The sequence below is a fragment of the Indicator indicator genome, chromosome 1, assembly GCF_027791375.1.
Source record: "Indicator indicator isolate 239-I01 chromosome 1, UM_Iind_1.1, whole genome shotgun sequence".
Classification (NCBI taxonomy): domain Eukaryota; kingdom Metazoa; phylum Chordata; class Aves; order Piciformes; family Indicatoridae; genus Indicator; species Indicator indicator.
The window spans coordinates 52,116,408-52,188,496 of NC_072010.1; positions in this window are offsets into that span (position 1 = coordinate 52,116,408).

Below are 72,089 nucleotides of genomic sequence, written 5' to 3' on the forward strand. Positions count from 1 at the left end.
ACGATCTTTTGAGGTCCCTTCCAGCCCCTAAGATTCTGTGTTATACAAATAAGTTATTCAGCAATTCGAAGAAGACCACACCAAAGATGGCTTCATTTTGGAGGGAATTTCAAAGAAAGACCTGATATTTGTTGCATAAATACAGAGGCGGTAGAACATCTGTTTTTAGGCAGGGCCATTATAGACAGATGAGAATGCTTCGACATTATGAAAATGTCTGTTAAATAATCCATTTACTACCTAACTACTTTAGCAGTTTTAGACTGCTCATTTCAGTTGGTAATAGCTGTTAGTGAAAAATAGCAGATTTAAGTGCACTGCTCATATAAACTAGAAGACTCAGGATATTTTCCTTTCCTGTTCTTTCTCTGTTCCTGTATCCTGCAATTACTTCACAACATAAGGTCTTGGTGTTATGAAGATCTGGGAGGTGCTTTTTAGTTTCTGGCTTCTCATGAAGATCTTATATTCATGGGACTCATATTTACGTGCTAAGTAGTACGTTATGTTTTCAGTGAGTACAAAAGTCCACTTGTGAGATGTCTGATTGTTGGAATCAAAGACTTGAGAAAAATTTTAGCAAAGTTTCTAAGAATTTCCATAACTGATCCGCAAGAGTAAATCATTAAGATCTCAAATTTGCTGAAAATCCTTTCCATTTTTGCTGTCATGTGTCTTCTTTCTACTTATGTTTAATCATATCATTGTCAGAAGGCCCAACCTCTGTTGTTGACCTCTCAGATTCATTCAAGTCCTAGTCAGATAACAAACTGGACTAGAGCATAGAATAAGCACTGTAGTTCAATGCACAGTAAGATTTTGGAAAATGTCTGCCCACTGCTTGCACTCCAGATCCCATCATTACTCCTTTAACTTCTACCATTTTTTACTAAGTACAGGATCAAACTCTCATAAAACAACTAAGACTTTTATGGAAGCATTATTTAACACCTTTTCCTTGACAACCATGGATAGATCGCCTAGAAAAATCAATTCTTTCCCTTTTTTACACAAATTATAGTCCTTTGGAGATGGAGGTGTGGACAAAAACCAAAACCCAAAACCAAACCAACAAACAAACAAAATAAACCTTCTCAAAACACAACTGAGACTTGAGTGAATAATTCGTAAGTAAAGATCCACTCAATAAGGACATACTGAGTTTCTTTGAGTTTATTTCATGTATTCTGTAGTTCACCATAGGGTTTTTGTTTGAAAAGCTTTCTCAAATCCCAGCTACAACAAGTCCTATTTTATAATTATTTGCAAGCAGCTTAATCAGAAGGTCTGAGATGAGTAGGAATTAGAGATGTACTGTTAGTTATACATTGATTTCATAATGCTGGCTTATTCCCTTCCTGTTACTTTCTCTCTCCCTTTAACTGGGACTATCTCCATTTCTTTGGTCATTTCTAAGATTATCATCTCCCTCTTATGAAATGTCTCAAAAAACATCGAAAAATCAATGTAGAGCTCTAAAGTGTGGCTTTTTTGAACTCTTTGACTACATCTGTATTGTGGGGGGTGGAATGGGGAGAACCAACAAGAGAACAAACCAAAACCCAACATTTTGGTGTCCTTCAAGCCCACAGTTCATATATACAGATCTAAACAGTCACATTCTCTTTTAAGTCTTTGTCCTGGTGTAATTGTATTCCCAAATCTTGTTTTATTTGGATGAAACTCACAGAGAAACACACACTGCCTAGTTTACCAATTGCTTGGGAAATTCAAGGCAAGTTAGAGACTCAGAGTAGTAGCTCACTGTGCTGTGTACAGTAACATATATTACCACATTCACTCCATTTTCAGTTCTGAACTGTTAAAATTAACATATCACAGTTAAAAATTCACCCATAATGGTAAATACAGTCTGAGGATGAAAGAACTGTCATTGTGATATATACAGGAAATATGTCTCATAAAAATTAAATTACTTCTTTAATAAGCCAAGAACTTTTCTTTTATCACAGTGCAAAATTTTACCTGATTTTTAACTCCTGTGACTTCCAGAATAATCTAAAACCTTTTACCTAAATCGGTTATTAGCACTGGCTACAATAACATGAGAAAACAGACCCTTTTTCTTTTCAACCTTTCACCCAAAATTCTGGTTTTTGGTACTTGCTCTGTTTGCAAATGCATTAACTCCATATTGACAAAAGTGCCATTCTTTTGTGAAAATGGATATCCAATAAACACTTACCTTTCATGTGGATTATTTTCTATGCATTTCTCATATTTTAGAAGACATGTCCACTATCATTTTTAAAACTCTGTGTGATTGGAATAATTAATTGCACATGTACAACCAAGATAAACCTTTTCATAAGGAGAAAAACAAAACCAAAAACATAAAATGAGCATTGGGGACCATTCTTGCAATTATACCTTGTATTTCTGCTTACATGAATATTAGAAAAGTAATCCCGGGGGGGGTTGGGGGGTGGGGGGGAGGGAAGTATCAGGTGTGTTCAAATGGGAAAGTTTGTAGGAGCAAGCATAGCAGCATCCTTCTGCATAATGCAAGACCAATATTGCAGAGCGAGTCAGCACTGACTGTCAATTTATCCTACAAATGTGTAATAAAATGTCTATTTTTATATATCTTATAATTTAATATCTTGGGCAGTGCTATCTTCAAACACAACTGTAACTTATTTACACAGTATGTTTACAGGTTCTATTTGGTTGTGAGCATTACATTCCATTCATAAAGACAGTTAAATGATTTATATATAGATCTAACATTTCCAATACAGCAATTCAAATTGGAAATAAAGGTGCTGCGATCTGTGGTTTTCCCACAAATGGGATTCCCTGGCAGATTAGCTGGAGACTCACGGCTTGATCATCTGTCTGGTATCTTCCTAGACACTGTGGCTATAATTCGAGTAGTCCTTGGCTCGGAGAGGGCTAGGGGCCTCTCTCTTGTGTGCTCTACTGCTAGTCTGTAGTCTCTTCTGGGATTCAGTTCTCTTGGAGCTTTTCCCCTTTCTGCCTTGGTCCAAGTGCAAGGCCTGGGTGTAGTTGTTGCCTGTTACTGCAGGCCCTTCAGCTGCTACTCAGGCAGCATTTGGCTCTTGTTGCTTTCTGGGTGAGAACAAGGCAAGTTGCCTGACTTCTTGGCTGATTTAAATAGTGTCCCAAGACAATTAATGGCCTTTAGTAACACAGAACCCTGATCACTGGACCTATAGCATGTGGCATATCCAAACATAGCCAAGGGCACACACAGTGGACATCTGTGTTACAAAGTTAATTACAAGTGGTACATGTTTATCTGGACTCCAGGAAGTGTCCAGGTTTGCACATTCACAGGTGCTTACAATGTTAATCACACGTGCTATATATTTGCCTTGACTATCTGGACCCCATTAACTGTCCAGGCTTGCACATTCTCATGTGCTTAATCCACTGTCTGGGCTAGGGCATGTTTTGGGGTTTGACCCTTCAGGACAAAATGGGAACTACACATTTAAACCTCTGTCATTGAGAAATCACAATCTTCCACTTAAACGAAAGCTGTTTATGTTTCTGTTAACGTAAATTAGCACCAGCTAAACTAGATTTTCCTTTTCACAAGTAAACCCAAAACTTATCAATAAAGGAAAGTGAATGAGTCAAGGATAATTATCTGCACAGGTTTTCAGAAACAAGGCTCAGTATGAAAACTCTTTCTGATGGGCATAATTTTTTGTATAATACACGGCTGCTGATAAACCACACAGTTTAATATTATATAGTTATATTGGATTTAATGATTTCAAGTATTACAATGATTTATTATTACTTAGAGTATCCAGAGTTTGCTAAGAAGATGGTATCACTAATATTATTGCAAAATTTACTTTCTTTTCTTGTGTGCAGGAAATTGTAAATACCTCAAAGAAATAGAGGTGTGTATTACATGACTTCTGTTTAAGACTGTTTCATAATCTTCAGGAATAGGTGGCAGACTTATTTATACATCTCCATTTCTCTGATAAGGAAATTGCTTGCCTCCAGCTAAAATCTTTGACTTAAATAGAAGTACACAATGTTCTCTCTGATTGGACAGTTGTTGAATATCCATAGGAGTTTCCATTATGCATAGACAGATCAGACCTATTGAACATTCTGTAGATATCCATAATGTCTGCCATGTTTACAATGTGGTGTAATTTGTTTATATTCCTTTACCATCTGTGTGGTTTGTGTACAGTCACTCCTTGTGCCCTACTGTGTGCCCTAATGTGTCTACATTAGCAAGTAATGTAGATAAATAGGAATGGGCTGGCATAGTGAAACAGCTGGTACTGGGGATGTGATGTCCACACCATAAGTATTTCAAAGCCACTTTACTTTGAAATGAACATTCTTTAGCTGTTCAGGCACTAGGAAAATACCTAGAATGTATCCTCTCTGTAAGTTTCATTTGAAGTGCATGCTAAGGACAGCACAGATATCTACCTCAAAACTCACTTCTAAACCAAACTGAATTTAGTGTGTAAATGCCTCTGCCTTCCTCTGAAAAAAACCCAACAACAACAAAAACAGAAAAGCAAACAAAAAACAAGACAAAACCAAAACCCAACAAACCTAAAAAACACAGTGAAGTGCAGAAAGCAAATCCTGAAGATTAAGGCAAAAATAATGTTTGTGGTTTCTTATTCTCATTTTTTGTTCTCATTTTTCCTTTTATGGAAATACATCCATTAACTAAATCTTCAACTGCCAGTAAACTTGGATTATTGATTAACTGTATTAGAGGCAAACACTGGAGCTGAGTTTCTATAGTAGCACTTTCTAAGTGGAAGGAAAATATGGATAAATGTAACACTACAGCTTCATGAACTAGATCAGGCATCAGCTTTTTAAACAGCTACTAAAGCTAAAATTATTTGAAACAACATATTTCACATCAAAATAATCAGGATGAATAGCAAATTCTATGAACAGCTTTTTCTGTAAGCAAACAGTATAGCAACAACCAAAATTTTCTTTCATTACAAACACAAGCTTGCAGAAAAACATATTTTAGTGGTCTATTCTAGCCTCTATACAGACAGAATAAAGAACTTAATTATAGAAATTATGCTGAATATGAAGCATACTATAAACATTTTCAAGAGAAAATCCCACTTTTAGCACCTATGAAGGGTAGGATAACATTTTGAATTTATTTTTCACAGCTTAAAAACCCTATTTATTTCTCAAAAACTGGAAAACTTTGATGAATGACAGATGAATGAAAGCTATTTTTAATATTACCTCAAAATAAGGAGGAAAATTATAAATTAATAGAATCATAGAACCCTCCAGGCCAGAAAGGAAATCTGAGATCATCAAATCCAACCATTGCGCCCATTCCAACAAGTCTGTTGCTACACCAGATCTATGTAGCTTTTAAACACGTCCAAGGGTGGCAATTCAATCACCTCCCTGGGCAGCCCGTTCCAGTGTCTCACAACCCTTTCCATGATTTTTTTTTCCTAATGTCCATTCTAAACCTCCCCTGGTGCAGCTTGAGGCCATTCCCTCTCATTCTACCATTAGTTACTTGTGATAAGAGACCAGTGTCTACCTCCCTACAAACTCCTTTCAGGTCGTTGTAGATAAGGTCTCCCCTCAGCCTTTTTTATAGACTAAACAGCCCCAGATCCCTCAGCTGCTCCTTACAGGTTTTATTCTCCAGACTCTTCACCAGCTTAGTAGCCCTTCTCTGTACCCACTCCAGTGCCTCAATGTCCTTCCTGTACTGCAATGCCCAAAACTGAACACAGTACTCAAGGTGCGGCCTCACCAACACTGAGTAGAGGATACTCCTGCTGCATTATTAGAAGTCCTCTGCTCAGCTACAGATTCTTAATTCATCAAATCATAGAATGCTTGAGGTTGGAAGGGACCTCTGGAGGTCGTCTGGTCTGAGCATGTCCAGATGGCTTTGAATATCTCCAAGAAACTCTGAGCCTCCCATGCCATTGCTCAGTCACCCTTGCAGTAAAAATATTTCCAGATTTATATAATTTTTCTGATTTTATTATCAGAATAAAATAATAATCTTGAACTGTATTCCAAGTTTGCAATTCCAATTCCAAGTTTCCTCTATGTTCTACTAACATAGCCACTGAGGTATCTCAAGAAAAAACACGACACGTAGAATAAAACTTTAACATGGTTAAGACATCTCATGTTTCTTTATTGATCTCAACTGAAGTGATGAATTTTATTGATAGTCTCTGATTTCTCAGAGAAAATGTCAGAAAAAATCTACTTCCTAATGTTCACATGGCATCTCCCGTGCTTTGATTTGTACTCATTGATTCTGGTCCTGTTACTTGGCACCACTGAAGAGTCTGTGTTTGTCACCTTTCCACCCACTGTTCAGATGTTTATACACATTGATATAATCCCCTTCAGTCTTCTGTTCTCTAGGCATTTTAATGGCCTTCTCTTTTTTTTTTTTTTCGATTGTCTCTACTATGTCTACATCTCCCCCTGTCCTGGTTTTGCCCTGAGAAGAACAAAAGAATGACACATCTGTGTCAAACAGATTGAAGAGTGATGGAAAGTTTAAATGGAAAAACAATTGGTGAAACTACAGAAACTACAAGCATAGTGACAAAGATATCCCAAAGCATACAGAGTCCCTTCTACAACACCCAAAGGCCTCTCAACTCTTTCCTTCTCCCACCTGAGGGTTTACCCAAAACCCCCATGGCTCTTTCTTCCCCCTCCCCACTGCTAGGCTAGTCTCAGGCTGGCCAGGTCTGAGACTGCCCCCGGCTTCTCCTCCCGTCATTAGGCGTAGACAGGCCTAAGAGGCTTTGAGATACTCCCCCAGCATTACCTGATAGAGAGCTTCTCCTATGGGAGCAGAGAGGGAAGAAAGAGGAAAAGAATGACTTTGCTGATGGATCTATAGGGCACAGGATTTATGGGTAGAAATACACCGTTTCCTGTGTCCACCTTATTGGGACACTGGAGGTGTAACTTATGTAGCGCTACCAGGAGGCACCCAGCCTGAACTGCCACACCCCTATATTGGAGAGTTCAGGATTTGACACAGTACTCCATGTGTGGCCTCACAGGTGCTGAATGGAGCACTCCTTACACAGCTCCAGATACCGTTAGCCTTCTTTGCTTCAACGGCATGTTATTGGCTAGTTCATCATGACTGCATCCAGTTTTGGGCTCCCAGTTCATACTGTGTCCAGTTTTGGGCTCTCCAGTTCAAGAAATATAGAGAGAGAATCCAGCAAAGAGTAACAAGGATAATTAGGGGACTTGAGCATCTCCCCTGCAAAGAGAGACTGAGATCCCTGGGGCTGTTTAGTCTTGAGAAGAGATTACTGAGAGGGGATCTCATCTGTCAAGTGGAGGGGGCCAATCTCTTTTCAGTGGTACACAGTGTGGTGGGTTGAAATTCCCCCTCCCACATTAACTTGACAGACTAGGTCATTTTGGAAGCAAATGAGGTTGTATTTACAAGCAAAAACTAGAGTCTACAATTGAATGCAATGAATATATGCAAAATATACAGTATTTACAATATTTACAGATATGTACAATTAACAAAAACAGCACAAAACCCTGCTGGACAAAGCCAGGAGAGCTGTCTCTCTGCCTTCCCCTTCCCTGCCTTCTCCAGATCCCCCTGGCCAAAAGGAGAGAGAGAAAAGAAGCAGAGATTTATGTTAGACTTAGTGTTCAGGGTCAGTATGCAGCTTCTTCAACAAAGAAAGCAAGAAGAGAAATGCAGAAAACACCCTGCTAGACTGCCCAGCAGAAACACACTGAACTTTGTTTTGAGAACAAAATCTTAAGGGATCTTTCCTTCCAATGGAATTGTTTAGAATAATTGTTATTTTTTCTTTTTACACCCAATAGTGATTTATTCTTACTACTTTCTGCTCAAGATCTGTGAAAAAATGTTAAAGGCATAGCCTTAAAACCATCATACAGTAATAAGACAAGAAACAGCGGGTTCAAACTTGAACATAGAAGATTTCACCTCAACATGAGGAGAAACTTCTTTACAGTGAGGGTGATGGAGCACTGGAACAGGCTGCCCAGAGAGCTTGTGGAGGCTCCTTCTCTGGAGACTTTCAAAACCCACTTGGATGCATTCCTGTGCAGACTACCCTAAGTGTTCTTGCTTTGGCAGGGAAGTGGGACCCAATGATCTCTTGAGATCTCTTCCAACCTCTAATATTCTGTGATACTGTGATGACATCCACCAGGATCCCCAGGTCCTTTGTTGTGAAGCTGTTTTCCAGACAGTAGACCTTCAACATATGCTGGCATATGGGGTTTCTCCCTCAGTGCAACACTGCAACTCCTCTGATTGGACTTCCTAAGACTCCTCATAAGCTCATTTCTCCAGCCTGTTGAAGTACATCTTGAAGGCAACAATACCCTCTGGCATATCAGCCACTTCTCTCAGTTTTGTGTAATCAACATACTGGGCATGAGGCTGACAAAAGTGAAAAGAAAGGTGAAAGGAACTGATAAGAAGAAAACAAGGAGTGTTTTACCAAAACTGATCATGATGGAGAGAGTGAGGGAGAGTTGTCATACTTAATATGTTTCATGTCTCTGAAATCACAAAAAAAATGTAGCAGTTTCTTACTCTCAGAAATATCACATCTGGTACTCCCAATTCACTGACAAGAGGTGATGGTATGTAGGTATAATGGTTTAGCACAAGGGCTAACCTGCCTACTCCCCCAACGCAAAAGTGAGGGGAAAAGCAACACACAAACCTCAGATATTATAATCACAATGCAGAATTACCTTAGCTAATCTAATTACCTTAGCTAATCTAATTAATCTAATAATACAATACATGATTACCTTAGTTTAGCCTATTTTCAGAAGCACAGTAAAATACAAGGGAAATAAAAAAAAAGACACAAAACAGAAAACCAAAACCAGTGAACTACCCGAGTCCCACTCATCTCACCACCATGCCTGTGGAGAGGAGCCAACACCCAAGACCCAGAACCTAAAAGCAGCAACTGGAACAGGATGCCTCTTGTATTGCAATCTGAACTTCAAGCCCCACAATACTTTGCTCCAGACAGCACTTTAATTTTTGAAGCTGGTATGACTGCAACATGGTATGAATAACAGCAGCAGATTCCACTCAACCCATGACAGTAGGGTGATAATCTTTCTTCCACCAACACCTTTTATATCTGCATGAGACAAAGGCTACCACAAAATTTATGTAAGTTATAGCTCACCACAGATCAAACCTTCCCACTCTCAAAGCGCTTGCAGAGATGCAGTAGGTTTTAACAGATCCAAAGTCTAGTATAAGTGCAAAATACTGCTCTAAGTGAAAGAAGACATATGCAAGTAAGGAGTACAGGTTTTGTTTTATTTTGTTTTTTACCCTAGGATAAGAGGACAGCTTTCATTTGGCTAATTAGGGTGAAATCTGGACATGAAAAGCAAATCTTCATCATAATTTTGCTGCTATTGATGATGATCCCTTGCATTGTTTATCTTAATTGCTCTTATTTGCTAGAATCTATGCCTCGAGTAGGGGTGCAGCATCTTCTGGGCACAAAGATTCAAATTAAAGAATATTTGTGCAAATATGCTGAATTGCAGGTTTACTTAAGGTATCTTTGCAAAACTGTCATCCTCACTCCTGGGCTGACACAATTCACTTTGTGTCAGCAAGTAGCTTACACAGGCACCATCCTAATCCAACAACCCAAGATTATCCTGGGAATTACAGGCCAATTGCTCTCACCTCATCACCCATCAAGATAGTGGAGTAGATCCTCCTAAGGACTCTGATAGGGCACAAGGGGAAAATGGAAGTGTTTGGTGGCAACCATCATGGCTTCACCAAGGGCAAATCCTGCCTGACAGGTTTGGTGGCTTTTTATGATAGGCTCACAGCATTGGTGGATAAGGGGAAAGCAACTGACATCGTCTTCCTGGACTTTGAAGCGATTTGACATGACATCTTAGCAGACACATACCCTTATCTCATCCACTTTGTGATAATTTTGGATATTCCTCAGTAAATTTTTCCACACCAACCCCTAAAAGAAAAAGGCCTGGCAAAACATGGCTTTTATGAGTTTTCATAAAACTGTAGCTCTTAGAATTAATACCATGTCCTACTAATTTTAAGTATTTCTCAGTAATTTTTTCCACCCTATCCTTCCATTAAAAAAAGCCTAGCAAAACATGACTTTCATGAGTTTTGCCAGTAGCAAGATTATTTTCCCACAACTCTTATGTTAAATTAGAAATGGGTAAACCTTTAAAGGCTTGTAAGTATAGCTGAGACAAGCAATTTATCTGTAATATTTATTAGTGGCCCAGGGCCCTCAGTGGGAGCTTAGCATTCAATATTCTACCATGCGTTTGAAGACTTAATACTAGGAAGTATGCCACTTAGGAAGAATCAAAGGAAAACTAGTTCCTGAAGTCTTACTGTCTTGGGTAAGACTGGAATCATTAACAGTTTGAACTGTGTCAGCACAGGAAAAAAAAAAAAAATTTTGTCCACCTTTTCATTTAAATAAATTTGCTCCCCACTTGGGAATCATCCAGCTTTATTACCTACCAAATGGAGGGGCTATGTCTATCCATGTATGTCTTTATTTCAAATGCTTTAGCAAAGCACAAGAAGACACAGGGAGCAGGTTCTATTCCACATTACATTGACTGCATGCAGCTTTACTCTTCTCATTATTTGCTTCGGAATCTGTTTAGGATAAAGCCTCATTACTACCTTAGTTTTATTTCAGTTTTGCAACATTTTAGAAAACAGAAATTTGTCTGTCTGGTGTTCTAGCTTAGACCATTGGTGACTAATCTCAGCTCTAACACTCCTTGATTCTAATTCTTACATCTTATATTTCTTCTCCTTCCATTCTGTGTCTTTCTCTGCTGACTACAGACACTCATTCAATTATTATGTGGCCATGGTTCAGTACAAGACAAATTGTAGTAAAACTTACTATGTTTACTACAGTCCTTGTCCCAGTTAGCTTTTTTTATAGCACCATGGCCACTGAAAAATATCACTTATTCCATATCTAACATTCTTAATCCTAGATATTAGAAGACTTTTATTTTGTTTTATTTTATTTTTTCTTTTTATTTATTTTCCCTCAATCTTCTAACAGTGTTCCCTGAAATTATATTGTATTTTATTTTGGATGTCAGATATGGTTATTATTTGCTGATGCATTTCAGAATCTCTTTTTTCATTTTAATCAGAAACGAGGTTGACTCAAGAAGAAAATATGTTTTGTGGTAATTGGGGCAATGGAAACAGCCTTCAGGTAGCACTTTAATGACAACAGAACAACTGATTGCAAAGAGTACTCCAAGACGAGGGTAGATTCTTATTGGTAGATTTGTTGAAAATAAACACATTTCTAGTATCTTCATTAGTAGTTGTCCCATTTTAGATACTAGCTTAGTAAGGCCAACATAGATACTGACTAACAAGCAAAACTATCTATTCTAGAAACAGATTTAAAGACTATAGATTTATTAATTTCCATTATTTCCTCAGTGTCACTTTGCAATGACAGAATGTGTCAGGCTGTGATTTCTTTTTCTTTCTACCTATATGGACAATTCATCACATTACAGTAGGGTCCTGCCAAATTGCCAGAGTCCATGTAAATTTCCAGGGCTTTCACAGTCCAGAAAGCAAAATGAGATCTTTCATTTTAACTGATTAAAACGTACTCCATATTCCAACAAGTGAATATAGTGGAATTTGTATTTCTATCATTCTGTCTGCTGAGGCAGCCCCACAAAAGCTATCAATTACTAGCAGCTGAATCAGACTAATGATTCTGAGAAGTATGGATTCATCACTGGTTCTTGGAATCCACTTTAATCTTTTATATGGATTCACTTTGCAAGTAACAGCAATTGTGACTGTTGAAAGAAGTTCTGCTTTCCTGAAAGTGAGCTTGCAAGTACTAGAGGTCAAGGGGACATATAACACAATTAGTAACTACTGTTTAAGAAAAAGGAAAAAAAAAAAGGGCAAGCATATTCATACATGTATTCACTGATTAAAATAATAGTCAATAGATAAAAGTAAAAAGAAAAAATAGACTAGAAAGGGTAATCATTACTGAATATTCAGTTCCACACTGAAAAGACCCAAGCCTGCAAATCATGTAAATTCAGTTATATTATTTTCTCCTTTCCTCCTGATGCATGAAAACTATTCAAGGCAGAGACTGTGGGTTCTTAGTTGGACAATCCTGGGCACAAGATGTCCTAATAAAGGCACTGCTAGAATAATAGAATCTTCCAGTAGTAGCTTTTAAAATTAATAGTTAAGATTAGTTTGAAAAGAAGAAACAGTTACATAAACTACATGAAAAGTTTTTCTGTATAATTTAGATAAATGTTTTCCTGGCAATGAAGCTGAATATAAACATATTAATTAGTCACAATGTAATCATTAAAAAATTTGTTATATGTAATCACATTGAACAGCCAAATTAAATTAACAGATGTCACCAAGAGGAACAGGATGATAATAATATATTATTAAACACAGGAGAAAAAAATCATAAAGATCTAGTAATACCACTATATTTTAAGACTACTGCAATAATAAAGGGGATATAGGGAATAGAACATTATTATATGTGCCTGTGTGTGTGTTTACATTACATTTTCTGAAAATCAGGTAAATGAGATTCTAACAGCATGTCTGGTTTCTGTACCAGAGGAGGATGTGTGCAAATAAAATGATCTGATTAATTAGACTTCACAAAAGAGATCTACCAATAAACACCCTAAAAGTTCTTTGAAAAACAATATTGCAAGCAAGGCTTTCTGACATAGAACTTGGCCTCCTTGAAAGACACAGATTTGGGTTGTTTCCCTTGAGCTGGTGCAAGACCCACACCAAAAACACGCAGTGCTAAAGCTGCTTATCAACAGGTATGGACTGTGGATTATTAGAGAAGTATGACTAGTTCAACAGTGCAGACTGAATAATTTAATTATGCTTTTATTATGAACCAGCCTTTGGACAAGTCCACATCTCTTCTTTGCTGATTACAGAGGAAAACTAGGATCCTACTCCAGGCAATTAACTTAGTTGCCTAAAGTAATCATGGCAAACATTCATCCAGATTAAAACAGCTGCTTAGAATCTGAGATATATGGAGTACAATTACAATTTTTTACTTAGCTGAATTATAACTTCTCCCTATTGATTACACATTTCAGCAAGGTAGTTTCAGGAAATCAAGAACTTCCATGTAGAGAAACCAGAATTTATCTTGAAATGCAGCTAACTTCAACTCTGAGCGTTTTGTATTAAAAATCTATCTTGAAAATTCTGTTTCTGCTTACTGTTCAGATAGATGCTTAAATGAGACCTGGAAAAATAAATTAGAAATTCTGGGCTCAGATGAGGCTTTTAAACTTGTGCTTTGCCTTTAGCCTTAAGTAAATATTTAATGTATGTCAACATAATGATTTAATATCTTGACCTGTATATTGTTATCATTTTTGTTATAATCCTTACATTTTCTTCAACACAATCAATGTTGGTTTTAATAAAATGATTACTTTTAAAATGTGGTAATTTCATAATACTAGATATATTTCACAAATTTAAATTACTTACTATGTGCCTGAGTCCAGTACTCTCAGATTCTTTTAGATTTTCCATGTGGGGAAGATTAAATGTTTTAACACTAAATTTATTTATCTGAGGAGAATTGACATTACATAGGATTTTGATACAGAAAAGTGATACAGCAGTATACTGAATCTGCAACACAATATAGCAATTGTGATATAGGGTTGGATCATAATATGAACACGATTCTCATTACACGATTACTATCACAACACTGGGCATCCACATTAATTGGGAAGGAATGAAGAGGATGAAACCTGCTCAAGCCTTTTGCTTTCTTCAAAGTTCAGTTTGTTGGTTGCTTAGGTTTTATATTCTACACTGGACTGCTGTAGATCTGTATGTTGATCTGGCTGGCTCAGGAAGATAGTGTATCTTAGCAGCATCATTTGCATAACCAGTTGATTCATTCTACTGATGCATTTCCTTGTTTACCACAAAATTCACCTCTGGTCCCTTTGGTACTGAAAGAATTTCAGCCTCCTTTATTACTGTGGTCATTTAGTACATTGTTTCTGAGCTTCACACATCATATTTCTTCCATTGTTGAGGTTTGTTGTCCTCAAAAAAGATAGCTATTGCATCTCTTGGCACCTGTGTTAGCATTTTTCTACTTAATTGTGGCAATATCTGGAAATCCACAACTTGAAATTTCAAATAAAATACACCATAATGGTCTTTCTCCTGGATCAAATAGTTGCTTTTTTAGTTGGCTGTCTGTGGATTTTGTTTGTTTTCTTAAGAAAAAGGAAATAATCCTAAATTAAGCATGTTGATTGTCAGACATAAATAAATGAGCAGCATTATATCAGTCTTATAAAAAAGCAAATTATAATCAATACCCTCATTTATGTCACAATGTTTACAAACATGAGACATTCCTGTTGAACTGATCCATATGATCTTCTTTCAAGTCCAGTCAGAACACTCTCCTTCCATAACATTGCAAACAAGATTAGATTGAGACAGCATGAGTATATTTTCTGTGTACAAGTTAGATCTTATTTCATTGGAACCCCACTCTATGTATGTTGACTGTTCCTGGAACAGAGAAAAGAAAGATTAATTAATACATGTTCCTACTGCTATTGCAATTAATTTGGAGCACTGGTTGCCTGCCACATACCTTTCTTGTTAGCTTTTGATAGATGAGTTACTAATCCAAACGAAACAGAGGATCAACTTTTCAAAAGCATTCTGAGCACAAAACCATAGAAACATACTATAGAAGTCTGTATGCCTGCTTAGTAGGATGATTACTAGTTTTAACAGTCCACTCTTGTGCAGCTGGCATGAATATAGGCAGCTATTTAATTTCACCAGTTACTTAAATACTTTCCAATGATATATATATTCAGTGTATGTCTCGATTCACTTAACTAGGTTGATTCCAAAGCCATTACTATCAATCAAAGACATTATATACATGAAAAAAAATTACATTTAGCCAACTACATAGCTAATGGGGAAAATAAAAAGCATATTTGAAATTGCATACCTTTTTGAAAGACTATTACTTCCTTACTATGCATGACCACACAGATACATCTTGTCATTATTGGTATTTGTTTGTCAACATTAAATCCAGCATTATATTATATCTAGAATAATTTAGAAAATTTGGAGGATTTATACAGCAATTGTGCTGTTGCATCTGAAGACAAAAAATTTACAATATGACTTGCTAGATAAAGTTTTAAGGAATATACAACATATAAGCTGCAAGGAGCCTTCAAATTGAATTTGCCTGGACATGGCATTACTGGCCATGTAAGAGGAACTACATAATATTTGTAAGGTCCAGGAGATACACTACTGCACAGAAAGGAAGCTTATTTATCACCTTCAGCTGGAGGGCACTCAAATACTTGAACTGCTAAGAAACAATCATGAACCACTCTGGACCAGTAAGTCCGTGCTCCTTGGAGAAGATTTATTACAAGGGGCGGAGAAAGCTGCCTGATAAACAAGACAACTTTAAGGATCTCTTACTTCAGATCCTAACTGAAGAAAGTTTATCTGGTACACCTCAGCAAGCCCAGGTATCTGGATCCCTTCCACTATCTGGTGGAAGTTGACAGTGGCATGTTTATACATCATCAGCTACTTTAGCCAAATAAATTTTACTGGAAATACATTATCCAACAAGGCAGTAAACTCTCATTTTTTCTGGGTTTGTATTTATAGTAAAGAGAATTTCAAAATATTTTTCAACAATTTCACTATTTTTCTAAAGTATTTTGAGGCAAACCAATCACTAGATTTTTACTGAGTGATATCTCAATGTGAATATATTTTTTTATTGTTTAAAAATCAATTGAATTAAACTTGCCTGCTTTAAAAGATAAATTAAACAATGTAGTTTTCCAGTCAGAGTTTTGAATGTATGCATATACATGTAAACAGTAAATATTTTTTATTTTGTCCTTTCTAAATTAAATGTTTGGATGATGGTTTCATTTTTCTTGATTAAATTTCTCATCATTCTCAATTAAAAAAAAAGTTATTGAAAAGAACGCTAGACTAACCATGAGTTTACAGATTGTAACACCTTATGCAGTGATTGTGATTTAGAGTGATATGTTGTCACTTCAAATTACTCTTCATTGGTAGCTGTGCTTTTTCTTAGAATTACAAGTTAATTTGACCAACATCCAGAATAAAATAAAATGATGCAAAAATGTCTCACATTAATTGTGCTTGAATGATTGGAAATTTCTTTAGCTTTAATGCTCTGGAATAATTTTATATAACAGCAGGAGGTATGTAGACTTCAAACTAAACAGTTCCACTGATGTAACTTTTAAGAAATCTACATAAAAGAGAGGGTTTTTTTAATTAATGAGGAAAATTAATGTGTTCATGGATTCAGTGAAACCCCTATAAACAGACTTACTTAAAGCTAGAGGCCAGGCAGTTATTAATAGATAAGTGCTTAAGATTTTAAGTTGGTATTGTTGTTCTATTTTTCAAGAAATGGAAGATTGAAATCACATCTAGAGCCAAATATTGTTTCAATATCAGCCTGATGTGAATGATTTTGCCTGAGATAGCAACTACAATTACTTTAGCAACTATCAGTGAAGAATTTGTATATGAAATGATAATATTTTCATGATCTGATATCTATTACTTTCACTGCACATAAAAAGCTGTTGAAAATATTACATTACCAGTATGGGTAAATTTTAATTTAAAAGACTAAAATCTAAATTGATGAGTTTTGGGCTGCTATTCCTGCCATTTCATCATTCTATTAGTTCTGAGTTTTAGTGTGTGTGTGTGTGTGTATTCATGTAAAATATATATATATAGAAATATTTTCTTTTTGTTGTTTGACTTCTATGTCTTTAGAAAATAATGAAGCTGGAGATGGTATCCAGATTTTTTTCTAAATGCTGACATTTCTGTCATATATTTTCTGCAGTGTTGGAACAAATTGCCCAGAGATATGGTAGAGAGATATTCACAATCAGACTTGATGTGGCCTTCGGCAGCCTGATCCTGTTAGAGACGTCTCTGTTCACTACAGGGCATTTGGACAATTGGTTCCTTCCAACCCAGCACAATCTATGAATCTGTAATTTAGTAGAGAAACAAATACCAAAAGATACAACACACCCCTTCCCCTAGATGTTAATTTTGTATTTTTTTTTAGTTTTTCAGCTGCCGTGGCATCTTGCCACTTAGCCAGATTTAGAGTCTTTCTCCAATTAGCTGGAGGAAGCCCAGTTCATCTCAATCCTTCCTAATTTAGATTTTGTCACCTAGAACCCTCTTATGTCCAAGTAATTTCTGTCCTGTCTAGTTCTCTGGGAACTCAACTTCCATATACACCTTCACATATGTGGCCTGCACAGGCCACCAATTCTACTTCGAGTGAGCAATCCTCTTTGAGAAAATTACTTCCCATTTAGGCTGAATCTTTAAAGCTAATTTGGCAACCAAAATAATGTTTGACAACCAAAAGAGTCTTTAAATAGCTTGTGTGTTTTAATTAGAAAGTTCTTCAGTAGCACAGTATCACTCAAGATGTGTTTTCTGAGGTTCAAATAAAATAATCAAATGAGAAAGATGAGTTCTAAACATATAAGATTCCCTGTTTACTTAAGTGAACTCTGCTTGCATCTCCATCCTCATCAAGGTTGATTGAAATGCTTGTGACTTCATTTGGATGTTTTATAGTCTGAAAAATTATGATCTCTTACCAATTTCTCATATACAAGATTTCTCTCATAATTTAGGTATGAAGAGATTAGTTCTGCTACTGCTTCATGGTTGATGCCAGGTGAATACTGGAATCAGTGCTTTGTACTAGTATCAATGACTTCCACTCTACAGTAAAAGTGTTTCTTCAGGTAACTATGAAAGTGTTACTTGAAACACATTTGCTTGCATCATTGTCTTCTGCAACATATTGAAATAGATTTAATCTGCACTTTTACTTATGTTTCATTCTTTTGCAACAATGTTTATTGCTAACATGAAATACTGCATTTTCCAACTAATCAGTGCTTTTCTAAGAAATGCAGTACTGTAGAAAAGAAAGTAGGTAAGGAACTGAAGTCTCTTATTATTGGTGATCCGTACTTTGCGCATGTCCACTATTTTAGATAAGAATATAAGTATGCATGTATATGTGTATAAGCAGATTATTTATGGTAGAAAATGTTTATATATTTTAAATTTCTGTGTCATTATCAAATACTTGCTCATCTTCATAGAATCATTTCAGTTGGAAAAAAACTTATAAAACAATCCAGCTTTCAACCCAACACCCCCATGCCCATTGTAACTTATCCCAAAGTACCAGCTCTATATGTTTTTTGAACATGTCCAAGAATAATGACTCTACCACCTCCCTGGGCAGCCTATGCCAATGCCTGAGCAGTCTTTCATTAAAGATTGTTTTTCCTAATAGCTAACCTAAACCTCCCCTGGCACAACTTGGGGCAATTTCCTTTTGTCCTATCATTCATTACTTGAAAAAAAAGGCAAATGGCCACCTTACAGCAACCTCCTTTCAGGTAGTTGTAGTGAGCAATAAGGTCTCCCCTCCACCTTCTTTTCTCCAGACTAAATGCCCCCAGTTCCCTTCAGCTTCTTCTCAGTAGACTTGCTCTCAAGACACTTCAGCAGCTTCATTGCCCATCTCTGGACACACTCCAGCAACTCAATGTCCTTCTTGTAGTGAGGGGCCCAAATCACAGTACTTGAGGTGCAGCCTCACCAAGGCTGAGTGCAGGGGCACAATCACTTCCCTAGTCCTGCTGGCCACACTATTCCTGATCAAGGCCAGGATGCTGTCTCATGTTCAGCCAGCTGTCAACCAGCACAACAGGTCCTTTTCTGCTGGGTAGTTTTATGGTCACTCTGCCCCAAGTCTGTAGCAGTGCATGGGGTTTTTGTGACCCAGGTGCAGGGCCTGGCCCTTGACTTGTAATCCTAAATTTCAGCCTAACTGGTTCTATGATTCTATTTAGTAGACATATTCTGTATGTGGGTGGTAGTTTTGAGGCTCAGGTACCTTTAAGATGACCACAAAGAAAAATGTCCTCCAAAAGGATAGAAAGTCAAAGGGGGGTGGACAGGTCATCCCAGGACATTGTAACATGTTACTCTATTCTGTTTCCTCATGTTTCCTCTATTTAAGGCAGCACACAACTGATATCTCCTCTCTTCTCTCTACTCCTCAAGAAGAGCATGAGCCTCTTTATCACATGGTTTGTGTGGGGGGAGACACTCTGACTGCCAGGAGAATTTCAAGCCATGTCATAAGGCCTGTGGAAGTAGAATCTCTATATATGCCTTCATTTCCAAGCTCTCTACCACAAATGTTGCTAATTTTCTTCAGTAAGCTCAAACATTGCACTTAAAACTACACATATTGAGTTGTTATGTCTTTATATAAGTATGGATAGAGGTATGGAGATCAGATTTGTTATTGTGTTTTTCTTTAATCTGGAAAATATTACCTGTGTAGAAAATAATATCTTGTTTGTTTGTTTCATGCCAAATTCAGGTTTTCTGAATGGTATTTGTTCTGCATAGAAGGCTGTACCTTTTATCTTAATACATGTAAATGATTAGGACTCAACATATTCAGGGTGCTGCAACTCATTTATTACATAGACTCACATGCAAAGAACTCCATCTCACAGGTTTTCTGGGTTTTGGGTTTCTTGTGTGTGTGTGTGTTTGTTTATTCATTTGTTAGGTGTGTTATTCCCAAGATCATAATATTGAAGTTCATCAGGATAATTCCACTGCCATTAAAAGGTTTCTAAAAAAAAAAAATGGTGCTTGTCTCGAGCCTCTTTAATAAATACATCTCGCATGCCTATTTTTGGTAAATATTATTCTTTGACTTGTGATTCAGTATAAACTAGAATAATACATAATGGTTTTGTTTATGAAATACAGAATAATTCTATTTACTGCTTAATTGGATCATATCTGAAAAAACACAAATTTGAATACTAAAAAATTGCTTATTTTAATTCATATCAAGATGTAGAAGAACTAAAAAGTATTATGGTATGAAAAACGTCAAACAATTTTTATGTCAAATTTTGAACAAAGAAACAGACTCATCAAAGAACAAATTGGAAGAGTCATAGCGGTAGTCCCACAGCTAGAAATCAGCTAATTACTGAAATTACATCGTTTAGAAGCCAACTTGAGAAGTTGAGAAACCCACTTTTGATTTGTTTTCTTAGTTCTGGAGTAGCATATAAGGAAATAGGTAATCCCCGATTCTGTGAATTTTACAAAATAAAACTCTTATTTTGTATAAATTACTTATTGTATCAGCTATAAGGAGTAATAAAGTATGAATCTATCAGAGCTGCTACTACGATCACACTGTGGGAACTTTTGGTACAAAGAAAACTCCTGCAACAGCAGGACAGCTGAAGAATCACAGAAACCAGAAATAAGGTTTTTTTAACTGGTTTTGGTGCTGTTGCACTAACAAAAGGACCCATTTAGCCTTAGGAATGTGGCTACTTAACAAGAGTTTAATTTCTGTTTAAATTTATGTAATAGCTGTACCAAACACTTCCATTAGTAGCCACACACTGTGGTTAATTTTCTGGTTTATGCAATCATGGAGAACGCATACAAACAACTCCTCATATGAGAACTACAATTCTGTTTTGCTACAGTGAGAAAGGACAGTTGCTTCAGGAGCCAAATGTAGACCCTGCATTCCCACAGCTGAACGGTGAAGATATTAACTCTGCTTTAGCTAAACCTTATTTTCTATTTGCATCTGTCTGTCTAGGCTCTTGCTATGCTTTTTTTTTTCTTTTAATATTTCTCCTCCATCTCTGTCCTTTCAGAATGAGCTCACAAGGTCTCTAGAACATTTCAGTGTCACACACAGAACTAAAATTACCTTCATCATCCTGCTTCCTTGAACTCCAAGCTTTTGTATTTGGCTTGGCTGATCTGGAGTTAATTCCCTTTGGAACATCTTTCTAATGCTGTGTTTTGCAATGCTGTAGCTGAGTGTTGGTAACACACCAGTGTTTTGGCTACTGCTGAAAAGAGCACCCAATCTGTGCTTTTCCAGCATTTCCCTGCCTGAACAGTATGCTGAACGGTGGGCAAGATCTTGGGAGGGGACGCAGCTGACCCAAACTGGCCAAAGGGGTGTTCCATGCCATATGACATCAGCTCAGATATAAGTGAAAGAAGGAAGTGTGGAGATATTTGATGATGGCATCTGTCCTTCAGAGCAACTGTTAGATGTAGAGCCCTGCTTCCTGAGACAGACCACCATCTGCTCATGGGAAGTAGGGAATAAGATCTCTCTTTGCTTTTGCTTCTGTGCACAGCCTTTTGCTTGTGCTTGTTATTATTATTAAATTGATTCTATCTTATTACCAGCCTGTTGTTATATTTTCCCCTCTGCCCTGTCCATCTAAGAAGATGAGTGTTAAAGTGACTTTGGTGGGGATTTGACCCCCCAGTCAGGGCCAAACCACCACAACTTTTCAATTTGTCTCATCTAAAATGTCAACATTCTTTTTAATGTCACCATTTGGCCAAAGGGAATAAAAAAGGAGCATGTGACGAGACACACTATGAAAATCACAGACACTGGAAGTAAAAGCTTTCCCACAGTTTTAAAACCTTCTTTCTTGTTTAAATCAGGCCTTACATTGGTGAAATACATCACTCAGAACAGCCAAGAAACCACTACTGCAGCCTTGTCTCAGTGGCAGACTGACAGATCATCAGGGGTGTGCATGTAAACTTTCCATAGCTGGGAAACTCAGGGAAGTGTGAAACCAGACTGTTCAAGTTTCTCTTGTGAAGGAGGTGGGTACAGGCATGGGCTGAGCTGCAACCACCCCAGGCTATTTGTACACCCTGGGAGTGCAGGGATCCCTGAGCACTGAGCAAGGTCAACCAAGAGTAAGGTGAGTCATCTGGGCGTGTCCTGGCAGCCAGTTATGTCCTGGCTTGTAGAGACCCAGACATGATTACAACTCAGTTGAAGGCTATGAGAAAAACTGTGGGTACCCAGACAGAGGCTGCATGCAAACATGTAGGCATCCTGGCCCCTAGCTGCAGAATGCTGGAGCCTGGCACTTGCAGTGGAAGGTAGTGGAGACAACACATGTATTAGATGTTAACAAGGGAATGATCTGCTCATTCTGGTGGCTGAGCTGAATGAAGAAGTGGCAAGACTAAGGAGGCAACCCAGGAGGCTCCTAGAGTGCCTAGATGACAAATTCTTAAGACAAGATATTAACAGCCCTACCCAAGGGAAAGCATTATTGAACCTGTTGGTCACAAATGCAAGTGAAGTCATCAGGGTTGTCAAAGTCAAAGACAGCCTGGGCTGCAGCGATCATGCATTAGTGCAGTTCACTGTCCTAAGGAGTATGAAGTCCACGAGAAGCACAGTTAGGACCCTAAAATTTAGGAAAGCAAAATTCCAGCTCTTCAAGGACTTGGTAAATAGGACTTCATGGGAAATGGCCCTCAGGGACAAGGGAGTGGAACAGAGCTGGTAGATCTTTAAGGATATTTTCTATAGACCACAAGAGATTTCAATCTTCCCATGTAAAAAATTGGGAAAGGAAGGCAAGAGACCACCATGGCTGGTCAAATTAAAGGGCAAGATGGGGCTACACAGGAAATGGAAGAAGGGACAGAAATCCTGGGAAGAGGGACGTTGCCTGGTTGTGTTGGGATGAGGTCAGGAAGGTCAAGGTGAAGCTGAACTGAACTTGGCAAAGAAAAACAAGAAGGGCTTCTACAGGTGCATTAACCAGAAAAGGAAGGTTAAAGAAAGCATACCCCTCCCCTGCCCCCGATAAGCAGCAGTGGGGGACTTGTATCAATGAATGAGGAGAAGGCAGAGATTCTCAACCACTTTTTTACCTCAGTCTTCACTGACAACCCCTTTCCTCATGGCTCTTATGTTGATGGGCCTAAGAGATGGAGACTAGAGAGACAAAGTCCCTCCCACTGTAAGCAAAAACAAGGTGTGTGACCATCTGAGGAACCTGGAGATATACAAGTCCATGGGATTTGATCCCATGGATCCTAGAGTCCTGAGGGAATTAGCTGATGTAATTGCCAAGCCACTCTCCACGTTATTTGAAAATTTATAAGTCAGGTGGAATTCCTGGTCTCTGGAAGAAAGGAAACATTACTCCTATTTTTAAAAAGGGTAGAAAAGAAGACTCTGGGAACTACCGACCTATCAGCCTCACCTTTATGCTGGGAAGATCATGAGACAGATCCTCTTAGATACAATGCTAAGGCACAGGGAGGACAAGGAGGTGATTCAAGACAGCCAGCATGGCTTTACTAGGGGCAAATTCTTCCTGACCAAACTAGTGGCTTTCTATGATGAAGTGACTATGTCAGTGGACAAGGGATGGCCTATGGATGTGATCTATCTGGAAGGCCTTTGACATGGTCCCCCCACAACATCTTACTTACCAATTTGGTCAGATATGGATGGATAAGGACTGGTGGGTGGATAAGGAATTGGCTGGATGGTCGCATCAAGAGGGTAGTGCTCAATGGCTTGAAATCCAGATGGAGATCAGTGACAAGTGGTGTCCCTCAGGGGTCTGCACTCAGACCTGTACTGTTTAATATTTTTATCAAGGATACAGGCAGTTGGATGAAGTGCACCATCGAAAGTTTGCAGATGACACCAAGCTGAGTGGTGTTGTAGATACGCCAGAGGGATGAGATGTCATCCAGAGAGACCTGGAGAAGCTGGAGAGGTGGGCCGAGGTGAACCTCATGAGATTCAAGAAGAGCAAGTGCAGGGTTCTGCACCTGAGCTGGAACAACCCTCACTATCAATAGAGACAATGGGATGAGGTGATAGAAAGCAGCCCTGCAGCAAAGTTCTTGGTGGTGCTGATGCGCGAAAAGCTAGACCGGAGTAGACAATCATAGAATCATAGAATCAGTCAGGAAGGGACGACAAGGATCATCTAGTTCCAACCCCCCTGCTATGGGCAGGGACACCTAACACTAGATCAGGCTGGCCACAGCCTCATCCAGCATGGCCTTAAACACCTCCAGGGATGGGATCTCAACCACCTCCCTGGGCAACCCATTCCAGGCTCTCACCACTCTCATGATGAAGAACTTCTTCCTCATGTCCAGTCTAAATCTCCCCACTTCCAGCTTTATTCCATTCCCCCTAGTCTGATCACTACCTGATATCCTAAAAAGTCCCTCCCTAGCTTTCTTGTAGTCCCCCTTCAGATATTGGAAGGCTGCAATAAGGTCACCTCGGAGGCTTCTTTTCTCCAGACTGAACAGCCCCAACTCTTTCAGTCTCTCCTCATAGGAGAGGTGCTCCAGCCCTCTGATCATCCTCGTGGCCCTTCTCTGGACACATTCTAGCATGTCCATATCCCTCTTGTAATAGGGGCTCCAGAACTGGATGCAGTACTCCAGGTGGGGTCTCACCAGAGCTGAGTAGAGGGGGAGAATCACCTCCCTTGACCTGCTGGCCACACTTCTCTTGATGCAGCCCAGGATCTGGTTGGCTTTCTGGGCTGCAAGTGCTCATTGACAGCTCATGTTGAGCTTCTTGTCCACCAGGACCCCCAAGTCCCTCTCCTCAGGGCTGCTGTCTAGCCAGTCACTGCCCAGCCTCTATTTGTGCTTGGGATTACCTCGACCCACATGTAGGACCTTGTAATTGGTCTTGTTGAACCTCATGAGGTTGGCTTGTGCCCACCTCTCCAGCCTGTCCAGGTCCCTCTGGATGGCATCCCTTCCCTCCAGCATGTCTGCTGCACCACACAGCTTGGTGTCATCAGCAAACTTGCTGAGGGTACACTCAATGCCACTGTCCATGTCACCGACAAAGATGTTGAACAAGACTGGTCCCAGGACTGATCCCTGAGGGACTCCGCTTGTCCCTGGCCTCCACTGGGACATGGAGCCAGTGACAGCCACTTTTTGGGTGCGGCCATCAAGCCAGTTCTTTATCCATCTCGTGGTCCACGCATCAAACCCATGTGTCACCAGTTTGGAGACCAGGATGTGGTGTGGGAGAGTGTCGAAGGCTTTGCTCAGGTCCAGGTAAATGACATCAGTTGCTCTCCTCTCATCGATTACTGTTGTGACCTGTTCAAGAAGACCACCAGGTTTGTGAGGCAGGATTTGCCCTTGGTGAACCCATGCGACTGTACCCAATCACCTCTTCACTATTCTTCTGTCTCAGTAGTGCCTCCAGGAGAATCTGCTCCATGATCTCACCAGGCACAGAGGTGAGACTGACTGGTCTGTAGTTCCCTGGTTCTTCCTTCTTACCCTTTTTGAAAATGGGAGTAATGTTTCCCCTTTTCCAGTCCATGGGGACTTCGCCAGACTGCCAAGACTTTTGGAATATTATAGAGAGGGGTTTAGCAACCTCATCTGCCAGTTCTCTTAGTACCCGTGCGTGTATCCTGTCGGGTCCCATGGACTTGAACACTTTCAGGTTCTTCAGGTGATCACGAACCTGATCTTCACCTATGATGGGCAGTTCTTCCTTCCGGTCCCTGCCATTATCTTCCATGACTATTCCAGGAGTGTGGCTGGAGGCCTTTGCAGTGAAGACTGAGGTAAAGAAGTCATTGAGAACCTCAGCTTTTTCCAGGTCACTTGTGACCATTTCACCTGTTTCCTTTCTGAGGGGGCCCACACCTTCCCTAGTCTTCTTTTTACCATTAATATACCTGTAGAAATTCTGAGTGTTCCCTTTGACCTCCCTGGCTAGATTCAATTCAAAAATGCTTTGGCTTTCCTAACCAGGTCTCTTGCTGCTTGAGCAACTTCCTTATATACCTCCCATTCCAGCTGTCCTTTCACCCACTCCTTGTAGAGTTTCCTTTTAAGTGATAGCATGTCCAGCAGCTCCTTGCCCATCCAGGCAGGCCTGGATAATGTGCGCTTGCAGCCCAGAAGGCAAATCACATCCTGGGGTGCAGCAAAAGAAGCGTGGCCAGCATATCAAGTGGAGTGATTCTGCCACTTTACTCTGCTCTGGTGAGACCTCACCTGAAGTACTGCATCCAGATCTGGAGCCCTCAGTACAGGAAGGTGTGGTAGTTTTAGGCTGATGCCCAGGAACCCACCTGTGCTAGGTTACACCCGTCCTTTATGGGGACTAAAATAAGCCAGCCCCCAGGTAGACAAAAGAAACCTGATCCAGGTGGGCAGAGAGATACTTGGTTTTCCCCCTTCCAGGAGGAGGGGTCCCCTGGGTCAAAAGTTTCCACTCCCCCTTCCTTTCCAGCAAGCCTATAAAAAGGGCAGACATCTTTTACTGCTCTGTCTTTCCTTGCTTGCCCTGCTCACGAGAGATCATCTGCTGCTGTTTCTTCCTGCACTGACCACGTGGTTGGGGCCTATTTTCCAAGCTCATTTACACTTTCTAAAGAACTTAATTCACTTACATCCAGTGAATACAAGGCCATCCAGGCTTGGTTTTGTGTATTTTCCTATTTATCCTTATCCCCTACCTTTGTGGACCCTACCTGTTATTGATATAGATATACAGATAGATATAGATAGATAGATATATGTATGTATACAGTTAAACATTTACCTTTTCTACTTCCAAACTGATTTCAGTCTATTTCTTTTGTGAATTTACCTCTCCCTCCCCCTACCTCTTTTTTGTTTGTTTGTTTTACCTTACCAGGAAAGAAAAAGGAAGGGGAATGGGAAGGAATCTCAATCTGTTACCATTTGAGCTTCATAACTCCAGTTAAAGCTCAAACCAACACACCACCACAGAAGGACATGGACATGGTGGAGCGGGTCCAGAGGAGGACCATGAAAATCATCAGTGGGTTGGAGCACCTGTGTTATGAAGACAGGCTGAGGGAGCTGAGTTTGTTCAGCCTGGAGAAGAGGAGGCTCCCAGGGGACCAAATAGCTACCTTCCAGTACCTCAAAGGGGGCTACAAGAAGGATGGAGAGAGACTGTTTACAAAGGTCTGCAGTGATAAAACAAGGGGCAACGACTTCAAACTAGAGGAGTAGATTTAGATTGGATATTGGGAACAAGTTCTTTACCGTGAGTATAGTGGAATACTAGAACAGGCTGCCCAGGGAGGTGGCTGGGGCCCCATCTCTGGAGATATTCAAGGTGAGACTCGACATGGCTCTGGGCAACCTTATCTGGTTTAGGATGCCCCTCTTTGCTGCAGGGGGCGTTGGACTAGATGACCTGTGGAGGTCCCTTCCAACTGAGACCATTCTGTGATTCTGTGAATAAAATGGATATTCTATTCTCAGTTCTGTCACTAACTATTGAATATATTGATTTTAGAAGTCATTCCAAGCTAACTGAGAGGCTGATAAGGGCTTAGTCTCTCCTCACCCAGCATTTTATGCACTGTCCTGGCATTGGTATCAGAATGTCAGTGTTCAATATTCTCTGGTCAAGTTCCTTCAGGTATGCCACACAGGAAAGGTTTAATGTTTTAATATCAAATCTACTTATTTGAAGGTATATGATATTACAGAGAATTTGGGTTTAGCAGAATGCAGTGTGCTGATACCACAATAGAACAATTGTAATATACATCTGAATAACAATATAAACGTGATTCCCTGTACTGGTCTCTGTATGCTTACTGTTGTGATTCTGGGAGGGATTCCATGGGTTGAAGTCAGCTCAGGCCCACTGCTCTCTTCACAATTAATTTTGCTGGTTACTCAGTTTCAATGAGTCATATATATACTTCTCCCACGCCAGTCTGAACACATTCACACTTTTTTATTAACTCATCGAAGGCCATTTACACAACCAGCCGATTCACTCAACAGCCTTGTATTTAGCACAAAGGCCACTCTCTACTCCTTGTGTTCAGGTAAAAGCTCAGTTTTCTTTTCAAAACCTGTGGTCGGCTTTTGTGTCACTTCCCTGAGCTTCATGGGCACATCGCCTTTGTCTGTCTTGTCTGTACCTTCTCCCACCGTGTGAGTTTATTGATCAGTCACACAGATGCATCCTATTTTCAACAACAAAGAACTTCTTCTTGTCCATAGAGAAACTGCACTGTCACTGTGAGAGTGCTATGCCAAAGGAGTTAGGAACCAAGGATAAACCAGAGATGGAAACTTGCTGACTGAGCTATTCACATTTAGTTCACCTTTGTTGTATGACTTGACACAGACAGATTACTTGGCCCACACATTCACCTCGAATGATTGATATATATGATTCAGGAACCATAGTATAGCAAACCTACACTTTGGGATTGTAAAAGGGCTTTAAAACATATGTCATGTTTTTATACTTCTTTCAATCTAATGTGACCTTCTGCATAAATTTCTGCTGTCTGTGGAGCTGCTATAGCTTGTCTGTTTAACACAATTGCCTCGGAAGGTCTTTGAGACTTAGAGTCAAAGATTTTATTAGTTTTCCAACTCTCAGCCACACATACAAGAGCTATGGTGTAATGAAGCACACCACTGTATGCATGCTATATGCTGCTTTGCTTTTACTGCAACCCAAACAGAAGTATCACTAGCTTGTACTGAGAGGGTATTTTATGCTTGTTTACTAGCTTATGCAGGTCAAATCACAGTCTTGTCCTGTACCATTTATTGGGGATTTTGGTTCCTTTGTTGTTTTGTTTGGTTGTTTGTAATAATTACAGTCAAAACAGTACTGTTCAAAATAGTTAAACCTGAGTCTGAAAACAGAGTTGTTCACTGCAACAGTGAGAGTCAGCAATTTTTGTAAAGAAATTTAATATGACCTTGAAATATATAATACCCTGGATACAAGATCTGGAATATTTTGGGAAAACTTGTTCCTTTCCAAAACAGTGTCTCAAAAGACTAACGAGAACCACTGGGAAAAGCTTAAAAGTATTGTCATCAACTCTTTCAGCAAAAGAACGTTTACATTGCATAAGACTGTCCAAACTTTTGCCTGTCTGTGAGGAGGAAGTCATGGTACACTTTAACTTACCTTGACATGTTTATATCCAGAAACCATGTAGAACAAGCATTACCTAAGAGAATGTGCCTGAGATCATTAACAGTTATAGATATTTCTAAACAAAGAAAAGAACATATTGTACTAATTTCTTAAACCTTCATCTCTAATAAAACTTAATGGAATCAAAAGATGAAATGCAGTAAACCCAGCAAGAAAAGAAGCATACTCAGAACAGAAGCAGCATCCTTCTTTACTTGATTCCAATAATTTAAATTTTCCATCTATATTTTCAGAAAGAGCATGATTTTTTTCACATCCGTATAAAGAAAGCTGGTACTATTTTTCTTCAGATTTGGAAATAACTTCTTATTCTGCTACAGAAATGCCAGTAGCAAAAAGGAAAGAAAAAAAAAACACTCCTTACAAATGACATTCTGATACATCTTTGGGCAGGGGTTGGAGATACTAATCTTCACAGAGGGTTCAGCTTTTTTAAAAGTACTTTATTATTGATGCTTCTTTAAAGTGCCTAAAATCTCCAATTCATGTAAGAAATAGGATTCTTAGGAAACTGTCCTAACCAGCATGCTGTGATATCAGATAGAGTTTACCACTTCAATCATATTCTAAAAGTGAGACTGAGTTGAGGGGTTTTGACTGATTTTTTTCTTATTTTTACCACAACAGCTATACTCAGGAGATACCTTTTTAATGTGGCTGACCTTTAAAAGACTGTTGGAGAAATGCATAGTCAAAGGATGCCTACCAGATTAAGATATTCAGATAAATGATCATTTAAAAGTTAGAAGACACTTAGAAGAAATCTTTCGATGTGAAACTTTAAGGGCAAAAATATTGTTATCTCTCTGTTTGACAGGATTATGTAAGGGTTCTGAGTGGACACACATTTGGTTGTGTTCTAATTCCACCTGCCTTTGCGTCCTACTTTTACATATCTATGATTATGAAATTTCAAAGACTAAATCCACTTCAGAAAAGCATGTGAGTACTTCAGAGGTCTATGAGGACTATCCGGGGGAAGTCTAAGACTAAAATTTTCCCTAAATTGCTATCATACAACAAAGATGACAGAGTTAATCAAAGTGATAAAAAGAACTTCCACGGAGTCTGTCTGAGAATCTTTGACAAAACAGATGTATGAGATTTTGGAAAACTATGGCTACTGTGACAATACAATTGACATTTCATGATATAAATGTTACCTACAGCTAGTAGGAAAGAATATAACAGAATAACAATATAGAATAACACCATACTAGTATTTAGTCTCTGAATATCCAGAGAGGATTGAAGTGCATATCACAGTTGCCAAGTTAAGATTCTAAGTTACAGAATCATGCTGAAGTTATTACGACCTAGATGCCAAAATAGGGGGTTTAATTCTCTTCAAAGGTAACTCAATGTTAACTCTGAGATAAAGCATCAAACAGAGGTGAAAAGAAGAATTCTGCATATTCCCATGCCTTCATTATTTTGTTTTGCATATAAGCTTTAATATGTTAGAATTTAGCAGTTTCTACAAATCAAGAAAACAAACAGCAGTGGAAACAAACAAAACCTCCACAAAACCCAAACAAAACCAAAGCAAACCCAAACAAAGCAACAGAAAAACCCCATAATCAATCAAAACCCAAGAAACAAGTGCATGATAGATTAAATGAGAGGGGAAAAAAAATCTAAGTTACTACATAGAAATACTTTGGAAAGGCTGAAGCATGAGGAAACCATCACCCTAATTTTTAGTGTGCTTGGGATTTTATTTAGAATTCCCATCCAGAAGCTTTGGTCTGCTGTTTGTATGTGTAAATCAATTCTGTAAAAAGAAAACAACAGGTAAGTGTCATCTTTTACTCAGTATGCTCCTAGGAGAATGCCACATGCTGAATTTGCAAGACCATGCCAGAACAGACTTCAACAATTTGTCTGCTTCTTGAGGTATGAAGATGCTTCACTAGTCAAGTAAATACTTATACTGACATGAAAGGTTGGAGAAAGTCTTCTTCCTTTTAAATTTTTTTTTTAAAGCTCTTCATCTTTGCTTTAATTAAACCTTAACTGGTTGAGGTTGGCAGCGCTTACCCAGCAAGACACTCATCTTCCACTTCTTATTCTGTTGAATATTTAACAGCTTGAAACACAACAGAAGAGCTGCAGTGATTCTGAACAGGATGGGGCCTTCAAACCTAGCCTCACTTCCTTTTAAATTATTTAATATTTATGATGGGGGGGAATATTCTGGGAATGTCTGAAGAATGATTTTACTAGAGTTGTAAATGCTTTGAGAAGGTTTTATTTTAAGAATAACATTGCATATTGTTCCAGTTATTAAAGTGCAGTCTTCAGGTTGCCTGTGGGCTTCAAAGCTCTTTTATTTATCCAGAAAGGAGGGATTTGAATTGTAGCAAATTACTAGCAGAACTATAACAATTTCTTTAAAGATTGTCAAAAGTGCATGCCTCTACATCAAATTCTTTGCTGTCATGAGCATCAATAAATCTGATCTAAAACCGTACATTGAAATTAACAGTTTTAAATTCTGGTTACTTCAAGTAATTAACAAATTTTAAAACAAAAATTAAAAGAAAAAAAAGGCTGAATAAAACTTTCCCTACAATTATTAAATAATAGTGATACTGAATCCCTATTTTTTATAATTTTGTCATTATAAAATGTGTCACTTCTCTTGAATATAACAGCTCAGTATTTAGTTGAACACTTTCTGGATCCCTTTATTTGATATCCCTTCAGTATCTGCCAGGAGCAAAACTCAACATAGGCCATATCAATTATATTGAGAAAGCTTAAAGAAGACAGATACTGTTAAAATTCTGAAGCTCCTTTGAGTTAGGAAATAATTTTCTTTTAGAAGAAGTACTTTTTACATAAAAAAGCACAACTTGAAGCAAAAGTTGTACAAAGATACAGGTACAACTTCCTGTGACAGAGATTAAAAAGAGTTTAATTTTTTTCAGGGAACTGATCAGAAAGAAGGCATTCTAACTGATCCCTGTTATCTAAGCATGACTTTTATTCTGTTTCACAGATTCTAGTCTAGCATAAGACTGGGGAAGACTTTTGCTTTATTATTGTGTCAGAGGGTTTCTTGGGAAGTACTTTGGAGGCAGTCAGATTCTTCAGAAGTAGATTAAAAGGATATAGGGATTTTGTTCCATTCTGTAAATTTCAAAGAAAAAATATGAAAGAAAGAAAAGAAAAAAGGATGAGTTTCAGTTCACTACAGTGGTGAGACTGAACTAAAGTAAATGGTAAAGAAGGGTAAAATACAAATACATTTAGTACTGGGTCTATGCAACAAGATTTTTTTCAAATAATCATAGAAACACAGAATTATATAGGTGTGGTGAAAGCACCATATGTCCAGAATTATGCCCCAGATACTGCAAAACTTGTCCAAACATGTTTGGCCACATTCCCCCTTCCACCCTCCTTTCCGGAGTGGGTACTCAGCCCAGAGGTGGGTGGAATGAAGACCAGGTGCCATTCAGACAGCGCAAAGAACCCAACCTGCCTTCTGAGGGGTAAACAACAACATGCACCCACCACATGGGAAGCGCATGCTAGGCCCATGTCACTTCCAAGTAAGGGCATAATTCTAGCCTCACGCTTTCTGTAGGCTAAAACTGTCTGTCTGCAAGATTGCCCATTAGCCAAACTCAGCCTCGAGAAACTTACAAGTATTACCCCAAGTTGTAGACAAGTCACTCTTTGCCTGAGCTTTGTAAGCTCTTTGCTCTTTGTGTTTAAGCCTTTGCAATATATTAAGCTTCTTGCTATTGATTCTATCAAGCCCTGCTCGCAAGCATACTACTGGCCTCTGCAGTCCAGAGAGAAGTCAGTAACCCAGGAAGAGATGCCAAGCCTCAGTTTATGTGGAAATCTGCAAAGAGTCCTTCACTGAAGCTCCAGACAGCTAGCATCATATCTGCCAGTCCCACTGCGTCTTGAAAGGGACTGACCCCCAAGGGTAAGCTTTAGCCCAGTCAAGGAGGAGAATTCCCGGAATCTCAGCAGTCCAAATGTCTGCTACAGCTATGAGCAGCAGACTGACGAGCACAAACCTGTGTGTGCCAGCTCATGAAAGCAGGAACAGCGTCCAGCTGCATCCTGTGTGACCCCACTCCACTGCAATAGGTTGGAAGGGAACTCTACATGTTATCTAGTACAACCTTCAATTTAAAGAACATCCAGTTGAGTATTGCCTTGTCCAGTTAAGTTCTGAATGCCTCCAAGGGTGGAGATTCTACTGACTCTCTCAGAAACCTTCGTGTTTGATCTGCCTCATAATGAAAAAAGTGTTATATTGAGATATTGCTACTCATGTGTGTTTCCTTTTATTCCTCATAGTGCAACCCGCAGAAAAGTATGGCTCCATCTTCTTTATACTCATCCATTAGGTATTTTCAGACAGCAAGTCCATTTTCTTTGGGAACTTCTGACCAAACCAACTTTCTTGGCTTTTTCATACTTGTCATGTGCTCTGGCTGCCTAGTCATATCACTGACTTTCTGCTGGATTCAGTCTAACTGTATTCATTTCACTCTTGTCTGGAATTTAACACAGAGCTCCAACTTCAGTCTCACCAGTGTTGAATACTGGAGGAAGACAACCCTCCTTTGACCTGCTGGAACAATCTTCCTATTGCAGCCCAGCATGTTATGTCCTTGACGTTTGCCACAAGGGCACATAAGTGGCTGGTGTTCAGTTTGTTTAGCAGTACTCTCAGATACTTTTATCCGAAGCTACTTTCTAGACATTTGGCCCTCTGACTGCACTGTTGCAGGATTGTTCTGTTTCTGGTGCTGGACTTCATGTTTGTAATTGATAAATTACTTGAAGTTCCTTCTGGTCAGTTTCTCATGGTTGTTCAGGTTTCTCTGAACCACAACTCTGCAGTATATAGACTGCTCCGCCCAATTAATACTTCATGCATACTGTGATACCGTGATACTGTGACTTACTCTGTGTGCAGTGTATTGCATTATCCAGCTAGGTAATTAAGACTTTAAACGATACTGAGCCCAGAACTGATCCCTGAAGGATACAATTTGTAACTGGTGATCAGGTGGACTCAGTACTGCTTACCATCACTTTTTCGGTCTGTGTCTGTTCAATATTCTATCCATGTTATAGTGAGAAGACACCTGTATCATTGTTTGCATCCAAGCCTTATTTCCCCACTGGTAGATCTGGAAGTGGGGAGTTGCATCAAGAGAATTAGGGTCTTTGATTTTAAGGTTTCTTTCAGTTGTCTAAAGAAGAATTTATGTACTGGCTGGCTGTAGCAATTGCATACTTCAACATTGCCCATGCTGAGTTCTCTTATCCTTACCAAGAAACTCTCAAGCATCTCATTCCCAATTCCCAGGCAAAGCTGCACGCATTCCAGTAACTCTTTTGTGGCAAATGCAACCTGACCTTCTCACATTTTTAATTTGTCTGTTCACAAAATGTGTGCCAAGCCACTCAGACTCCAGCCACGCATCCATTCCACCATCTGTCTGTGAAGGCATAGCTGTGCAGCTGTGAACAGACTTTTAGATTCTCTTGTTGGTTTCCCATGCTGCATTTGTTTGTATGCAGGCATTCAAAATGGACTGTCCTGGGCTAACGCAACCCACTCTCACAAGCTCCCTTCTCTACACACAGATGTCAAGGAAAGTAACACAAAAATCCTCTTGGTTGAGAGAGAGATTAAGGAGATGATAGGATGCATGATAGCCTATTTTCAGAAAAGTGCAGTAAAATGCAAAAGCAGCAGAAGCCAGTGACCTCCCCCACTAACCGACCTGCAGAAAACGAGCAAGGGCAAAAAGACAAACATGCCCCAAAAATGGAAAGCGAAAGTAACATCCAGAACAGAAAGCCTCTCATGCTAGAATCTGAACTTCCAGCTCCAGCCAAAACATTAATTTTGAAGCTGACATGACAGTCAGTACCAGAGGTAACTATGTGGCAAGTATCAAAGTGGGTGCTTTCTCCCTCCATTTAAGGGTGTTTCCATCAACTGTCACCCTCCTTTTCTTTGTTGTTTCTTAAGAATCTATATAAATCTTCTCCAATATAATAATTTTGTCTATGTCTCTACTTACTTCATTATGTATTACAGTTTCTACAAATTCACAAAATCCAAACTTCAGGCTTATTGGTCTGTAATGCCCCAGGTGATGTTCATAATCCTTTAAAAATGCTGTCACTTCACCATCTCTTTTCCCTCAGATATTCATAGAATCATAGAATCAGTCAGGGTTGGAAGGGACCACAAAGATCATCTAATTCCAACCCCCCTGCCATGGGCAGGGACACCTAACACTAGATCAGGCTGGCCAGAGCCTCATCCAGCCTGGCCTTAAACACCTCCAGGGATGGGGCCTCAACCACCTCCCTGGACAACCCATTCCAGGCTCTCACCACTCTCATGGGGAAGAACCTCTTCGTCATGTCCAGTCTGAATCTCCCCACTTCCAGCTTTATTCCATTCCCCCTGGTCCTATCACTACCTGATATCCTAAAACCTCCCTCCCCAGCTTTCTTGTAGGCCCCCTGCAAGTATTGGAAGGCCACGATAAGGTCACCTCGGAGCCTTCTCTTTTCCACACTGAACAGCCCCAACTCTTTCAGTCTCTCCTCATAGGAGAGGTGCTCCAGCCCTCTGATCACCCTGGTGGCCCTCCTCTGGACACGTTCCAGCATGTCCATATCCCTCTTGTAATAGGGCTTCCAGAACTGGATGCAGTACTCCAGGTGGGGTCTCACCAGAGCTGAGTAGAGGGGGAGAATCACCTCCCTTGACCTGCTGGCCACACTTCTCCTGATGCAGCCCAGGATCTGGTTGGCTTTCTGGGCTGCAAGTGCTCATTGACAGCTCATGTTGAGCTTCTCGTCCACCAGGACCCCCAAGTCCCTCTCCTCAGGGCTGCTTTCCAGCCAGTCACTGCCCAGCCTGGATTTGTGCTTGGGATTGCCTCGACCCAGATGTAGGACCTTGCACTTGGTCTTGTTGAACCTCATGTGGTTGGCTTGTGCCCACCTCTCCAGCCTGTCCAGGTCCCTCTGGATGGCATCCCTTCCCTCCAGCATGTCTGCTGCACCACACAGCTTGGAGTCATCAGCAAACTTGCTGAGGGTGCGCTCAATGCCACTGTCCATGTCACCAACAAAGATGTTGGACAAGACTGGTCCCAGAACTGATCCCTGAGGGACTCTGCTTGTCCCTGGCCTCCACTGGGACATGGAGCCAGTGACAGCCACTCTTTGGGTGTGGCCATCAAGCCAGTTCTTTATCCATCTCGTGGTCCACGCATCAAACCCGTGTGTCACCAGTTTGGAGACCAGGATGTGGTGTGGGACAGTGTCAAAGGCTTTGCTCAAGTCCTGGTAAATGACATCAGTTGCTCTCCTCTCATCTACTAATGTTGTGACCTTGTCATAGAAGACCACTAGGCTTGTGAGGCAGGATTTGCCCTTGGTGAAGCCATGCTGACTGTACCAAATCACCTCTTCACTATTCTTCTATCTCAGTAGTGCCTCCAGGAGAATGTGCTCCATGATCTTACCAGGCACAGAGGTTAGACTGACTGGTCTGTAGTTCCCTGGTTCTTCCTTCTTCCCCTTTCTGAAAATGGGAGTAATAATATTGAAGTTGTTTTAGCGTATACATTGTTCCCTTCATAATAACTCTGACATATTCTCACACAAAATGTTTTTGAAATTAATTTTATCTGTTCAGTCAATCCTGTTTTAGTATCTTTCTAATTCTTTTCCCTTTTAAAGCCTAAGAAAATTTAGCTTAGATATTTTTTATTTTCAGCTTTTCACAAACATTTTTGATGTAGCAACACGATGGCAGTACGCAAAGAATAATATATCATTTACATCCTGAACATTGTTTTATAAATTCAAGAGCTGCTTCTGACTCTGTTCCAGAATCAATTATTCTGCAGAGAATAAATGTGAAGAGACTTTGTGTATTATCCCTTCTAGCATTTACTCAGGCTGGTGGATGGTATTGGAAAAATTCCATTATTATGAAGGCTGTCTCCTAAGTGCAGACTGAAGGGGAGGTGTGTTTGGTCTTTTTTTCAGTCACCAAGAGTAGAAATCTGGCTCATAAAGATCACAGTCCCTTACAATGTGTGCATGTCATCTTGTCCTATGGGAATTAAAGCATTAACAGAAAATGCTTTTAGAATAAGTCTTGTACTGAAACGGATCTGGATCTCACCCTAAAATAAAGTCAGGACATAAATGAAACATGCATGCAAACCCAAAGGATATATGGAAGGAAAGTGTTTGTTTCCTTAATCTGGAGAAGGGTATTTCCCATGCAGAAAGAATTAGGAAGAAAAGGAGAATACCATAACCTAGTACATGCAAGAATATATATCTCATCTACAAACAATAAGGGAGGCAGTAACAGCAGACTGGTCAAGCACACCATCTGATAAGGTCAGGTGGAATGTTTACTTCAGTAAGACTACTGGATGGAGGACCTTGTCAAGTGATATACTAAGTGGTACACTCCTCATACCTCCCAAGCTGAAGGACCACAAGATGGGGACCAGGGGGACAAAGTCCCTTTTCTTAACTGTAAGTTAAGAAAAGTTTGGATGGGTGGATGCTTCACTGAGTTAAAAAATGTCTGGATAGCTGACACCAAAGAGTGGTGGTAAATGGAGTTAAAACCAGATGGTGGCCCATCACAAATAGTGTTCCCCAGGGTTCATTACTGGGGCCAGTATCTTTATCACTGATCTGGACAAGAGTATTGAGTGAACTCTCATTAAGTTTACAGAGGACACTAAGTTGGGAGTAAGTGTTGACTTTTGAAGGTAGGAAGGCTCTACAGAGGGACCTGGACAGTCCAGATTGATGGTCTGAGGCTGTTTATATGAGATTCAATGAGGCCAAGCGCTTGGTCCTGCACTTGGGTCACAACACCACACAATGTTACAGGCTTGGGTAAGAGTGGCTGGAAAGTTGACCAGTGGAGAAAGACCTGGGGGCATTGATCAACAGCCAACCGAACATGAGGCAGCAGTATGCTCAGGTGGCCAAGAAGGCCAACAGCATCCTTAGCTGTATCAGGTATAGTGTGGCCAGCAGGAGTACACAAGTGATTGTCTGCATATACTCAGCCACACCTTGAGTCCTGAGTTCAATTTTGGGCATGTACTACAAGAAAGAAATTGGGTTACTGGAACATGTCCAGTGAAGAGCAACAAAGCTGGTGGCGGGTCTAGTGGACCAATCTTATCAAGTGTGGCTGAGGGAACTGGGGGTTGTTTAGTCTGGAGAAAAGAAGGCTGAGAGGAGACCATATTGCTCTCTACAACTATCCGAAAGGACATTGTCACCAGGTCAATGTGGGTCTCTTCTTCATAGCAACAAGTGATAGGATGAGTGGAAAAGGTTTCAAGTTGCACTATAGGAGGTTTAGATCAGATATTAGAAAAAAACTTCTTCACTGAAAGGGTTATCAAACAGTGCAACAATCTGCCTAGGAAAGTGGTTGAGTCACTATTCCTGGAGGCGTTTAAAAGACATGTAGATGTGGTACTAAGGGACACAGTTTAGCAACAGACTTGGTAGAGTTAGAAAACTTGTCTTTCATGGGTCTGGAAATAATTTCCGAGGCTATCAACTCCATTATTTTTCCAAGAATCAAAGTAAGGCTGACTTTCATTTTCTGGATCTCCCTTCTTGTTTATCTTCCTTTCTTGACAAAAGGAGTGATATTTGCTTTCCTCCATCCTTTAAGAACCTTCCCCAGTTGCCAGGACCTTTCAAACACCATCAAGAGTGTTCTCACAATGACATCAAGCAGCTCAACTCAACACTTGTGGGTACATTCCATTAAGTCCCATGGGCTTGTTTGTGTCCAGTTTGTTTAAATGTTTCCTAACCTGATCATTCTCTACTGAGTTTCTCCCTTGGCTTCAGATTTTCCCTCAGATCTCAGGGGCCTGAGAGTCCTGAAGGCCAGCCTTAGAAGTAAAATTCAAAATGAAGAACGTGTTGTATAATTTAATCTTTTCTGTGTTCTTTCTCACTAGATGTCCTTCTACATTCAGCAGAAGGATCACATTCTGGGCTGTATTTTGCTTATGTGTACAACTTGATATGCTGACTTTTTCAGCAGAATTGATGAAAACTATTCCCTGTTACAGTACGAAGAAACGTTTTCAGAACTGCTAGGTAGATGAAACACTATTGTTCCTTTTTCTGCTTCATTAGATTTCATTCAGAGTCTTAACACCACATAAAATATGTTTGTTTTTATGAAATTTGGTTTTGCTAACAAATATTTGATGTACATTTAAAATGATAAAAGCATACATAGACGGTGATAAAAATGATTTCTTTAAATACAGAAAAGATATTGACAGGATATGCTCAGGGCATTTGTATTTACATTCAGATCATCAAGAGACATTTTAATATCATGTAGGCAGTTGCAGAATGTGTCAATGTAATACACTTCTTAGTAGGAAATAAAATAAATTGAATAGAAAAAAAAAGACAGAATATAGGGTAAATTTTCATTTATTTATTTATTTAGCCTATTTCTAGCTTACTCTATTCTTAGATAATTTCCTGAAAACCTTTATGAAATTCATTGTACTACTTACAGTCTGAATTTAGAATATTTTCTTTATTTCAATTATCATAGCTATAAGTGTTTGCTTTGTTTTCATGTAAACAATTATACCTTAGGAAGGAATGTTCTAACATAACTTTCAAGTGCAATGAATGAATGGTTAAGTTTCCTTTTTATAAGAAATAAAAATGTGGTAGCATAGATTAATTCAGACCTTGTTCCCAAAAGAAAACTACAAAGTCCTTCGTTAATAAAAGAGATTAGTACTCCAGTTGTATTGCCTTTCTTTATTTTGTTTTCCTTTTCAAAGATTTTTTAACAATGCTGAAGGACTAAGGTGGCTAAGGATACAGTTCAACCGACATAACTTCAGATACCTCTAAGAGAGCTGTCTGGAATTCTAAAGCGCTATCATAGTAAATGGGAAGGTAAAGGCCATTTTGCAGAACAATTTGGATGACTATACATAAAAATCTAATTTAGAATGAGATGAGTCATTTCCTAGAAGAGCTCATCTCCTTTTATTCTCTCTAAAAGTATTTTGAGATACTTTATTTAGAATCAGGCAATCATAGAATATCCTCGTTGGAAGGCACACACAAAGATCAGTGAGTTGAACTCCTGACTCCACACAGGGTAAAATAAAAGATAAATCATATAGATAAGAACATTACCCAAAAGCTTTGTGAGCAGTGACAGACTTGGAGGCACGATCACTTTCCCAGGGAGCTTGTTCCAGTGCTTGAAAACCCTCCCAATGAAGGGAGGATTTATATCCTAATATCTAATATGAGTTTCCAGCGATGCAGCTGTAAGTCATTCACATGTGTCCTATCATCAGACACCAGAGGGACAAGATCAGCACCTCCTTCTCTGCTGCCTCTCATGAGGAAGTTGTAGATAGCAATGAGGTCTCCTCAAAGCTGAACAAAACTAGTATCCTCAGCCACTCTCTATATGTCATACCCTATCATTCCTTCACTATCTTTTTTGCCCTTCTCTGGGCATTTTCTAATATTTTTATATCATTCTTACATTCAGGAATCTAAAACTGCACACAGTACTCAAGATGAGGCTGCATCAATACTGAGTACAGTTGGATAATCTTTTTGACCAGTTAGCTATACCATGCCTAATAGTCTCCAAGATACTAATGGCCCTTTTGGCCTCCAGGATATATTATTGACTCTTACTGAGTTTACCATCAGCCAAACTCCCTACATCCCTTTCTCCAGATCTACACTCCAGCCTCTTATCTCTTTATCTATACATTCATCTAGGACTATGCAATTAGGTGCAGAATTCAGCAATTGTTCTTATATTTCATATGATTGGTGATTACCCAGAAATCTGACCAAGATCTCTCTGTAAGTCCTCTCTACCCTTAAGGGAATCAATAGCTCCTTCTGGCTTAGTATTATCAAAAACTTACTTTATATGCACTCAACTTCTATGTCCAGGTCATTGATAGGAATACTGAAGGGAACTGACTCTAAAGTTGAGCTCTGGGGAACAGGTGTCACTCCTTTCCTTTTTGGCTTTCTCAGTCCCTGTGTCAAAAAGGCCCTAAGCCTTTTTGAAATCAAATGAGATTTACCTGCCCTTTCTATCATTATAAGGAAAGAAATGACTTACAACAGATCAGTAACACATTAAATCAAACATTTAGTATAATTCAGGCGTGCATAAGCATAATATATAAAACACATACATATTTACAGATTATATGATCCATCATCATCACACACATACGGATCTCGAAGGTACTTTCAGAAAAAATCCATTCCATTGTTGAGAAGGATAAGTATATTTGGCTTTTATTTATTTATTCTACTCATTAAAATCTCCAGGAAGGGAGAGCTCAAAAGCTTACAGTACTTTGTGATCCTTGTATTTAGAAAATACTTTGCTTTGTTTCCCCCTCCCCCCGTAATATCTTTATAACCCAAACTGTTAAAAAAAATAATTGTGTCACCAGTCTCCCTGTGACATTTTCCACATTAAATCTTTCTAGATCTTCTCTTAATCTTATGGGTATGACTGTTTACTTCAGCCTCAATTTAGTTAATTTCATTGCTTTCCTCCAGACTTAAAATTCTTTCCTTAAGAGCTGATGCCTGAAAGTCAACATAATAACGTATCTTCCTTCCTGAATATCTTCATAATTAGGGAAATGGGGGGTGAAAGGAGAGGAAAGGACTGGTTTAGTAATTTAAGAATCTATTTTATGTGTTTGTTATGAAACACATTTTATTACAGCTGCAGCCTTATCAGATAGTAGGAAACTATTTTTCTTTTGCTCTTTACTATTACCATTTTTGACTAACATACAACAAATTTATTAGTCTATTTCAGACTGAAATTTACCTTTTATATTCAAAACTACTTTACAGTCCTTTATAACCCCATATTTTTCTCTTCAACACTAATGCTTAGCCATTTTTCCCTCACTTTGTAGCTATGGATCGAATTTATCCTCTCAAGTACTTTATTGAATGTAATACTATTGCTTTGCTGGTAGTTGTCCAAAACTTTAATCAAATTTTAATGTCACCTTTTAAAAAGTTTTTAACCTGCTCAGTGTTGGGGTCACACAGAGTAATAAGTAAATCATTAGAGTAAACAATTAAGTAAATAACTAAAAATAAATAATTGAAAAACAAATATTTAAAAGCTGAACAGTACAGATCTCATGAGGGATATCTAAATGTTCTTAGCTGAAATGCGTTACAATTAGATAGTAAACTATATTTAACCTCCTATATTAACAACGGCTTCCTGTAATAATTGCACAGAGATGTTTTCTGTGAAGATATCTTATCAATAGGAAAGCTGGGTAGAAAAGGAGGATAAAGAAAAGTTTTGTTATGAGCTTTGTTATGGACAAAGGGATGCAGGCGGGAAATAGGCAAGATATAATTTATTTTATTAATTTAGAAATCCTACCACCTGCATAACTTATATACAAATTTATAAAATATTATCTACAGGTTTGTTGCTTGGTTGCACAATATCTCCATAGTACAGGAATGGGTACAAATGGTTGAAAATCAGTATTTGGAAAATGATAGTACCCAAGAGCGGAATATTGCCCCTACTAACAAAAGAAGGTATTCCCCAGAGACTCAGGCAGGTTCCCAATATACTCACAACTCTGGTTCCAGTTGTGGGTAGTCCTCCAATGTCTCTGTTTCTCAGGGAAACCTGCTGGACTGCAGAGTGTGGCGCAAATGCAGCAGATCATGTTCCACATGCCCAAAAAGGGCGAGAAACTGACCAGCATCAGGTTCTGTACTGTGCTGCTCGGGGGCTCTGCCCTGACATGTGACTTGGGGAAGGGACCCAGGTGTCAGCTGACATGGCGCTGGAAGGGGGGAGGTGCCTTCCTCCTTACCCCTCTTCCTACACTTCCTGATCTTCACCCCCTTCCCTGATTCCACAGGGCAAGGGAAGGGTTTTGGATGCATTGCCACAGCTTTGTGTCCTAATTTTCTGTCTACACAAAATCATGGCCTACTGGATCCCAGATTTAAAGAAAGATATCAAGTGACTATCGCTCAGAGCAGCCAAATGACCACCATTGCAGCCAGGCAGTCCCAGCAGCAGATGGCAAGATTGGTGTTTTTTTCTGTATCCATGTGGGATTTCTGTGACCAGGAAGCTCAGAGAAGTGGGCTGTCCCAGACGGGTTTCGGTTTCTCTCACGAAAGAGGCAGAGACCGATGAGGGATGAGGCTGGCACTTGCAAAGGAGTGTTGCAGAGATAACATCTGTGTTAGGTGTGAACCAGTGAATGATCTGCTCAGCATGGTGGATGAGCTGAAGGGGAAAGCTGCAAGACTAAGAACTGTAAGGGAATGTGAAAAGGAGATAGACTTAGGAAGCCAAGGCTCTGCCATCCCTGAGGGAGGCACAGCAGGTGCTGACTGCACAGGAAGCAGAGGATCCCATGTCCTCATGCCATCCAGATAAAACAGGAGTGTTGCGGCCACTGTTCTGAGGGCAGTTGCTGGATACATGCACAGTGCATGATTCTTTAACTGGTCAATTGCATGTTGCGTAAAGCAAAACAGTAACATTTCATGTGTGCCAAGAACATCATCCTCACATTGTCGCCCTTTTATTGGAACATGCTGCAGAAGCTACCTCCTTGTCATGCTGGCATCTGTTATTGGAAAACGATTTTAGTTTATGTATGTGGTTGGATTTTATTGGTTAAGAGACTGATAATAAAGAGTATATAAACACCCTCTCTGAGCGACAGTTACCTTTTCTTAGAGGAGATTTTCAAGACCCATCTGGATGCATTCCTCTGCGACCTGCAATAGATTCTATGCTCCTGCTCTAGCAGGGGGATTGGACTTGATTATTTCCTGAGGTCACTTCCAACCCCTAACATCCTGTGATCCTGTGACTTCTGCTTCTGTTAGTTAGCTGCTGCTTCTGGCTAGGGCTTCAGTTTAGGATTGCTGCTAGGAATATGCTTGGGACTTTTACTTCTGTTAGCTGCGTCATCTGTTAAGGGCTTCTGGGACTTTAAGAGATCCAGCTTTCCCCTCTTCAATATTCTACTTAGAAATATCCAGTGGGCTAAGGCTCTGGAAGGAAGGGGGGCCCAAGAGAGCTGGTTAATATTCAAACATCTCCTCCAAACTCAAGAGAAATGTATTTCTTTGAAAAAAAGAATCAAGTAAGGCAAGCAGAAGACCTGCATGGATAAGCAAGGAACTCTTAGTAATAAAACTCAAAAATAAAAAGGAGGTTTACAATATGTGGAAAAAAGGACTGGTCAATTGGGAGGGTTATAGAGATGTAGCCAGAGAATATAGAGATGCAACAAGGAAAGCCAAGGCCCTCCTGGAACTGAATCTCGCCAGAGGGGTGAAAGAGAACAAGAAGAGATTTTCACATGCATCAATAATAAAAGGAAGAACAGGCAAAAGGTAAGCCCACTGCTGAATGAGATGGGAGATATGGAAACTGATCATGCAGAGATGGCAGAGTTGCTGAATGCCTTCTTTGCCTCAGTCTTTACTCCTAAGACCAGCCCTCAGGAACCTCAGTCTCTAGAAGCAAGGGAGCAGAACTGGAGAGTTGTGGACATTCCGCTGGTCAGTCAGGACTAGGTTAGAGATCTCTTTTACCAACTGAAGACATAAAAATCCATGAGCCCCAATGGGATGCATCCACAAGTGCTGAGAGAACTGTCTGATACTGTTGCTGAACCTCTCCCCATCATCTTTGAAAAGTCATGGAGAAAAGGAGAGGTGCTTGACGACTGGAAGAAAGCAAATATCTTCAAAAAAAGGCAAGAAGGAGGACCCAGGTCACTACAGACCAGTCAGACTCAGCTCCGTCCCTGGAAAGATGGTGGAGCAGCTCATCCTGGAGGTCATCTCTAACCACACGGAAGACAAGAAGGTTATCAGGAGTAGCCAACATGGATTTAACAAGGGGAGATCCTGTCTAACTAATATGATAGATAACCTTCTATGAAGTTATGGCCAAGTGGGTAGATGAGGGCAGAGCAGTGGATGTCATATATCTTGACTTTAGTGAAGTTTTTGGTACTGTCTCCCATAACATCCTCATAGAAAAGCTCAGAAGATGTGACATAGATGACTGGTCAGTGAGGTGGATTGAAAACTGGATCCATAACACAGTTCAGAGGGTCATCACCCATGGCACAGAGTCAACTTGGAGGCCTGTGGCAAGTGATGTCCCCCAGGGATTGGTACTGGGTTCAGTTTTGTTCAAAATCTTTATCAATGACCTGGATGAGGGGATTGAGAGTACCCTCAGCAAGTTCACTGATGATACAAAACTGGGGGGTTGGCTGACACCCCGACAGGCTGTGCAGCCACCCATCTCAGACTGGAGAGCTGGCTGCAGGCAAACCTTATGAAATTTAATAAAGACGAGTGCAGGGTCCTGCATCTGGAGAGGAATAACAACAGGCACCAGTACAGGTTAGGGGCTGCCCTGCTGGAAAACAGCTCCACAGAGAAAGACCTTGGAGTGCTGGTGGATAGCAAGTTCTCCATGGAACAACAATGTGCTCTTGTGGCCAAGAGAGCCAACAGGATCCTGGGATGTATCAAGAAAGGTGTGTCCAGCAGGTCTTGGGAAGTTCTTCTACCTCTCTACTCTGCCCTGCTGAGACCACACCTGGAATACTGCATCCAGTTTTGGGTTCCCCAGTTCAAGAGAGACAGAGACCTGCTGGAGAGAATCCAACAGAGAGCCATGAGGATGATTAGGGGACTTGAGCATCTCTCCTATGAAGACAATCTGAGATCCCTGGGGTTATTTAGTCTGCAGAAGAGAAGACAGAGAGGGGATCTCATCAATGTGTATAAATATCTGAAGGGTGGGTGTTAAGTGGAGGGGGCCAGGCTCTTTTTGGTGGTTCACAGTAATAAGACAAGGAACAATGGGTTCAAACTTGAACATAGAAGATTTCACCTCAACATGAGGAGAAACTTCTTTACGGTGAGGGTGACGGAGCACTGGATGTTATGGAGTCTCCTTCTCTGGAGACTTTCAAAACCCATCTGTGCAGACTACCCTAAGAAATCCTGCTTTGGCAGGGGTGTTTGACCCAATGAGCTCTTGAGGTCCCTCCCAGCCTCTGGTAAAATGTGATACTGTGATACTGTGACTTCTTCTTTAAGTGGGACTCAGACTCCATAGTGCAAGGGATTCTAAAATGCAATAATAAAGGACTTCTAGGAGGACTTCTGAGATTCTCTGCTCTCTGCGTTTCTGGAATCGTGTTGTTACATGGCACTGAAGTTCATGCCTTCCTTCATCACCCAATGTCCCCCTAACTGGAAGGAACAACAAAGAAGATTTAAGAGATGGTGGGAAATGGAGGCTGGTCCCTCCCTAAAGAGGCAGGTGAGCCCCCTACCAATCTCCCCCATCTTCACAGTTGCCCATACACAACCGATATGGTGCTCTAGAAACAGAGGGCTGGGCAAACAAGAATGGAGATGGAAGTCCATCCACACAGTTGCCCAGAGCGTGTCAGCCAGTCTTATGATTTAGGATTAGTGCAAACAAGAAAAAAAGATAGCAGTGATAGCAGTAGGGAATTCCCTTCTCAAGGGAAATGACGGGCCCACATACAGATCAGATCTGTCCCATAGAGAGGTCTGCTGCTTAGCTGGCAGACACATCAGGGACATTTCTAAAACACTCCCCACTCTGCTGTGGCCATTGGATTACTACCCGTTGCCAGTTATGCAGCTTGGGAGTGATGAGGTTAAGGACAGAAGTACAAAGACAATTAAAAAATACTTCAAGGCTTTGGGAAGATTTCTTGAGGGCTTGGGAACACAGGTGGAGTTCTCCACCATCCCAATAGCAGGGACTGACCCAAATATATTGAAAAAGACTCATGAAATTAACTCCTGGGTTTGAGCCTGGTGCCACCAGCAGAATTTCGGGTTTTTTGATCATGGGTCAATTTACATGATACCAGACCTGCTCACAGCAAATGGGGTGCACCTCACACAAAAGGAATTGTAGGGTATTATCATGGGAGTTGTCCGGCCCCATTAACAAGGATTTAAACTAGAATGGAAGGGGTAAAGTCAAAGGACCAAGCTTGCTGGAGACAAACCTGGGACACCTATGGGATGGTTCAGTGGCTCCACTGTTTCCTCAGGGGAGGCAGGGGATAATGAGAAACAAGATAAGGAAGACGCAAGGGCCACTGATGAGCTAGGATTCACACTGGTGCCTGGGAGTGATCAAACAGAGAGCAGAAAGTCTCCCCAGATGCATTGTATCTATGCCAATGCATGGAGCATGGGGAACAAGCAAGAAGAGCTTGAAGCTATCATGCAGCAGGCAAATTATGATATTATTGAACTGACAGAAACATGGTAGGATGAATCCCATAGCTGGAGTGCTGTGTTGAATGGCTATAGACTCTTCAGAAGGGATAGGCCCAGAAGGAGAGATAGTGGGGTGGCCCTGTATGTCAGGGAGGGCCTTGATTGTCTTGAGCATGATGATGAAGGTGATGATAGGGTTGAATGCTTGTGGGTAAGAATCAGGGGAAAGGCCAAGAAGGCAGATGTAATAATGGTGGGTCTGCTATAGACCAACCAACCAGGACAAGGAGGTTGACAAATTGTTTTATAGGTGCCTGGAGAAGGTCTCACTAGCCCTTGTTTTTGTGGGGGACTTCCACTTACCAGATACCTGCTGGAAATGCAATACAGCAGACAATAAGCAGTCCCAGAGGTTCTTGGAGTGCATGGATGATAATTTCTTAACACACCTGGTGAATAAGTAAGAAATGGCTCATTAATAGACCTACTGCTTGTAAACAGAGGACTAGTAGGACATGTAAAGACTAGTGGACGTCTTCGACAAAGTGACCACAAGATGGTGAAATTTATAATTCTTAGTGAGGTTAGAAGAGGAGACAATAGAACTACATCCTTGGACTTCCAAACGACAGGCTTTGACTTGTTTAGGAGTCTGGTTGATGCTATCCCTTGGGAGGCAGTCCTGAAGGACAAAGGAGTCCTGAAGGACAAAGGAGTCCAAGAAGGCTGGACATTCCTCAAGAGGGAAATCTCCAAAGCACAGGAACAAGCTGTCCCCATGCATCAGGAGACGAGTTGGCAGGGCAGAAGACTGGCTTGGCTACGCAGAGAGCTTTGGCTAGAACTCAGGAAGAAAAGAAAAATCTACTGCCTATGGAAAAAGGGGCAGGCAACTCAGGAAGAGCACATGGCTCTTGTAAGGATATGTAGGGAGAAAATTAGAAAGGCCAAAATTCAATATGAACTCAATCTGGCTAGTGCCATTAAAGATAATAAAAAGAGCTTCTATAAGTATGTTAACAGTGAAAGAAGAGCTAGGGAGAACCTCCACCCACTATTGGATGAAGAAGGGAACCTGGCAACCAAAGACAGGGTAAAGGTTGATCTGTTGAGCTACTTTGCCTCAGTATTTGTCAATGACACCAGTTTTTCCATGAGGGTTCAGCCCCTGGGAATGGAAAACAGGGGTGGGGAGCAGAAAGTAGCCCCCACAATCCAAAGGATGGTCTATTGTGCCACTTAGATATTGCACAAGTCTGTGGGACCAGAAGGGATCCACTTAATGGTACTTAAGGAGCTGGTAGATGTGTTCACCATTATTTGTCAACAGTCCTGGCTAAACATGGAGGTCCTAGTTGACTGGAGGCTGTTAAATGTGATGCTCATCTAGAAGAAGGTCTGGAAGGATGATCCGGGGAACTACAGGCCTGTCAGTCTGACCTCGATGCCAGGAAAGGTTATGCAGCAGGTCATCCTGCTATCACAGGGCACTTACAAGACAATCAGGAGGTCAAGCCCAGTCAGCATGAGTTTACAAAAGGCAGGTCTTCTCTGACTAATCTGATCTCCTCCTACAACAGGGTGACCTGCCTAGTGGATGAGGAAAGTACTATGGACATTGTCTACTCAAAACCTTTGACACTGTCTCCCACAGCACTCTCCTTCAGAAACTCAGGGCGCAAGGCTTGGGTAAGTGCACCCTACATTGGATTAAAAACTGTCTGGATGGCCATGCCCAAAGAGTGGTGGTGAATGGAGTTAAGTCCAGCTGGTGCCCAGTTACTAGTGGTGTCCCTAGGGTTCAGTACTGGGGTCTGCTCTCTTTAATATCTTTCCCAATGATCTGGAGGAGAGGATCGAATGCACCCTCAGCAAATTTGCAGATGACACGAAGCTGGGTGGCTGTGTCGATCTGCTAGAGGGTAGGGAGGCTTTGCAGCCAGACCTGGACAGCTTAGACCGATGTAGCATCTGAGGGAGCTGGGGTTGTTCAGTCTAAAGAAGAGGCTGAGGGGAGACCTCATCACTCTCTGCAACTATCTGAATGGAAGTCCGAGTGAGGAGGGGACCAATCTCTTCTCCTTGGTGTCAAGTGACAGGATTAGAGGTTATGGTTTCAAGCTGCACCAGGGGAGGTTCAGGCTAGATGTTAAGAAATTTTTCTTTGCAGAGAGGGTTATCAAACACTGGAATGGTCTGCCAAGGGCAGTGGTGGAGTCTCCATCCCTGGAGGTGTTTAAGCAGCATGTGTACCTGGTGCTTAGGGACATGGTTTAGGATTGACCCTAAACTGGGTTGAAGGTTGGACTGGATGATCTTTGAGGTTTCTTCTAACTGGATGTTTTCTGTGATTCTGTGATTCTGTGAAGGAAGTGGCTATATCCTGATTTGCTTAGATATAACACAGTCTATAAAAAATGGAAACAATTTAGAGTCCTGTCAAACACAAATACGAACAAAGCAGCAGTTTCCATTTAAATGCAACAAGTCCTACTTAATAAATTTTGCCCATAGAAGTTGTGTTTTGCCTGGGAGTCACTAGTGTTACATTTTCCTGAATTCTCCAGTATTGTTATCACTGCTTGAAAGAATTGGTTTAAATCTTGTCTGGGAAAACCTTATATAGTCATGTTCATAGTAGTTATTATAATTAATATGATAATTTGTATCTTTCCTATCTGTGAAGTTAATTAATTACCCATATCAGTGATCTGATTATTGATGATCTGCTGTGTATAGAAGGAAATATTGTTGTTTTTTAATTATTATTATTTAGGAAATACTTTTCATTCTGCAAAGGAGGTGAAAAAGTTTGTACTTGTATTGGGATTTTTTTGCTGTTCAAGAATTGGTATCCACAAATTTTATTAAATATATTTATCTACGATTGTGTACATGTATTTCCAAGCATGTATACACTCAATAATCACAAGGCAAAACAAAAAGTTTTGTATGACAAGGATAAAAGTTAGAATACAGATGCAAAACACTAAGTGAGCTAAATAAATAGCTCATTTTCTGAGAGGGCGGTGTTTTAGTGGGTTCAGGGGGTTCAGGAATGAGCATGAATATCATAGGTGCCGTCCAGGCACATCTTTCTTTTAATAAAAGGCAGACGAGGTTATGTAACATTGTAGCAAATCACAAAATAGAAAGCAAGGCATGCAACAGAATGCAAGGCAGAAAACAGAGCGCAAGGCAGCTGTTATCCACAGCTCAGGATATTTCAAAATGACGGGGGTGACCAGAGCCCCATCCCAGCAGGCATCTGTGGTGGTTTTAAGGCTATGCCTTTAATTTCTTTTCACAGAGTTTGAGCAGAAAAGCAAAAGAATGTAAATAAGAATTGTAAAATACAGCCTCATTTGCTTCCAAGCTGAGCTATTTTGGTGTTGTTAATGTGGGAAGAGACTTTCAACCCACCACAGTGTCCCTGCTGCTCAACAGAGGATTGGTGCAGCTGATCTGGCCCCGACATTAGAGATATCCAGCTTACATAGAGTCAACATCTGGTGACATCGGACTGGGACAACCCAGGAGGCTGGGCTTAGAAGATCAAAGCTCCTATTGCAGAATGTGTTGCATAACTCACATTCCCTACATGTACACATTCCCTACATGTACACAACCCACTCAGGGGTCACTGTGACCCCCAACCAGCAATTGTCTTCCTCCCCTTCTTCCTCCCCTAGGGCCATTTGACCTCCACAGAGCTTTTGAAGGGCATCTGCAGTCTCTCAAGTTGATAGTAAATTCCTAGCCCCTACTTTGTTTATAAAACAGGACTTGCAGACTGTTTTCACAGAGTTTCAGCCTTTCTTATCGGCCAGCTGGGTGCTTCTGATCAAACACAAATTAACCCATTCCTTTCACAGATGGAAAGCTGTTCTCAACATTTAAGAGAATATTAAGTACATGCATTTTCCAAATAAAAGAATTTTTTAATAGTGGATGATTAAATCAGTGACAACCTGAAGAGTGACTAAAATAACTTAGGGTAAATGATGCTGCCAAAGAACAACCTAACTCATTAGCATCACTGCCATCGAGGAGAAGTTTGCTATACATATATATTTATACACATATCTTTGTTTTCTGATACAAATGTAACATCTTACAAGGAAAATGGATAGAGTTTACAACTCATTTTGATGGCTATTGCCTGCCTTCCATTTAATGCTATTACTAAAAATATTTAACAAAAGTGTCTATGCAGTACTCTTAATGATACTGAAAACACAAAGTGTAATTCCAGTGAAGATTTTTTAAGATTATTTTAGTAATGCTTACCTCAATAATCTGTAAAGGAAAGGTGGCAACTTGTATACATCCTGAAAATGTGAGAGGATTTGAAAAGGAAGAAAATGAGCCCTAGTTCATTTCTGAGCTCATCAGACAGCTCATTTGTGCATGTCCTGGAACATGCTGAAATTCATTAATGTGTGTTTAGTTCAAATAGTGTCTACTCATTGGAAGAACGTGTTAGGAAGCATGAAATTACCCTTTTCTGTTCTTTGCTCTTCAATGCCAGCTGCAAAGCTCAGTTCGTAAATACGGAAATCAAGAGTACTGCTAAAGCCAAAGCCATAAATGATCAGAGCCTTTTAATGGTTGAAGTCACTGAGAATAGCTTTAATAGCATTCTCAGTTCCAGTCTTAAGAGAATGTAAGCAGTATTCTAGAGGTCCCTCCCTGTCTTTAGCAAGGGTTAAAACACTTGTTACTATGTTTTACAGAAGAACTACACAGCAAAAAAAGAAGAAATCGACTTTTGCCTTGATGTGATTACACTTCTGCTGGATTCTTCCTCTCAAATGGTGGTAACATCTGTTGAGAAGAAGGTCTAGCAGCAGAAACAAAATTTCATCATGCAGGAAGAACAGGACAGACAGCCTCCTCCTGCTGTGCCTGTACTGTATTGTATCAAGATAGGACAAAATGTTATCAGCTGCAGGTCAGGTGCAGCTCAAAAGAAGACAAAGTCAAGTTATTCACATAAAAGCAATACAAGAAATCTACCAAATTTATTTTATCAAAATACATCCAATATCCTTCATTCTGAAGTCTCACTGAAGGTTCTAGTTATACCAGACAAAACACATTTAAAAAGGTATGCTTCCTTTGATGTTTTGTATACAAAGACAAACTGACTAGTGCTATAAATTTGTATAATTCTATGTCACAGTTTATAGGAAAATGCATAAGCATTCAAAGAGTCAGAAGGAAATTTCATTACAGAATGACCAAGATAACTGGAAATTAATATCTAAAAGCACTAAGGGGTGACCCCATTAATGTTTATAATATGAGAAGGGCAAATGCCAGGAGGATGGAGATAGGCTCTTCTCAGTGACATCCAAAGATGGGACAAGGGGCAACAGGTGAAAGCTGGAGCATAGGAGGCTCCACATTAACGTAAAGAAAATCTTTTTCATTGTGAGGGTGACAGAACACTGGAATGGGCTGATCAGAGAAGTTGTGAAGTTTCATTCTATGGAGACATTCAAAACCTGCCTGCATGCATTCCTGTGTGATGTACTCTAGGTGATCCTGTCCTGGCAGAGGGGTTGGACTAGATGATCTCTTGAGGCCCTTTCCAACCCCTAATATTCTATGATTCTGTGAAATAAATAATAAAAATATTTATTACAGAGTTCAGTCTTGTAATGTTGTGTTAATGACCTATTCCTTGTGGCTTTCTACAATGGTGTAACTACATCAGTGGATGAGGAAAGAACAACAGATATCATCTATATGGACTTTTGTAAAGCCTTTGCCACAGTCCCCTACAACATTCTTCTCTCTAAGCTGGAGAGATATGGATTTGGTGGAATTGGTTGGATGATCTACCAAAGGATAGTTCTAAGTCAAGATGGATACAAATGACAAGTGGTGTCCCTCAAGGGTCTGTACCATGTATTGGAAACAGTGCTTTTAATATCTTCATCAGTGATACAGATAGTAAGGCTGAGTGAACCCTTAGCAAGTTTGCAGATGATACAAAGCTGAGAGCTGAAGTTGGTAAGACTAAAGGACAGGTTGCCATCCAGAGGGACGAGGACAGGCTGGAGAGATGGGCTGAGGAGAATCTCATGAGGTTCAAGAAGGCAAAATGTAAGGTCCTGTACCTTGATCGGTGCAATCTTCAATATCAATATAGCCAGGAGGTTGATGAAATTTGGAGCAGTCCTGCAGAAAAGGACTTGAGGGTACTGGTGGAAGAAAAGCTGGACATGAGCCAACAATCCATACTTCCAGCCCAGAAAGCAAATCGCATAGTGGGTTGCATGAAGAAGAAGTGCATCCAGGAGTGCAAGAGAGGCTATTCTGCCATTCTGCTCTGGTGAGACTTCACCTGGAGCACTGTGTCCACCTCTGGAGCTCTCAACACAAGAGAGACATGGACCTGCTGAAGCAGGTCCAGAAGAGGGCCACAAAGGTGATCAGAAGGCTGGAGCACACAAGGAGATAAATCTATACACACAGAAATTACATATACCATTGTGTATTTGTATATCTGAATAAAATTTTAGGATATTACTACATTTAATGTAAGCTAATAAAGTGAAGATAGCCAGAGGTGCTAGTGAGGTGTATATTAATGTCATAGGACACAATTTCCACATGAAAGTGATGATGTAAATTTCTATGTATTGCTGTCATAAACAAAAAATCATGGAGATGGGAATTTTTACCTAATTTAATTTATTACCATGCAACACATATTTTTCCTCTTAATGTTTTTTTACTAAATAAACGAAACATACAAATTAATAAACAACTATCAAGAAATGAGATACAAAATGTATCAGTCATTTAAGTGTTGTAATTTACTTCTGTAGTTGTGCAAACTTTTTCTTTATGAAATATTGGTTTATAAGCAGATACTTTCTAGTGTTTTTTTAACCAAGCTTTATAATTTAGATTCTTAACACTAAATTCTGAATTGTTTTTTGTATTATTTTTGTATTTATTCCTGGGATTACGGTTTGCAGGTATTTTGGTTTGTTTGTTTTCACTTCAATATTTTAGCTAATTACTTTCCTTTGAAGATAGTTTAGCCTTGAATGCTCAGAACTCAATCATTTCACAAATTTTGGGGTTTTTGTGTAGCTGCTCTTAATTCTGTGGAAAGACACTGATCTCTGGGTAAAATAGCAAAGAAGAACATGAAAAGAGAAAATACCTTTTATTTTAACTATCACTAGAAAAATAAAAATCAGAGATGAAACAAATGTCAATAAAAAAGCAAGAGCTTCATACTTGTCATGTATATTTATGCTAATAGTTTCACAAGTAATCACTCCTTTTAGCTAATGAAAAAACGTAGATAGATAGATAGATAGATAGATAGATAGATAGATAGACCAGAAAGTCTCCAAAATCTTGTCTTTAACCCATGCTATGTAGTCCCTTCATGGTTATTTTATATAATTGGCTGCTGTTAAACAAATTATAACTTGAGTGTTATCTGCTCTCAGGGACTTCTCTTTCCAAGTTATTGCTTCCTAGTTTGCATAAAATTGTTTGTATTTTGACCTAAGACTGCTTATTCCCATTGTAAATATATATATTCCAACTGTACAAAGATCCTACTTAACAAGTTTTGGCAATTTTTGTTAATAAAGGGTTACTAATATTTTATTAATACCCATTTGCCATATTGTTTGTTATTATTGTGAGGGTAATTAATAATTCCCTTTCTTACTGTATGTAAGAAAATTCTAATGAGTTTTTAATTTCTGCTATTTCTTTTCTTAGAACTCTGTGCATTATACATTCACTATCTTTCAAAATTAATCTTATTGACTTCTGGACATCTAGGAAACTATGGAATATTATCACAGTCTTTTCAGCTTTGCAAAACCAAGTCATGTAGTCACTCCCATAAACTGAGTCCCCAGTCTTGAGTAAAGAGTAGAGAGATAATATTGTACTGGTTTAACACAGTCTGCTCTCACAAGCAAGTCCCCACCGTGCCCCCGCAGACATCAGGGAAAGTAACACAAAAACACCCAAACAAGCCCTGTGGTTGAGAAGAAGTTTAATGAGATGATAAGATGTAAACTTACCTTAGCCTGTTTTGAAGAAAAACACAGCTGAAGCAGAAGCAGCAGCATAATCCAGTGATAAAATGACCCCCTTGACTCCCCAAGCCTACAGCCAGCCCAGCAGTAAAAACCAACACCCCAAAACTGGAAACCAGAATCAGCAATAGGAAACAGGAAGCCTCGCATGTTACAAGCCCCATGATACTTTTCACTATCCAGCATTTCCATTTTAAAACAGGCATGACATCAGCATGACATTGAATGCTCAACATCAGATTCAATTGGCTAAACCCACAACAACTACAAAGGCATCTAGATTTGGGGTCACAAATAGAGTGACCCCAAATACTGAAATACTGTATTTTGCATGCCTTTGAGTCCTCATCTAGAAACTAAAACTAAACGACTTTCTGCAGATGGAATTCAGCGTGTCAGTTGTCTTACTTTCATTTAACAATTTTTGATATTAAAACATAGAAGAGGCAATATTCTTGCATGATAATTACAATAGTTGCCCAAAAATAGATAATAAGACCTTGGCTGGGACCTAAGTTCACCTCACTGAAGAGATTTGAAAATTAATCTCTCAATAACAAAGAAAATAGCACAACTGCAGGCTTGTGGGTATCATGGGTGGGTTTGTAGTTTCCTTACAGCTGCCTGGCCAGTTTATATGTAGGACTGTAAAATGTGTAGGTCAGAATGAAAGCACTATTATGCTTGAAATACTATTGTAAACCAAAGGGAGCATAGTATAAATACACAGCTAAAAATTTATTGTTAACCCATTTTTTAATAGTCTTAAGTTACAAATTATGGTGGGGTTATTTTTTATGTTGTGGGTTGTTTGTTTCTGTTTTTTATGGGTTTGTTTGTTTTGGCTTGGTTTGGTTTGGCTTTTAAATAATAATATAATAAAGAACATGTTTAAATTGTTGCTTTTCTAATACTTACTCTTCAGTGTTGTGTTTCCTTTCCAAATTCCCTCTGGGTTCTAGGACACTATTTCAGGCCTCCTCAGGAGAACTGGGGGAGTTTCCAGCAAGTCACTTGCTGAGTTTGATGTTCAAAGTTAGACTTTTTTTCCTCCATCCTGAGACCTTGCACTAGTGCCAGGTCTGAACACCACTGGTAGCCCCATGGTGGAGCAAAGGTACAAGACACAGGTAAAGCTGAAATTATTGATTAGGATTTTTGTATACACCAGGGGATATGCTATTCAGGTAGGTGTTTTTTCCAGGGCTTCTTTTTTTGTATTTCATATCAAGCTATATAAAAACAGAAATGGTAAATTAGAAACTGGGCAAAATGCAGTTATAGTCATAGATCACAACTCTTAAGGGAATTCTTTTCTAGCTATGTTACAAGTAAGCTTTTTTCCCCTTTAAATATATTAAATATTGATTCAACTTAAAATAAAGAAGTTGCAGATGTCTTCTTGCATTTAAGATACATTTCGGGGAAAGATGATTTCATATTTTCATAGTGAAAATGAATTCCACTTTTTCGGAATAAGTTTTTAAATTCTTAGCCCACCCTTTGTTTTTCCAGCTGATGTAACCTCTGCTAAATAACCCACAGAAGCTTATTGTCTGGATCCAAAGTAGCCCTAAACAGGGTGTATCTTCTGATATTCAGTTCTTTAAAGAGAGTAAAGCTCAGAATTCAAATTACAGAACATGCAACACAATAGCTTTTTTTGGACAAATATCTGAGTTCCCTGGACCCTTAATCGGATTTTACTTGGCTTTGCTGGATTACACTGCTGAATGTAGTCTCTGAATCACATTTTGTGTATCTAAATATATTTTTTGAGTTGTCATTTGTGATTATTATTGTTTAACCATTCACATGTATGCATGATTTTCTGGCAATGGAAGTGATAAATCTGTTCAATTATCTTATTCCACATAAATGCATAAACATGAAAATATAATAGAGATCATTTGTACATTCCTAGCTCACAGTCAGAAGTCCTACAAATTGATTTTCACCAAGGACTTTTTAAGTATTGTACACTCTAAAACTGTGTGTTCTTAAAACCATCACAAACTGACACAATTTATTTTCTCCAAAAGTTTCCTCCCTGTTCCAGTTATTCCTGAACATCAATTCTAACACTGTTTTTACTGTGTCAAACTTAAAAATGAGCCCAGCGTTGTATTTTTTTTTCCTTTAGTCCAAAAGACACAACGTGAATATATGTATTTCAACACCTTGCTCATACTCCTATTTCATCCTGGTATTATGTGTAGACGTGACTGGTATTATGTGTAAACTGACTGTTCTAGATCTGAGCCACAGTGGCCAATGATTATTATCACCACAGTTTTTATGTGAAGTTTCCAATATTTCGTGTCCAATGCTAGTGATATTAGGACAACCTCAATGCAATCTGTAGCAAAGTCTGGAGTTGACTCTGCTGTCAGTTCAAGGAAGGCAGTGCAAGAAAAGAGCTCTTGTGATTCAAAATGTGTAGTCAGAATCAAATGCTGACTTCAAGTTTTTCACTAGCTCCTGCCTGCAAGCATATGTAGGGGTTAACTTTTGCATCCTTCAGTTCTTTGCTTCCCTGCAAGGAGACCTAGTAACTGACCCCAACTGCTCGTGCATAGGCATAGTATAACATTGACTTTTACATACTTCTGAAGAAGAAAACTTCCTCTAAAGCAGGTATTTTCTTAAAGCCTGGAATATGGAATCAGTGTGTCAAAATTATGCAGAAGAGTGGAACAGGTAATCAAGCGCTAGGGAAGTAGGACTGAACAGAGATCCTACTTATTTAAGACTTAATAAAGAATGATGGTGGATGTAGAAAAGTTAAGCTTGTAACTTGAATCATTCTGGAGGAACAAAATACCATGTTCCAGGAGCAAATAAAAAGGGTGCAGAACCTGTCACCTGAAGCCACACGTAGTGGATGATATAGAGGTGTGTGCTCTTGTCATTGCTTCATGGTTGGTACTTGTTTGTGGGATCAGTTACTAACAAAGCCCAAATAATCTGTGCTTGGGAACTGGATTTCATGGTTTCATTAGCAAAAAGTTTGTTCTGTCTTTTAAAATGGGTTTCATTCAAAAACTAAATATAGAGTAATGTATAAATTCCAGGAAATTGTGGATATGTTCTAAACTGGGAAATTTGAAGAAAAATATTTTCTTTTACTCAGAAGAGATCTGGAAAGAAGAAAATCTATACTCTTTCTTTCAAGGGCATTTAAGAGGCTTTCAGAAAGTGATCCTAGGAGAAAGGTGTTTCTATGAATAATGACCGAGGGGAAAAAGAGTGTAGGAGACATGGGTGTTGAGATTAAGAAGCTGGGAGAAAAACAACTAACCAAACAACCAAAAAAAAAAAAAAACCCACACAAAAAAAAACAAACAACAAAAAACAAAACCCCCAAACAAACAAGTAAACCAAAACACCCTAAACAAAATAAAACAACAAAAAACAACCCATCAAACCAAAGAAACAAATATGGAATAAGAGGTTCAGTATTTAACAAGGTTTCCTAAGTAATCTTGGAAATGTTGCGTTACACTCAAGGCATCCTTTATGGAAAAATAGAAAGCAAATTTTACACACACGTAAAGAGAGAGATAGACAAGAATTCATTATTAGTATAATACAAACTTTAATAGCCTAATTCAAGTATCACTATAAATCCAGATTTCATTTTTCCAGAAAAGGAACGCTGCCAAAATTGTTACACACACGCTTTGTTCCTACCCCTTTCTCTTGTGTCATGCTTACTCCACTACTGCTCCCCTGAATCCTGGAGGCTAGTGTTTTCACTTTGATGGTGAGGTAGATATTACCTCAAGTTATCAACATCTGGAGTTCTTTTGAATGTGCTATTTGTAGTGATGGTTTCTTTTTCATCTTTCTAGGATTCTACTGAGATAATTTTCACACATTCACTAACATAGTTTTACACCTTTCTCTTTCTTCACTGGTCTGAGTGCCACATATTTGAGCTTATAGTGCATGGTGCCTTATGCAATACGTCAGATACTATTTCTTTGTTCTTTTTATTAACCCTAAAACCAGTCTTGTCAAGCTCCTAGCATGCTTATCTTTAACTGATCATGGGCTAGTTTTTCATAGCTGTGGGATCATTGGGTCCATGTCTCATCTCCTACCCTCTTATGCCGGTTTCCCTGCATTCCACATCCTGTGTCTCCACCAAAATCTTTTGTTATTGTATGTGGTCTGTCTTTCTCTATATTACATTATTATTCCAGAGTTGTATATATCTCATTCTACAGTGAAAAACTGCTTCGTAGTTGCTTCCTACTTGCTATATACAGCTGCAGTTGTACCGCAAAAAAGAGAGAGGCAACAGTAAAACAAATTAGCTTTGGACACCTGCTCAGTCAGGGGAATTGCTGTGAGTTGAACCAAGTAAAACAATCTGCAGACATGCCAAGAAAAGCTATTATTGGGCAAATCGATCAAACCTCAGTCCTGAGGTCATTCAAATTCACTAATAATCTAATGGCCTGTTGCTAGCAACAGGAATACTGCACTATGGGCCTGTGTAATTATAGATCAATCATATTGGGATTTAGGCAGATAGATAAGAAAGATATTAAGCAAACTTTGGCTTATGCTTTTGTTGTCCAAGGAAATAATTTCTACTGGAAAGTGTGGAGGATGGAAGCAGAATGACTTTTATAGATCATCAGTGTCTGAAACAAGTTCTTCACCATGAGGGTAGTAGAATATTGGAACAGGTTGCCCAGGGAGGTAGTTGAGGCCCCATCCTTGGAGATACTCAAGGTGAGGCTCAACAGGGCTCTGGGCAACCTGATCTAGTTGAGGATGCCCCTACTTACTGCAGAGGGAGTTGGACTAGATGACCTTTGGAGGTCCCCTGCAACCCAGACCATTCTATGATTCTATGATTCTACTCGTACTGAGATACTATATTAAGATTTTAGAGGGGTGAAGGTAAAAAAACTATTTCTTGGAAGGAGGAATGTCACTCTTGTAGTAAAGACTGTTAAACAAAACAGATCAAAATAAAACCAAATGAAAGAAAACCCTTACATTTATGAGAACAAGGCAGATGTTACAAGATGTCACCTGTGACTCTGTAGGATTTTTGTTTCTCATAATCAAAACAACAAGAACTTGTTGAAATACACTGCAGATCTGGGAAAGCATAGTTTGTCATCTGTTTCAGAGGCATGTTTATGTCTGGTTTGCCTTTGTCTAAATTTACACGATAAACTTGAAAGTCTTTCATAGTACAGTGCCTCTCTTCAGTTCAATGGAATAACATATTAATTTGTTGAAACTCTGTTCATTCAAGATTAGAGCATGATAGTGTTCCTAGATAGTGCTTTTCTCATAGCTCTATTGCTAAGTACTGAAAAGTCTCGAAAATAACATAACTACCTTAAATTATCTTTTCTGAGTGTAAACCCAGATTTGACTCAGATGGCTTTTATACAGCAGAATAAAATTTCTGCAACCCTCTATTAAGCTGCCATTATTCAGGTGAAGGGAGGAGCTGTGTAACTTCACGCATTCCACGTTTTTAATAATGCAACAACAGTGTCTAAGAACTGAAACAGTCCCTAAGGAGGTATACAAGTAAACTCCAGTTTCCCCCTCATGACTTAAAACAAAATAGCTCCAAATTTTCCTGAGAATTTCCTAATTTATGTGAATATAGATTTTTCCAGATGAAATACAGGGAATCTTTTCCAGGCTCTTTTTTGCTGTTCAGAAATGCAGCTTCAAAAATGCCAAAGTCACAAGAAGAGATGAAAGATGCACATGCATACACAGGAGATGATATTTGGTAGGGCAATCTATCTGAGAACAAGGAATTTTGGCTTCTTCCTGATAAAATTTCTGTGCAATATCTAAACTGCTTAATGGAATTAGAAAACTAAATCCATCAGTTTTGCTTCTTGACATATAGTACAAACTGGATGACATTGTAAGGGTTGCTACAGCATATGAGAAGTATGATATATAATAGAGAAGGGCATTGCTTCTGTACAACTCCATTTTTTCAAAGGGGAGAGTATCATCTTTCAACAGCTCTAGTTTTCTACAGTGTGGAAATAGAGTCAGAGGACAAGCAAGAGGAAGGGTAAAATTGTGAAATAAAACTGGGGGAAAAAATATGAGATCATAATGACATATGAAAAGCAGTAAAACAAACAAAAAAGATGAAAGACACCAAGAGATACCATTCTTTAGGATTAATCAGATTTTAGTAAATCAGAATTCTTACTTGGAACACTGTATTGCTTTTGGCAGAGATGGAGTTAATTCTCCCCAGAGCATCTTTCTAGTGCTGTTTTGCAGTGATGTAACTGGGTGTTTGATAACACATCAGTGTTTTGGCTGCTGCTGAGCCAAACACCTAGTCTGTGCTTTTCCAGCATTTCCACACCTCAAGGTTGAGGGATGGGCAGGATCTTGGGAGGGGACACAACTGAGCCACCTAACTGAAAGTGACCAAAGGGGTATTCCATGCCATTAGCTCAGATGTAAAAGTCAAGTGAAAGAAGGAACTGGGGGGGACATTCATTGATGGTGTCTGTCCTCTGGAGCAACCGTCACACATATTGAAGCCTTGCCTCCTAGGAGTGGCAAATATCATCTGCTGATTGGAAGTAGAAAATAACCTCTTTGTTTGATTTTGCTTCCACACATGGTCTTTGCTTTGCCTTTGCATCCTAATAAATTGCTTTTATCTTGACTCCTGCACTTTTGTTATATTTTCCCTCTGCCCTGTCCATATAAAAAGGGGAGTGATAGCGCAGCTTTGGTGAGCAGCTGATCCCCAGCCAAGGCCAAACCACCAGAGAAGTACCAAGCAGATATGTCACATAGCAATTTATAATGAGAGTAAAATGGCATATTTTAAGCAAATTTAAAGGGAAAAAGTTGTACTGGGTCTGGATGGGCTGGATTAATTTTCTTAATAACGTTCCATATTTTGCTACATTTTACATTTGTGGCTAAACTGCATTAATAATACCTCAATGTTTTATTTATGGCTAAGCAGTGCCTGCATGGCATCAAGGCCACCTCTGCTTCTCACTCTGCCCCTCAACAAGTAAGATGGAGGTAGGCTGTGAGAGCAAACACAGCTGGATCAACTGACCCTAGCTGTCCAAAGGGATATCCCATGACTGTAACAACATGCTCAGCAATAAAACTGGGGAGTGGTCTTTCCAAAGCACCCATTGCTCAGAGGCTGCCTGGGCATTGGTCTGACAATGAGAGTCGGTGATTGCCTCCCACCGCTTGAGGTTTCTCCTCTCCCTTTCCTTCATTTGTTAAACTATCTTTTATTGCTTTTGCTCTTACAATTCTTCAGGTCATGAGTGAACAGCTGGTGGGTCAAATTGCTGGCTGCTGGCAAACCACCACAAAAGTAAAAACACCATGAGTTGAAAAGATAGGATTTTGTTAGAAAAGGTGTTAGTCTTATGTACTTCTACTAAGATGAGAAAACTTTTGAATAAATTTACTAATTTGAAAGAAGCTGAGAGGACAATGAAAAACAGATCATATAGCCCCATAAAATAATAAAAATATGTTATATGAAATGAGCAGTTATGGAATAAAAAGAAGAAATTTTTAAAAAGTCAGAGAAAAGAGGAACTGCAGGTGTGGACCTAAAAGAAAGGAGATTAATTCTTATTGTATTACAATCCTTCATTATAAAGAGATCTTTATAATTTCATGATAATGCAAAATTCATGTGACTTCAGTCAACCTCACTTAAGCAGAATAAACTCACTAAAGTAACGCAGAATCATTTCAATGCTTTTAAAGAGCAGACAATTTAACATACCAAGGGCAAAATCAATTTTATTATTCCTGCATTACATTAGATATGTACTCTATGTGTCATACATACAATACACATACATAATGCATGTACACATTATGTAGTAGATATACTACACACACATTATACATATATATATATGTATATAGGTATATAAATGTAGCATATATTTCATATTACATAAATAATGTACACAGAAAAAGAAGCCATAGCCAAATCCATCTTTGGTTTTGTTTGGCAGTTTTCTTTGTTCCAAGACTTAATTGTGAGCAAATGCATAGCAAATATTCATTCACAGATTATGTAATTATGAAGAGAGCACATCTGTCTAGAGAAGGATGATAAACTCTCCTTAAGACAAGGTGAAGGGGAAGGAGAAAGGGAAGGGGAAGAAGGGGTGAGGCAGAGAATAAAACTTAATAGCTAATAACCATTCGGCCGAGGTATTGCTTTATTACAGAGCCGGATGTGAAGGGGTCGCCCTCCAAATTTGCATCACCCAGAAGTGGCCCCAACATGCTTTATACACTTAGAGTTATGCATCTTCATTAAATTTCTGAGAAATGGTTTACATATGCATGAAGTCATTTAAATAGATAAAGTCCTTTTACTTGTTGATGTCAGCTTCTTAGTGTGTGAATCTTTATCATGGTCTCTTTGAAGTTTTGGGTCATTATTTTGCAGCTGTCTCTTTATCTTTTTTCGTTACAGGCAGCTCAAGGTCTCACCATTATTTATGTCTAGAAATCTAGAAGCTAATCTCTCTTAGCTATTGGGAAAGTTTTCTAACAGACAGAAATTCTAAGAGAAAGAAAAACATTTTGTGAAAAACAACCAGTGAATTTCCCCACTTCAGGGGAAAGGAAATAATTTTGGTAATTATTTATTTATGCATAGAGAAACTTCTTTCTCAGCAAATGACTTGTATATGTTCCATTTTAAAAGAAAAAGATATGCACCATTTTCACTGTTGCTTGCTGTGCCAGATACCTCATTCAACTAAATTATATTACCCTTCCATTAAAAGTTGATAAAGGTTTCAATAATGATTATCAGTGTCACATAGTACATTAGCAATAGAAATAAAATAACAAAACAGGTGATTGAAGAGAAGTAAACCAGAATATATACAAACCATCTATACTGGGTTTTAAACATTTCCAATTTTGCTTAGGGATTGTATCTTCTATATATCTCTATTATTCACAAATGTATCTACACAGAATGTACTGGATTGAAGAGTGACCTCGAGGTTAAAACACTGGCTGCAGTTAGCCATCTCTGCAATGCTAGCTCTACGGAGCATTTTCACTGCTTTTCCACTGAGCTCTAGTGTCCTTGCTACACCAAATCTTTCACAGTGTATAAAGTGCAGATAGTCAAAGTAATTCTCTGAGGCAGCTTCTAGTGATCTCTGCAAAGGCACTTAGGAGTGCCTGGCTCCTCATTTTCAGAGATCCTTACAACCAGGAACACTCAAGGAGTGTTAGTGTCACCAATCTTTCTAAGAGAAAGAAATTCTGCTCTAGAAATTCCAGGCAGTTTTCATCCTCTCTCATTTTAAAATCAAGTAAATAAGTAATTCCATAGCTTTTCACCATAACTATTACAGCTAATATTAATAACTTCTAATTATTATCTATCTATTACATCTTAATCTAATCACTACAGCTATTTTTGACAGAGTATCTTTTCTGATGTGGAGAACTGTAGGAATCTTCTCCTGAATGCAAATCACCTTCTGAATGTGATGATTACATTAAAAACACGAGAAGAGTCTCAACAAAGATATGATCATTGTGAACAACCCCCCTTATGTGTTAACTCTGCCCACTGAGATAGCATCCCTGGCAGTCACATATGCATTGTAATGTGACTAGGGGATGGGACAGGTGGAGTTGCAATGAATGAACCAGGAACAGTATAAAATAACTGAGCTCTGCCAGATTATTTGGGGGAATGTCACCTGAGACATCTCAGACATCACCCCGGTCTCCTCTCCCCACCCCGCCCCCCACCAAAGAAGGATCATGGGGTGACAATTCTCTCTCCTATTCTCCTCGTTCTTCCTCCCTTTCTCTCTCCCTTTTCTTTTTTTCTTCACTCTCTCTTTCTCTGGTCTCTCTCTCTCTCCCTTTTCTTTTCCTTCTTTGTTTTGTAATAAATAGTCTCATCTTGATATATGATCTCATTTGTGTCTAAATTTTATTCACAAGAATGTTCAAAAGAACCACACCCCCTTCCAGACTTCCAGATTAAGATAAAAGTACAGTAGAGAAATAAAGAACACTTTCCCCTTTTTTTGGCTTTAAATGTCTTTTAAATAAACATTTATCTCTTCCAATTTCTCCATTCCAACATGAAAGCAAGTTCCATGCAATTGCTATCAAAGAATGTGAATACATGTTTATATTTTTCATCAATATTCTTCATATTTCATTTTAGATATTTTCATCCAATTTGGCAGCTGTAGCCATGAGAAATTGTATTTGAGATCTGAGGAAGTATTTCAAGACTCACATCACCCAGTTTGGAAGCATCTTTGCCTTATCATTTATGTCCTCAAGCTAAAGAAAGTAATTTGTAGAATCATACAATAGTTTAGGTTGGAAGGTACCTTAAAGATCATATAGTTCCAATCTCCCTGCTGAGGACAAGGACACCTTCCACTAGACCAGGTTGCTCAAAGTTCCATCCAACCTGACCCTGAACATTTTCAGGGAGGGGACATCCACAATTTCTCTGGGCAACCTGTTCTAGTGTCTCACCACCCTCATTGTAAAAGATTTATTCTACATAAATAACTCAAATCTAACTTCTTTCAGTTTAATCCACTGTCTGATTTTGTTATTTGTTTCTTTAGACGGGATTTTTATTTTATCTTGGAAAACAGTTTCAAAATTATCTGATCTCCCTTTTGTGCTCTTAAGTATCAACCTGACCAGCCACACACACACACAAAAAAATTGTCACTCATAATATCTCACTCCTTCAAAACCAGGAACATTGCCAAAAATATGTGCACTATATTTTAAGGATTATAAGGATCAGTGGGATTTTGTCACTTTGAGAACTGGAGAGCTATAACATCTCCTGCATCAAAGTAGCTGCTGTCATTTTCAAAGTGTATGTGGTTCTTTAACTAAAGAAACTCAGTTTGCTTTGGATTTGTTTTCTTTCCTCCCTTGTCTATATTTCAGCACCATTCCTTTTTGCAAAACAGTAATGATCTGTTCTTCAATAGAGATTCACATAAATTTTAATTTGTTTTATTTGTTTATATTTTATTGGGCTTTGGGTAATTGTTTCATCAACACAGTTTCGGGAATTTTTATTCAAAGCATTACAAAGACTTTCTTTTCTTCTCTACCTACTTTTGATTCTTTATTATAATTTATTCACACTTCTTATTCCCACATATATAGGAATTGAGAACCATGCTGTCAGACATAAAGACTGAGATTTTTCGCATTATGCAACTGAATTCTGCCTTAAATATTTCATTGCAGATTCTTATTGTTTCCATTTTTGCACCAGTATATTGCAGCTCATGTCAGGACTAAAAGGAGGGCAGAGACAGATGACATTATAGTGGGGGTCAGCTACAGTACACCCAACCAGGAAGGCTGAATGTGGTAGTTTTAGGCTATGGCTTTAAAAACTTTTCACAGATCTTGAACAGAAAGTGGTAGAATGCAAATAAATCACTATTGGGTATAAAAAGGAAAATAATGATAGTTCTAAACAATCCCATTGGAGAAGATAACGGACTGAAACTAGTTGTATAAAAACAATCTCTCTCTTCTCACTTCCTCGGGCTGGGAGATATTAACTCACTTCTGCTTGACCTTGGCTGCACTGCTTTGTTGTGACTGGTATTAACAACTTCTCTCTGCTCTTTTTATCTTGTCCCTTTGTGTACAACGGGGTAAGGAGGAGGCAAGGAGCGAGAAGCTGTTGCAGCTCCCCTGGTCTTTGGCCAAGGGGGGTTCTTGTGTAATCAATTGTAAATACTTGTACATATATGTAAATACTGTATATTTTGTACATATTCATTGCATTCCATTGTAGATTGTAGTTTTGCTTGTAAACACAGCTCCATTTGCCTCCAACTGAGCTGGTCTAGCAAATTTAATGTTGGGGGAATTTTCAACCCACTACATGGAATAAATGAAGTCCTCTATAGAAAGATAGGAACAGCTTCACATTCACAAGTCCTAGTTTTCATGGGAGACTTCAGTCACCCTGATATCTGTTGGAGGGACAACACAGCAGAGCATAAGCAATATGGGAGGTTCCTGACATGCTTTAATGATAATTTCTTTCTTTCTTTCTTTCTTTCTTTCTTTCTTTCTTTCTTTCTTTCTTTCTTTCTTTCTTTCTTTCTTTCTTTCTTTCTTTCTTTCTTTCTTCTTTCTTTCTTTCTTTCTTTCTTTCTTTCTTTCTTTCTTTCTTTCTTTCTTTCTTTCTTTCTTTCTTTCCTTTCTTTCCTTTCTTTCTTTCTTTCTTTCTTTCTTTCTTTCTTTCTTTCTTTCTTTCTTTCTTTCTTTCTTTCTTTCTTTCTTTCTTTCTTTCTTTCTTTCTTTCTTTCTTTCTTTCTTTCTTTCTTTCTTTCTTTCTTTCTTTCTTCTTTCTTTCTTTCTTTCTTTCTTTCCTTCTTCCTTTCTTTCTTTCTTTCTTTCTTTCCTTTCTTTCTTTCTTTCTTTCTTTCTTTCTTTCTTTCTTTCTTTCTTTCTTTCTTTCTTTCTTTCTTTCTTTCTTTCTTTCTTTCTTCTTTCTTTCTTTCTTTCTTTCTTTCTTTCTTTCTTTCTTTCTTTCTTTCTTTCTTTCTTTCTTTCTTTCTTTCTTTCTTTCTTTCTTTCTTTCTTTCTTTCTTTCTTTCTTTCTTTCTTTCTTTTCTTTCTTTTCTTTCTTTCTTTCTTTCTTTCTTTCTTTCTTTCTTTCTTTCTTTCTTTCTTTCTTTCTTTCTTTCTTTCTTTCTTCTTTCTTTCTTTTCTTTCTTTCTTTCTTTCTTTCTTTCTTTCTTTCTTTCTTTCTTTCTTTCTTTCTTTCTTTCTTTCTTTCTTTCTTTCTTTCTTTCTTTCTTTCTTTCTTTCTTTCTTTCTTTCTTTCTTTCTTTCCTTTCTTTCTTTCCTTTCTTTCTTTCTTTCTTTCTTCTTTCTTTCTTTCTTTCTTTCTTTCTTTCTTTCTTTCTTTCTTTCTTTCTTTCTTTCTTTCTTTCTTTCTTTCTTTCTTTCTTTCTTTCTTTCTTTCTTTCTTTCTTTCTTTCTTTCTTTTCTTTCTTTCTTTCTTTCTTTCTTTCTTTCTTTCTTTCTTTCTTTCTTTCTTTCTTTCCTTCTTTCTTTCTTTCTTTCTTTCTTTCTTTCTTTCTTTCTTTCTTTCTTTCTTTCTTTCTTTCTTTCTTTCTTTCTTTCTTTCTTTCTTTCTTTCTTTCTTTCTTTCTTTCTTTCTTTCTTTCTTTCTTTCTTTCTTTCTTTCTTTCTTTCTTTCCTTTCTTTCTTTCCTTTCTTTCTTTCCTTTCTTTCTTTCTTTCTTTCTTTCTTTCTTTCTTTCTTTCTTTCTTTCTTTCTTTCTTCTTTCTTTCTTTCTTTCTTTCTTTCTTTCTTTCTTTCTTTCTTTCTTTCTTTCTTTCTTTCTTTCTTTCTTTCTTTCTTTCTTTCTTTCTTTCTTTCTTTCTTTCTTTCTTTCTTTCTTTCTTTCTTTCTTTCTTTCTTTCTTTCTTTCTTTCTTTCTTTCTTTCTTTCTTTCTTCACATGACAAAGAAAGTAATGAGGTGAGATGCTCTATTGGACCTTGTTCTCACCAACAAGAATGGGCTGCTGGGGAATGTGAAGCTCAAGGGCAGTTTTGGCTGCAGTGACCTTAGAAGATCCTTAAGGTAACAAGGAGAGCACACACTAAGCTCACTATCCTGGACTTCAGATAAGCAGACTTTGGTGTCTTAAGGGTTCTTCTTGGTAGAGTACTATGTGACAAAGCTCCAGAGGTAAGAGGGGTCTAAGAAAACTTGTTAATATTCAAGAATCACCTCCTCCAAGTTTAGGAGTGATGCATCTCAAGAAAGAGGAAGTTAGGCAAAAACATCAGGAGACTTGTGTGGATGAACAAGGAGCTTCAGGACAAATTCAACAGAAAAAAAAAACCCACACAATCCCCCCGCACCAAAGAAACAAAAAAAACCCAAAAGCCTACAGAGGGAGGAAGCAAGGTGAGGTAACATGGAGGAATAAAGAGATGTTGTTTGAGCAGTCTGAAATCAGGTTAGAAAAGTCAAAGCCCTGGCAGAATTAAATTTGGCCAGGGATGTCAAGGACAACAAGAAAAGCTTCTACAAGTACATTGATAACACAAATGCTAAAGAAAATGTGGGCTCTATCTGGAAGGAAATGGGAGACCTGGTTACCTTGGATATGGAGAATGATGAATTAGTAACTTTTTTTTAAATTAATCTTCACTGCCACAACACCAAAGTCACAGAAGGCAAAAACTGGATCCAGGATATTGAAGAACTGCCTACTGTAGGAAAAGATCATGTTTGAGACTTTACAAGGAATTCAGTGAGATGTATCTATGGGTCTTGAGTGGTTAAGCTACTATCCATTATATTTAAGAAGTCATGGTAGTCTGGTGAGATTGCTGCTCTCCTACAAAGACAAACTGAGAGTTGGGATTATTCATCCTGGAGAAGAGAAGGCTCTGAGGAGATCCTATTCAGTCTTCCAGTACTTAAAGCAGGCCTGCTGGAAAGATATCTTCCTCAGGGAGCATAATGATGGACAAGGAGTAACATTTTCAACCTAAAAGAGGGTAGATTAAATGTTAGGAAGAAATTCTTTACTGTGAGGGCAGTGAGGCACTGGAATGGGCTGCACAGAGAAGTTGTGGATGCCTCCATACTGGAAATGGTCAAGGCCAGACTGGATAAGGCTTTAAGCAGCCTGATATAGTGGAAGATCCCCCTGTTTATGGAATGGGAGTTGGAATTTTAAAGTTCCTTCCAACCCAAATCACTGCATGATATGATTCTATGAGATAGGATTCTATGAGATAGGATTCTATGACAATTACTCAAGAATACAACTTAGTAGTTAGTGTTATTTGAAAAAAACAGACAAATAGAATTCTGCATGAGAACCCAAATCCAAAAGTAGATTCCAGTATTATTCCATATGTGAGTAAATCGCCTCCTGCTTTGTGAAGATTAAATTTCAAGGGAGAGATATTCAGCTCTCTCATTTTGTCAAGCAGAGCATACAGTTGTTACCTAGAGCTGTCGTCTTATTCCACAGGGCTGGTGGATGCATAAATATACACAGTGTGTAATATTGCTGAAGTATGTGGTTGACTTTTGCATGGCATATTGATCATTGCTGCTTCCATCAATGAAAGAGTATGAGATATCTGAAAAAAAAGTGCCGCAAGATTCTAAAGAAACACACAATTCACACTTCTGTAACAGCAAGTACTAGCTCTTCAGGTTTTATCCCTCTTCCTAGCTCTTCTCTAAGGAGAAAAAAAAAATAATCCAGCCACAGGCCCCCAGTCTTTGAAGGCAGCAAATTTCTTCTTTCTCTGAAGTGTTGAAGGGGCTTGAGAAGACACTAACAATCTGCACTGAATAATATCTGCCGTAAAGTACGTTCCCAGTTGAATTTGGGTGTTGAAATCCTATATAGATTTTGCTCTTAAAGTACCTTCTCTCAGTTCCTCATTTTCTTAAATCACAGGGATAGTCTTTTCCTCTTTTCTTCCGCACATAACTATTTCACTAAATACACTGGGCCAATCCCACGCTGAAATATCTAGTCATTAGTTCAATATTATTATTGTCAGTATAAATTGGAAGGAATAATTCGATTTTTTAAAATTGTATTTTATATAAATCAGTCATTCATACTTCTGGAATAAAGATTATAATTCATTCTCTTAAACAGATGATTGATAATTACTGAAATTGCTCCTCAATATAAAACTAGAAAACTGAAGGAACATTTTCCTCCTGAAATTTGATATCACAGCTAAAATATTACTTAGTTTTTGTAGTGGCAGAAACCGTGTCTAGCTTCCGAAGTCCTTTGGATGTGTGTTTCACAGCTGCCACTGTCTTGCTCATGCAGAAAGGGAACAGAATATTGAAACCAACTGTAAGGTCTAATTATGTTAAGTCAAACATGAATGCCACTTGATTTATAAAACAGATCTGACAGCTCTGTCTATTGCAGCTCTCAGTTGCTTTTATTTCTATCATATAAGATAAATATATGCATATTGATGATTTCTTTCACTGCCTTACTGTGTGTTTTCCAACAACTCATTAAGAAATCAATCTTTTTAAAAGCCTCAGCCTAAACCTCTCTCTGATCACATTCACTTTTGTAAATTAGGCTATCAAAGAGCTTTTAAAAATCCTATTGAACTGGAATGTGCCTCCAAGTAATTAATTCTAAAAATATTGGAATAAATAAGTAAATAAATAATATTAAAAAACCCAAACCTCACAAAACAACAAACGCACAACAAAGGAAGGGGGAGTATCTTTGTAATCATTGCTGAATTCCCATTGCAAGAGAAAAGGTTTTGTCTAAGCACAGCATTTTAAAACACCTGTTTAACACCTATGTTTTATCTTCTGTCATTTTAACA